This window comes from Populus nigra, chromosome 19, assembly GCF_951802175.1.
Source record: "Populus nigra chromosome 19, ddPopNigr1.1, whole genome shotgun sequence".
Classification (NCBI taxonomy): Eukaryota; Viridiplantae; Streptophyta; class Magnoliopsida; order Malpighiales; family Salicaceae; genus Populus; species Populus nigra.
Window position 1 is genome coordinate 3,420,971 of NC_084870.1, and position 72,089 is coordinate 3,493,059.

General features: G+C 32.0%; 4 protein-coding genes across 4 annotated transcripts in view; 2 read left to right on the forward strand and 2 right to left on the reverse strand.

The window, feature by feature from the left end:
• The first annotated feature begins 22,762 nt into the window (after window positions 1–22,762).
• On the forward strand, window positions 22,763–24,340 carry LOC133680101 (protein FAF-like, chloroplastic). Its single transcript, XM_062102925.1, has one exon. The coding sequence runs from the start codon at window positions 22,763–22,765 to the stop codon at window positions 24,338–24,340; it is 1,578 nt and encodes a 525-aa protein (XP_061958909.1).
• A 4,755-nt stretch (window positions 24,341–29,095) lies between these two features.
• LOC133679483 (uncharacterized) lies at window positions 29,096–35,143 on the forward strand. Its single transcript, XM_062102088.1, has 9 exons — window positions 29,096–29,325; window positions 29,880–29,970; window positions 30,067–30,127; window positions 31,441–31,518; window positions 31,920–31,993; window positions 32,993–33,106; window positions 33,198–33,305; window positions 34,594–34,632; window positions 34,753–35,143. Exons 1-9 carry the CDS (start codon window positions 29,225–29,227, stop codon window positions 34,837–34,839), a joined length of 753 nt encoding a protein of 250 aa, XP_061958072.1. The 5' UTR covers window positions 29,096–29,224; the 3' UTR covers window positions 34,840–35,143.
• Window positions 35,144–47,265: 12,122 nt separating this feature from the next.
• On the reverse strand, window positions 47,266–58,738 carry LOC133679984 (serine/threonine-protein phosphatase BSL3-like). The gene is made up of 21 exons (XM_062102751.1): window positions 57,952–58,738; window positions 56,838–56,898; window positions 56,647–56,725; window positions 56,452–56,531; window positions 56,276–56,370; window positions 56,033–56,132; window positions 55,387–55,456; window positions 54,332–54,433; window positions 54,165–54,246; window positions 53,766–53,945; window positions 52,635–52,908; window positions 52,278–52,515; window positions 52,002–52,172; window positions 50,737–50,975; window positions 49,692–49,776; window positions 49,444–49,542; window positions 49,176–49,375; window positions 49,028–49,103; window positions 48,230–48,365; window positions 48,002–48,141; window positions 47,266–47,910 (listed from the first exon to the last, which is right to left on the reverse strand). The coding sequence occupies exons 1-21, from the start codon at window positions 58,394–58,396 to the stop codon at window positions 47,824–47,826; spliced, it is 3,039 nt and encodes a 1,012-aa protein (XP_061958735.1). The 5' UTR covers window positions 58,397–58,738; the 3' UTR covers window positions 47,266–47,823.
• Window positions 58,739–68,550: 9,812 nt separating this feature from the next.
• Window positions 68,551–72,089, reverse strand: part of LOC133680307 (GTPase LSG1-2) — a 5,396-nt gene continuing 1,857 nt past the window's right edge. Inside the window, exons 4-7 of the mRNA XM_062103168.1 lie at window positions 71,838–71,931; window positions 70,868–70,924; window positions 70,168–70,247; window positions 68,551–70,077 (exon numbers count right to left, since the gene is read on the reverse strand). Of these exons, the coding sequence (XP_061959152.1) occupies window positions 68,925–70,077; window positions 70,168–70,247; window positions 70,868–70,924; window positions 71,838–71,931 (1,384 nt within the window). The 3' untranslated portion in view covers window positions 68,551–68,924. The remainder of the gene's footprint in view (window positions 70,078–70,167; window positions 70,248–70,867; window positions 70,925–71,837; window positions 71,932–72,089) is intronic.

Here is a 72,089-nt window from a genome sequence, read left to right on the forward strand (position 1 = left end):
ATTCCATTTATATTAAAATAAATATTAGAAACAAAAATCGGTTTTGTAGTACAATTTAGATTTAAAACAAATAAAAAAACATAAAAATTTAGAATTGAACAAAAATTTCATTATAAATAAAAAAAATAGGATTATTTTTATATTATTATTATTAAAATATTTGAATGTATAATAAATTTATTTAATCATAGAGAAATACACATCTAAGTTTTTTTTATCTAATTATACATATAACTAAAAGGAAACTCACTTTCCCTGTAGAAATGATACAATTAAAATTTTTTCTAATTTGTTTTATTGTAAAGGTGGCAAATTTATAATTATTTTTTTAGATTTTTTTATTTTTATTTTTCTTTCTTTTTTATGTAATTAAAATGTTTACCACTTTACACTTGGCCTATTTATTACTATTTTTTATCTTTATTTTTTTGTAATAATTTTTTAGTTTTTCCTTCTTTTCCTTTACACATTTATTTAGAAAAAAATATTTTTTATTCTTTACACTTGAAATATTTATCACTCTACACTAGGTCTATTTATACCATTCTTTTTTATTATTATTATCTTCATTCTTTTGTAATTTTTCATTTTTTCATTTTTTTAAAAAAACTTTATTATGTAAAACTAAAAGTACATGGTGTTTCATTGTAGCAATTTCAATATTTTCCTATTTTTCACTATGTTAAAAATTAATTTAAGATTTTAAACGTCTTTATTAACATATATGATTTTTATTTTAGTTTATTATATGTAAACATCTACATATTCATTATTTTGTGTTAGAAAAAAATTATTCAACCTACAATGAGGTGAGTCAAATAGAAGCATTAACACTTTTTTTTAATTTATTGGTACAAATGATTTTTGAATTATTTAATTAAATATATGTATAGGAATGTTTTTATTTATAATTAGGATTTGTTTTGTAAAAAAAAACGTGTTGAAAAAGCCAGTATATTCATTTTTCTACCTAAAAATAATATCCAACCTGATATGAAGGGCATGTCAAAAAGCTAATAAGAAACTAAATCAAAGTCGACTTAATGTGAATGAGGCCTTCTGAAAAACTATAAATAAGACATTCTAAAATATTTAAGAAATATTTTTTATTAATTTTTGTGTATGTTTAACAAGTAGGGCATTGGACAATCTTCATTTCGTACTTGGAAGTAGAGTAATCTTCATTTGATAAATAAAATTCATAAATATACCTTACTTATTCTTGAAATGTTTTATTTAAAAAGGGGCTTGAATTATTATTCAAGTAGCTCTTAGCTTTAGCTCACTCTGAATTAAATATAAATAAAATAGAAAAAATAGAAATGAGGAAAACCACAAAAGTTTAGAACTCTAAAACTATATACCAATCATGAAACACACACTAACGTTCTTGCAAAATAAATAAGTAAACATTAGTAGCAATGTCATTACATACAAAGAAAACCTCGTTGAAAACCAATATAAGTTTTTTTAAAAAAAAAACTTAATTACAGAAAACCTTTAGCAACGTTGTTTTCTTAAACATAAAAAAAATGATCAGGTTATAGGAAACTTTTTTTTTATATCACTAATTTCAACTTAATTAAATATTTTTAAAATATCTGCTTGATTCAAATTAATGTAACTTAATACGTAAAAGGAGTGAATTAGATGTATCATTAAATTTGATATACAAATCTCTTTAAATAAACACAATAATAAATAATATAATTAAAGTACTTAAAATAAAGAGATAAGATAGAGAATTTATATACTCGTTTTTAACATGGTTCGGCAAGCCTATATACATATCTCAAGTACCAAACCGTAATTGAGTATTGCAATCCTTTACTAGTCCAAGTTCAATGCATAAAATTGTGCATTTTAACTTTTAACTGATTAACAAACTTTAAATTTATTCAATTTAGCTTCTGATTTAATCAATTTCAACCCCTGCTTTCACAGATTTTTTTCAGTTTGGTCATTGGTTTTAAATTCTTCAATCAAGTCTCTAATTAGCAATCAAACTTCAATATTGATGCTATTAAACCTTGATTTGATCAAATTAACTATTTAAAAATGCAAATCGACCTCTAGGCTTTAATTTCTTCCAATTAAAGCTTAAATTAACTTTAAAAATTAATTTTTCTTGCAATTAAGTTCTCAATAAAATTAATTACGCCTTTCAAAATTTTCATTGAGTCCTTACCTATTTAAATTTGTGTTTTTTTACCCAAAATAAAAACATTTTCACCAAAAAAGCATTTTACCAATCAGAATTGAGTTGTCAATTTTATCAATTTTATTTTTTATGGGTTAAAAAATAGGTAATAATAATCCCTCGTGTAATCTATAACCTATTACATATTGGTCTTTTGAAGCATTAAATATATATAATCATGTATATCAAATATGTTTGTGTGTGTAGGAATAAGTTAATAGCTAGGCTCAAGTATAAGAGGAGGATAAAGTTTTGGATTTATGATGAAAGAACACACAATCGTCAGGAATTTAAACTTCCTTTTATAGTTTTCTGGAATTCTGAGGATCTATCTTGCATTCTGTTAATTCACCCATCCCATAATCAAAATGACTTGAAAAATAAATTAAAGGTGAGGCTAAAGAAGCACAGTTGCTAAGAAATCACATGTACAGACCTAGAAATATACCCAGATTCTGCAAGGCTGGCCACCATTATTAAGAATAAAATGGGTGCAGCAGTTCATCCCCGTTGATTAAAAGAAAGGAAAAGCCCCACAAACTCTGCTCCCACCATCATTGGCTCCCACCATCATGTTCCCTTAATTAGGCTAATACTTTGTTAATATCGCGTTTGAAAATATTTTTAAGCTTTAAAATCATTAATTTAATATTTTTATATGATCTTAGATCATATTAGAAATATTAAAAAAAAATCATTGAATTTTATATTTATTTTTTTCAGTTCAATTATCGCGCATTAACAAAAAAATACAATAAATAAATCAAAGTGAGCCTTAAAGGGCTGCTGGGGTGGTCATGGCTTGGACCACGACCACCTTAACAAAAGCATCTGCCTTGATTGCCCAACACTTGCATTACCAAACTACGTGTATGTCTATGCTTTCAACAAGTGGCATATCCTCATTCGCAATATTGGCAACCCAATATTATTGGTTGAAGGGGGAAGGAATTGAGGCTGAGAAAGGATGGAGTCCTCTTCCAGAAAAAAAATATTCTGCCATTTTCTTTCACTTTCTTCCTTTCCTTTCTTTGTTTCTGTTCGCAAATGGATCATCCAATCACTGTAATAATTGGGAGAAGATCTTCTTGTAATAGAGAATACTAATAAAGATGAATGTTTTATGACAAAAAAAAAGAGGCTTTTTTATAAAGCTTCATAAAAGTCACACTTGTTGGAGGAGGAGAATATCTATCTTTTTATTTCCCTTTTTTCAGAAATTAATTTTCTAAGAAATTTTATTTTTGAAAGTAGAAGTGCTGCCTTTTCTGACGTACTAAAAAGCCATAGTTTTGAGATAAAAATGAATTTTATGTGTATATAAATAATGTCTAAGCTAGCCTTTTCTTCTGGTGTTTATTTTTTTTAATTAATTTGGTGTCCGAACCAGTTTACATACATCTCGATTAATCTCATAGGTTCTAAAGTTAATAACCATATAAATTTCTGATAGCCCTAAGATTTATGGGACTTGAATTGATAATTTTTAGCTAAAGATCAAACTCAAACCTGACCATACAAGTCGTAAGTTTTTAGTATATTAATTAATTTTGAGTATTTATTTAATCTATGATTGGAAAAAAAAAAAATCTTAGACAGTTTTAAACCAACATTTACAAACTAAAAACAAAATGATTAAATTAAAAAAGAAAGCCAAATCCACTCTTGCAGTAGTTAACGCTTCTTTTCTATAGAGATTTTTGTTTATTAATTGCTTCTATTAAATAATCATTTCAATTCGAGGATGATATTAAAAAATAATTTTATATTAGTATTTAATAAAAAAGAAGCTCTTTTGCTTTAAACTTTGCACAAACGTATTGCTATTTAATTTGTACTAGACTTTAATTAAATTAAAAAGAATAAATATAATAGGATCTGGGTCATTGAAGATTTTATAATACTATTTCGTAAATGGTTGCTCTAGATAAACAAATAAAAAGAAAAAAAATAATTAACTCTTCTTTTGTATCTAGATTTTTGTTTGTTAATTGTTTCTATTAAATAATCATAAATAATTTTATGTTAATTAGTATTTAATAAAAAAGAAGCTCTTTTGCTTTAAACGTTGCACAAAAGTATTATTATTTTGTACTAAACTTTAATTAAATTAAAAAGAATACATATAATAGGATTTGAAGATTTTATAATACTAACGCATTAGCTTTTTAAATTTACCACGCAAATAATACAAGAATAATAATTTATTTTGAGATAATGAGAATTAAAGTATGGATTAATAATTTATTAATTTCATATGAAAAATGATTGCAATGGTGCTATGTATATATAGTATGGGTCATGATTGGCATTATAATTCGAGATGTGATACACGTGCTATGATGCATAAATATTAATTATCTCCTTTATTGATATGCTTTGTAAAGTTATGACATTAAGTATTGGGCCAGCTCATTCGAGACTTTTAGGGTTAGGAAACTCAAACTCGACATAAATCTTTTAGCTTTTCTTATCACCATGCACCATGCATGGCTTTGTACTGAAATTTTGGGTGCCTTTATTTGCAGGGCACCAAGGTTTTCATTCATGTCCCATTACGATACTACTTTGGTCAAAACACCTCTCGTAAAAAGACAATAACTGAGGAATCATCATCCTGAAGAATTGGGGATTAATTATATCCATTAATGGGTTCTCATTTGCAATATTGTAATCGTACGGGTCCACGAAAAAAGTTTAATTAGCACATGGAAAATAGAGATGATCTTTCATCACAGGTAATAATTAGTGTATCGCCAATATTACAAAGAGAGAAAAATTGATACCAATAACCAAGTTTTTATCGGTATATTTTTATTAAAAACAACATTGAATTAATAAAAATTTAAATGTATAAATTTTTAGAAAAACAAGCATCCTTTAAAAAAAACGCATTGGGTCCTACACTAACTAGACCTGGCACGCTGGATTTGACAGTGTGCCAAGCCCTAGGCATGCTGGGTCTGATGCTATCTAGATTTAGACATGATTGGGCTTAGTAGTGTGTCAATCCCCGGGAACACTAGGTTTGACACAGATACAAACATGATTAGGCTTAGTAGTGTACCAAGCCCTAGGGCACTTTAGTTTTGGTGTTAGCTAAACTGAGACGCAATTGGGTTTTGTAGTGTGTCAAACCCCGAGCTTGATCATCCTCCCTTCATCTCCCCAAAGGGGATGACCACATCCTTGGGCATGCCTAAAGAGATGATCATCCTCCCTTGGGTCTAGCTTAGGGGAAGAACTCAGCCTTCATGGACTTAGATACATTTAATATTTTAGATCCTAATATCCTTACACCTTTTAGGTGTATAAAAGTTCTTCAAAGACCCACCATATTTTCATCAAACATTAATATAAATGTGATGGATATTTATACCTCATTAAATGCAATCATGGTATAAATACATCATGAGACCTTTAGAATAAAGGTTCACAATCTTCATTTTATATTGCATATATATATATTTTCAAAGCATTTCTCTCTACAATATTCATGTATTTTTTGTCTCTAAAAAGATATTTATTTAAGCATCGGAGAGTCCTCACCTCCACTAAAAGGGACCTTTTACAGCTACAAGCCACAAGCCACAAGCCACATTCGCCTACTAAGCACCTAGTATAAGCTATCAACCTTCTTGGTTAGGGAGAATAGATGAGATTGCTAGGACCAATTGATTAACTGATTATTCAACTCGAGAGTCATATTCCTAGGCTACTTGGATTTTTTAGAACATTATTAGTGACGCTGTTTGTGGAAACTAATAAAGAAACCATTTTTTTCTTCTTAAAACTTGTTTTTGACATTTCCAAACCATTCTTTGACACACAACCAATACCCACCTAAGCCAGACGTGGGACAAGTCTTCTCATTGCTGCAGACACTCTTGCCCAAACAAAGCTTTAACAATTCTTCAATCAGGTCCAAGTCCTCACTAAGACAATGCTAGCCACTCAAGGTAAGACAAGCAAATTTTAGTTATGCTTTGACAACTTCACAAATGTAATTGGAGCCTTAAGATTTTGAAAAGCTTTCAACAAGTACGAATAGAATGTTGGTTCAAACTATAAAACATGTGAAGTATTTTTTACAATTATCCAAAAGAAAGGGAAAAGTCTCCCTCACGTTAGACACTCCACTCAAATAAAGATTTACCATAGCCAATGAGAATAAGATTATAAGTTTCTTATATATAAATGGCTTATTCAAAATGATTGTTTTTTATTTTCTCCAAGTGTTGCCTAAGGGCTTTACAATAATACATCTTGGAAGGAATGGACTTGGTTTCCCTAGTGCTACATGCATCACTCTCTATAGGATTGACTTGGTCTCTCCAGTGTTGTATGCACCAATCTCCAAGGGATAGATGTAATTTTCTCAATGCTATATGCATCAATCTCCAAGGGACAGATGTGATTGTTCTCCCTAATACAAATAACAGCATCATGTAATCACCACTCTCAGTGGGAGGGCTCTCAAGCACCCTAAAAAATATCATGATAGCCACTCTTTAGTGGAAGACTTTTAAGCCTCATGATAATGTTGAGAAAGCTATAGACTCCCACTTACTAAGAACCAATAATCACTTAGAACTTTCTAAGTATAGGTTCATCTTTATTATGTTCCACATAACCACTTAAAAATTTATACAGATGATGGGTATGGAACCCTCAATCTCTTAGAAATTTTCTAAGTACATATTCTTGTTCTTTTGTATATGAAATAATTTCTTTTAGTCTTGATACATATTTCTCTACCTATAATCTTATTCTCGACTTACCCCCTTTTTTATACGAGTAAAACTCATTACTCTACTTGAACGGGGAAACTAATGAAAGTCCTTACATATTATTATATCGCAAAGACTGGGGAGCTAGTAATGAACCAAGTTTTTATTAGTATATCTTTACTAAAAAGAAAAACACTTGATCGATGGAGATTTATAGGTATAATTTTTCAAGAAAACAAGCATACCTCAGTGAAGACATGTTTGGTACAGAACTAGAAATACCCAGTACGCTGAGCTTATTAGTGTGCCAAGCCCCAGGACGTTGCGTCTAGTGTTAGCCAGATCTAAACGTGATTGGGGTTAGCAGTATGTCTAGCCCTAGGCACGCTAGGTCTGGCGCTAACTAGACCAAACGTGATTGGGCTTGGCAGTGTACCAAGCCTCGGACACTTTGGGTCTAGTGCTAGCTACACCTAGACACAATTAGACAAGGCAATGTGTGCCAAACCCAGTTGTGATTGGGTTTGGTAGTGTGCCAATCCTAGAGAAAGCTGGATCTAGAACTAGCAAGACTTAAACATGATTGGGTTTGGCAATGTCAAGCCTCAGGCACACTAGGTCTAGCACTAGCCAAACCAGATGCAATTGGGTTTGGCAGTATGCCCTGTCCTAGGAACACTAGGCCTGTATTTAGATGCGATTGGATTCTGTAGTGTGCCAAGCTGATGCAGACCAAACGGAACTCACACGCGCTCGAACACACAAGGTTTTTTCAATCTATAATTCCACAAAAAAACAAAGAAAGAAAGATATTTGAGTTAACTACTCAAAGGAGTTTTTGGTTTTTTTTTTAATTCTGTTTGTCCCTCACAAAGTGCTTACAACCAGATAAATAGAGAAAACAGAATTCTTAAAGTCCTAAAACAGCTTTATTAAATCGGGAAACATTCTAGAATTAATGAGGAAATACAAGCTAAAAAACAAAAAGAAATGTCCCGAATTAATTGGGAGAGTAAAAGCTAAATAATGAAATGAGAGGAAACTCCAACTGTTACGTAAGAAAATTAAGCGTGCTTGATTGTGCAACAATAATCAGCATCTTCATCTGTAACCAATCACAAAGAATAGAGATTTGGGATGGAAACTCTTTTTCTTTTTTCCCTTAAAACACCACGATGTACGATTTATTTTGTTGCCAGATTTTCGTTTTCTGCTCTCCTTGTTTTTTTTTTTGTTATCAAATGCTCTCAATTGCAAAGATTATATTTTCCAAGACTAAATTAGTTAAAAGATATTATGTTAAAAAAATTCAAATTAAAGTTGCCTCTTGACATCATGTGATAAAAAGGTGATATATGAGGCAATGCAAAAAAAAAAAATTATATATATCAGTGATGATGCTTTTTTTTTCCCCTTTATATGCCCAAAACATATCTCTTTTGGGTGAATGCACTAAAATTTAAATAATGAATATCTTTCGGAAAGTGTATTAATAATATAACTGCATTATTGAACCGTCATTTTCACCCACCATATGTTTGCAATCTAAAGAAAAGTTACACTTTGGCTCCATGATCATGTCATACCAAATTCAGAAGAAAAGCATGTTCATGCTACTTTTTCATATAATGTACTTGTTAATTTTTTAATTTTTTTTTTTTTTGCATGACAGATCAAGAAATGTCTTTAATGTATTTTGAAAAACTTAATTATTTAATTAAATTAGTTTCTTTATAAATAAGATAAAATCGATTTGGCACAAAAAAAAAGATAAAATACACTACTTGTCTCTTGGTCTCTTGGGTTTAGTCTCTTGGTTTTCCATGATAATTAGATTTTCTAGTATCTTTTAATGTTCTCATTCTCTTCTTTTATAAATACACTACTTGTCTTGTATTATGAGGATTGAAAAAATATATAAAAAAATATATGAATTTTTCTTTTAAGTTCTATTCTGAATATATATGTTCTTACTCGTTCTTTAATAGTTAATAAATTTAAAAATATATGGTTTAGCCTTGTATTATCTAGTAATATCTAAAATAGTTAATAAATTTATATAAAATGTATTTATAACTAATAAAAAATATAAAATATTTAAAATTATTATCTAGCTTTGTACTTAAGGTGTAGCTAATTTTGAAGACATCGGAATCTCTGAAACTTCAACTTTAATTTGGAAAAGGAAGTAGAAAACTAAAAGGAAAAGGATATTTTAATTAGTCAAGTGGTGAGATTTTATTGGAAACATACGAGGAAGGTACATGGAAGGCGGGATGCCTTTAAGATTTTGATTTAGAAAATGAATCTTTTTCCCATAGGAAATTTGCTTGATGATAATATTTTTAAAGAAAATTTGATATTTTAGTTTTTTAAGTGAGATAAAATGCTTGAAAAAATGATAAAAATATCATTGTTAAGTCATTTTGGTACGTCATCTTCAAAATCTTAACTACCTGTATTTATCCCAATATACTTGTAAGATTTTCTTCTGAATGTAGAGAGGTTGATTGACCCCTTGAATTGATTGAATGCTCTATCGGTTGTTATGTATTGCTTGTCATATTGTAATTAGCAATTTATAAAATTAGGGAATTAAATATATATATTTTTTGGTAATTTAGTATGCTAATTGTATAAACTTTTAAAGATGAAACCACGTCAATGGGGAAGATTTATCCATAATCTTATTAAGAACATTATCTAATGAACATGCCACCTAACTTGACCAAAATTTAGTTAAAAAAAATCTCTCTATTCTCTAGTTTACTTAATATTATCCAAGAAAAATAAATGGATCAAGAAAAATTATAATTCTTATCCTACTAAACTATAATATAGTTAAACTTTTATAAATTAATATTTTTAGACAATAAGAATTTATTAATTAATTAAGATATTATTTAAAATTTAAATAAAAATATTATTTAATCAATATTATTAATTTATCGAGATTATATTGTATTTGTAGAATGACAAATTTAACAAAAGCTTCTTAACCAAAATGATAAAAGCAAAATAAAGGCGGCAAGCAGCAACTCCTACTAACATAGTTATTAAACCCAATTTAGGAATTGGCCTGGGTTACCCTAGAAAAAAAAATTGTTTAAGATTTTATTATTCCACATAAAAAAGTTAAGAAATAATCCATGTGAATTTAAGTTACATATAAATATCCCACACGAAAAAGTTAAGAAACATTTCATGTGAAAGTAAGCTATATATATATATAGTTATCCCACATAAAAAAGTTAAAAAATACTTCATGTGGATGTAAGTTATATGTATAGCTATCCCATATCAAAAAGTTAAAAAACATTCATTGTAGATATAGGCTATATATAGTTATCTTTCATCGAAAAGATAAAAAATATTTCATATGTATATTAGTTATATATAGTCATTCCATATCGAAAAGTTAAAAAAACATTCCATATGAATATAGGTTATAAAAAAATTATGCGAGTGTAAGTATTCATAAATTAATTTTATATATTTGAGTTTCTTAAAAAAAATAAAAAAAAATTAGGTTTCATCTAGGTTATGCTGGATCACCCAGATTTTGGGTTGACCTAACCAATTATAAGCTCAAGTTTTACTTATTTAAAACCAGGTTAAAATCTTATATCCCAAGTCAACTTATTGGATTGAACCGAGTTTCATACCTATGCCTACTAGATGTCCAATATCCGTTGTCCATATTCCTTTTTATATCTCTAAGTGCAAGTGGGAATCACAAACACTAATAGTAATGTTTTTTGTTCTTATGGAAAAAATAAATAAAATGAAATTGAAAATCAAAAGGAAAGTGGAGAGAACCCTATGCTTTCTCTTTCCATCATGCCTGGTCTCCCTTTCTATGACATTTATTTAATGGGGGGTAAAGAGCAAGGCAATTAATGGTCTCATATGGAGGAATTTTCTTGCTTCTGATAACGGCATAATCGTATTGGTTAATTTTCAGAAATGCTACCTTACGTATGGCCTTTTTTTAGGCTGGGAAATACTACTCTTCTAATATTTCCTAGTTTTCTTGTGTGGACAGTCGGCCATGAACGTAAAAAAAAAAAATTAAATTTGTTGGTCCATTATATTTTAAACGACAGCGTTGTGGAATATATTCTTTTTAGGTTCTACTATGGGCAGTCTCTAAGGCACTTCTTAAGAAATTATTTTTGTTTTCTTCAAAATTAACTCAGCCATGAACGTAAAATAAGGATTTAGTGAACTGATCAGGCATTTGTTATTAAGAACTATATTAAATAAAGAAATAGATTTATCAAACCGGAGTAAAAAAGGTATGTGTTAATTATAAGGTTGATTGGTATCATTTCTGTTTCCTATTTCTGTTTTTTTTTCCCTGTTTTTTATTGGTTTTTAAAAATTTAAAAATCTGTTTTGGCCAACTAATTAATTAATTAATTAATTTTGTTTCTAGAAAATGTAATTAGTTTTAATTATATGAGTTACAGGGGCTGATCCCATGTGCAAACCCTTAAGCACTTTGAACATTATTATTATTATATTATATTATAATTATTATATTATATTATAATATATACTAAAACATATCAGTATTTTACCAAGAACTGCACAGTGCAATTCAATTCATAATAAAAAATAATTATTCATCCTAAAAAAATCAAAGATGCCCTCCATGAATTTAGAATTTATAAAAGATCCTCTATGAAAGGATTAAAATGCCCTTTGGATGCATGCCTTTTTTTTTTTTTTTTGTTTCTAAAGGCAAAAACATCCTTTAACTTCATCCTAAGAAACGGAAAGATCTATATTTTTTTTATTTTAGAGGTAAATAAATCATTTTACTATTTTTAATGCCCTCCATGAATTTTTCTTTTCACGTTTTTTTTTTTTTTTTGTCAATACTCAATCGATCGGCTTTCACATCCCTTAGTATCTTCAGTGTCCAACTAAGTACGGTCAGAATTAACTACATAATGTCATAATCTGTTGATTGACAAAATAAGTAAACCATCTGGGATAGGTTTCACTGTTCACACATTAACAAAACAACTAAATCAACTAGGGAATGTCTCCCCCAGTTGGCACTTTTTTTCATTTCTTTTTTCATTTATTTCCTCTCTTTTTTTTCATTCCCCTCTTCTTTTTCCTCAATGTTATCCTTCAATATTTTTTTAATTTTGAATTTATTATTATAATTTGTTTTGATTTACTTTCTATAAAATTACCGTTGTCTCAAACAAACATCTTGATATCTCGATTTTATAAGTATATATTTTTTTTTATCCTTTTGTTATTGTATAATTAAATTAAACATAGTTTTTTTAATAAAAAAAATTACTAAAACTATTAAAGTTCATGATCCGAGTCTCGGGTTTGGTAGATTATGCAACGAAACTCGATCTTCTCAATATTAAAAACAAATTTATCTTGAAATTTTTTTAGATCAAACCATGTTTTTTCCTGATCATTAGGGTTACTTTAAACTCGTCAAGTTAATTATCTAACATTAAGATAAATCTTATATAGTTTAATTTTAAATTCGATCTAAATAAGGAGTTAGATTGTAAAATTAACCTATTGAAACAAGTTTAATAACAATATCAAATAGTTTTTTGAGACGGGAAATTGTTTTTAATTTGGCTCACAGCCTAGAGCATCACCATAAACTAGTATAAACTAGACTTCCCAGCCATGTTTGGACTTTCAATGTAAATGATCACTTCGTAACTGTAATGCCCATTTTCTTTGGCATAAAGTATTTTTTAGATATTGGCATAAGCAACTAATATTAGCTAGAGAAAATAACTTTAGGAACAACGTAAATTTAGACAAAAGTAGTGAATATATATCTAGTCGGAAAATATTTTTATTCTGTAATGGAAATATAAAATAATAATTCTGGTCGCCCCACAGCTGTGAAACCTCGCATTGATTACTTGGCAAGATTGAAAAGTACCCTCAAGAAAAAAAAAATACAATTTTCATGGTTAAAAAATGCAAAAGAGGTGGAACTTAGGCGTCATGACCCTTTATTTGTTCTCAAATCAAAAGGGAAGGTAGCGAAGCGGTGGATGCTGCTGGTAATTCCTGTGATTAGAATATGCTAATGACGTTTCACGTAGTAAATTATAATTAATTCAAGTTCTATAATTAACAAATAAAATTCTGATTCTTGAAAGTTGAATGTGGTTAATTCCTGTCAAACGTTTGGACCTCATTACACAAATTGTAATAATTAAGCCGTCCACATCCAATTCCTACCCTTAATTCTCCAATCCAAAGGCAAGCTTTTCTATGCTGTCCTCTTTGTCGGTAAATTAATAATTATGTAAAGTCATTAAGGAAAATAATTAATTATTAAAATAGACAGAATTTCTTCAAAGTAATTTTAAAGGTGTATGCCCATTTGAGGGAAACGGATATGATTCTAGCACCTATCCAAACTCCACCACCCATCTTGCTAATGCAATTCTGAATGGAGGTCAAAACAGTATCCACTATATGCTTAAACCTCTTTAATTAAAATAGGTAAAAAAAAAAACAAATTGAAAAGCTTTGCGATTGGTCAATACTTTTTTTTTTTTTTGTAATAAATTGAATTCTCCTAGCTAGCTAGCTAGCTAGCTAGCCCTATAATGATCGATGCATCATGATCCATTGCCTTCATTAATTAATATTAACATAAAAATCTTGGTTCAAAACACTGAACACCTGCATTGTTCATCCTCACGTATTTTTATGTGGATCTATTGTTTAATTTTTTTTTTAATTTGACTTTTAAATATTTTTTTTTTGCATGATTGTATTTTTTATGGGTCAAATTCAAGAACAATTGAATCAAATTTGTTGACTAATAACAAAGTTAAAAAAAAGAAAGATCAAAGTAATGATTTCAAATTTCACATAAAAAATTTAATTTAATTCTCAAACTTTACAAATTATATATATTTAGGTCCTTAATAGTTTTTCTATTAAATTTTGGTATAAAATTTTATTTTTTTTATTTTTTCCTAGTTTAAGAGATAAGAGAGAGAGATTGTTGGATTCCAATGGTAGAGAAGTTTCTATTAAAATTTGGTATAAAATTTTATTTTTTTTATTTTTTCCTAGTTTAAGAGATAAGAGAGAAAGATTGTTGGATTTCAATGGTAAAGAAGGAAAAACATTGTAGACATCAATTTAAGCCACCAAAACAGTTGATTTTTTATGTCAAATAATTTCATTTAATGAGAGCAGTTTTACTTGAAAGTGCCTATATTTCTAATAAGTACAACCTTACGAGATATTTTTTTCTTTTAATTTTATTCAATCAATTTTATATGTGTGTGTATTTCTACTATTATTTGGTTAAATAAAAAATAATTTTAGTAAATAGAGTCATTGAATACAATCGAGTAAATGAACCATGTCGTTATATCAAATATCTTAATCTATTTTCATCTCTTGAATTTTCTAGATGCATATTTAGTTATGATTGATGATTTTTTTATTATTTATTGAAACAAATAATTTTTAATTTATTTAATTAGATATATGTTTAAACTGTTTTATTTAATTTTACTATTGAATAGAAAAAAAACCGACCAAGGCGAATCTGGAGTCAAATTACTAGTACCTACTAAAGACGGTTTCATAGGATGACGAAATCATCATTATAAGGAACTAAAGAAGAAAAGTAACTAAGATATTAATTAATTACGGTCCATGCCGCCTTCAAAAGCCTCTCTTCCTCATTGGTTATTTCTGGCATCCCATTACTATAGTCTATATGCTGCTTGGGGTGGTGGTATTTTTAATCTTTACTGCAGTACGTACCAGATTTTTCAGATTCTTGTTAAACTTTACCGATGGAATCTGATGAAATGGATTGAATTTAAATTTTTACACAATTTTAGGAATAAAATTAACTGGTTAAAGAACCAATTGTTACTAATCTAATTAATAGTTGACAAAAATATTACTTACTTATTCAATATTAATATATAATTAATTCCTCTCTCTCTCTCTCTCTCTATATATATATATATATATATATATGATATATGATATATATAAAAAAAAAACTATAATATATGATTTTTTAAATATTTTATGACAGCAGCAAAAGCAAGAATCAACACAAGTCTAAAGACAAAATCGAGACTAGGATGTAAGGAGAGATAAGCATTGCAGGTAGGTATTGAGTGGTATTGCTTTATAGACAGACAAGGAGCATCCTCTTTATTTTTTTTGCCCTTCCTCGGTTTGTGGCAAGGCATGAAAGACGGGTTTTATTTATTTATTTTTTTCTCTTTCAAAATAATTTGTATTCTTTTAACTCATCAACATCAGCACCTTTTTGTATGGATGGTGCCTGTATTGGCAGCTTCTTCGTATATATATCTTGCAAAATTAAGAATACGACGTCGAAATTGAAAGATAGGCGCCCCGAAATCTAGACGTGACACCTCCACATTCATCATTCTCTAATAATTTATATATATTATTGTTTTTTCTTTCATTTATATGTGGAATAATTTATTTTTATATACGTGGATTATCCTAGCTAGAGCTAGGTTGTTTGTGTGATCATCGTGGGTTTTTGCCGCCCAGTCATGTTGCTCTTTGAAAGTGATTCCTTTGCTTTCATCTTAAGCCATTTTGACACTCTAATGGTAATATTGCACGCATATAGCTGTCTTGCTTTTCCCCCTTTCGAGTAAGACAGTGGTGATGGGATTTTAATTATTCACTTCTTTTTTTAAGCTATAAGTAATATCTTTTACTACTTGACTTAATTTTTAATTATTCACTTCTTTTTTTAAGCTATAAGTAATATCTTTTACTACTTGACTTAGTAATATCTAAGTGATTGGATGGATTTCTTATTCATCTAAGATGAACACTAGAAAATCTACAGAAATCAGTCGACCAATTAGCTTGATCAATCTAAATCAATTGACTATTTCATCTGGTAGAGGAACAGTATGGCTATAAAACAACTAGTATTTGATAGAAACACAAACACACACAAAAGCTATTTTAAGAGCAAAAACAACCTTAAATAATCAATCCTAAATCATACTCATATTTGTGTATTAAAATCTTCATATTCTTGCACACAAGTATAAATTCTCACACTCATTACACTTAAACACCTTCATACATTCTAAGTGTTATTAAGTGAGCTATAGAGATATAAGCTTTAATTATATTATCTACTCTTTAAGAGAGTATTGTTATATTTCAAATAAATTATAAGCATTCAATAGTTTAAGTGAAAAACTTTTAGTCATTGGTGAAATACATCACCAAGGTGAAAAATCTTGAAAAGGATATTTATTCAAGTGATGAAAAAGAATTTGGTAAGGATTCACCAAGGACATTGTAAAGAATACAATACTCAAGACCGGTTTGGTGTGTGAGGTGTGGATATAGGCTTGCTAAACTACGTTAATTATGTTTAATCAAGTTAATTACAATTATTATTATTATTATTAGTAAAACACCTAATTCACCCCACTTAAGTTTTATTGTTACCTTAATCTTAAAACAACAATTGGTATCAAAGCTTAGTTCTCATTTATTTAAGTTTGCTTAGACTTTGAGTAGATTAGTAACCACTAGTTTTAGTGTCCAAAATAAAGGCTATAATCAATTAGAAGGTATTGATTATGAAGAAACCTTTGCATTGGCGGCTAGACTAGAATCAATAAGAATGCTTTTAGCTTTTGCATGTCATGCTAATTTTACACCTTTTCAAATGGATGTTAAGAGTGTATTTTTAAATAGTTTCATCAAAGAAGAGGTGTATGTTGAGCAATCTCAAGGTTTTGAAAACTTTCATTTGATCATGTTTTCAAACTCAAAAAGGCTTTATATGATTTAAAACAAACACCTAGAGTTTGGTTTTAGTACGTGAATATTCTTGGACTTGTATGGAAATAGAATCAAATGGAAAAAATAACCTATATATGTTTTCTTGTATTTTTTTCCTCTTATTATTATTATGATTATTTTAATTTTCAAATCATACTCGATTGTATTTTATTTTATTTTTTTGCTTGCTCAAAACCAAAAGCAAATGTGAAGAAAAAACTAAAAATATATAAACTAAATTATTATTAATAAAAAAACTAAAAATCCTTAGTTAAACATAGTGGATTATGAGTGAATCTACTATGAATTCACATAGTGTTTATCATTGTTTTTATATGATTCTTGCCTCTCTTTTTTGTGCGAACATGCATTATTTTTAGGTATGTTATGATTGGTTTGGTAAAATGCATGTTTTGGTTGAGGTGAACCAAGGATTAGGCGTCAAAGAGTGATTTTTTGAGATTGATGCATCTATTTTGTTTGATTTATATTTTATAGGGCTAGGATAGTATGGCTCGATTATAATTGCCTTCTAAATGTGTGGTAGGCCTTCTTCTTCATAAGTGAGTGAGTGAGTGAGTGAGGTGTTCCATCATTGTGCATTAAATACACACACCACTTACAATGTGTTAGGATTTTCCTTGTTGACTAGGGGTGTGGTGGTTAATATGCATGGATTAGATGTTTGGTTCCCTGGGGATGAGCTATTTATTTATTTTTGCCTTTTCTCTTTGGCTCTTCTATAGTTTTCGTTTGATTTCTACGAGATAATTCTCTCATTCAATTTTGGTTACGTTTAGTTTGTTACAATCACAGATTTAGACAATGAGTAAATACTCTTTTCAAGAAACCTGCAAAAGGAAGCCTGCCCTATGATTACCAACCTCCGTGGTCTTTGTTGGGAATGTCAAAATAGATTCCTATTAGAATAGCTTTTTTCTATGCTTTTCATGTTAGATTTTTGCTTGGGCTGATTGAGATATTAGTTTTAGTTAGATTTACTTAATGTTTATTTCTTATTATTTTTATATATACCTTGGAATTGGTAGTGTTCTAAGCCCCAAGAATGTTGGGTCTGGCACTAGCCAGACCCAGCCGTGATTGGGCTTAGCAGCCAAACCCAGCGTGCCACACCCAATCCCAATCACGGCTGGGTCTGGCTAGTGCCACACCCAGATGCTGTTGAGACACTCTAAGGCTTGACAATATGCCAAGCCCCTAGCACTCCCATGAAAATGTGCATCTTCCCTTGGAACGTTCAAGGTAATGACCATTTTCTCTTAACATGCCCAATGGAATAAGGTAATGTGGGTCTGGTAAACATGCTAGACCCAAGGCACTTGGACTTAACAGTTAGCTAAATCCTAGATAATACGAATTTAACAAATATGTCAGACCCAAAATTCTTGAAATAGGCAATTAGCCAAGTCCAAGGTAACGCGTGTCTGGCAAATATATCAGGCCCAAAATCCTTGCCAAGTCTAAGATAACAATCATCCTCTCTTAGGCACACTTAAGAGAATGATCATCATTCCTAGAGCATGCCCTACGGAATGACTATCCTTTATTTGCACTTCCAAGGGAATGAGGTAATATGAGTTTGGCAAACATGTCAGACCCAAGGCATTTGGACTTGGCAGTCAGCCAAGTCCAAGACAACGCGAGTCTAGCAAACATGTCAGACCATCCTTATTTGGGCACGCCTAAGAAAAAAATCATCATCCCTTAGCATGCCCAAGTAAATGAAAATTGTCATTTAGGTCTAATCTCGAGATAGAACTCAGTCTCTATTGACTTAACTATATCACAACCACAATCTTTAGATTTACCGATGGAATTTTCTATCAGTATTTGCACAATCATTCCTTTGGTAAAAAAATTACTGATGAAATCACCAACAGAAAGTCTCCGTCGGTGAATCTTTCATCGGTAATTTTTTTTGTCGGTAAGTCCATTGGTAATAAAAAAATATTATTACCGATGGATTTAGTGATGGAAAAAACCAGTAAAAAAAAATTAAAAAAATATTTTATTTCGTTGGTAATTCCCTCGGAACCAAACCGTCGGTAATTATTTAAAACTATTTTTAAAAAAATATATTTTACAAAACTATAAAATAATTAAATTAATATTAATCAACACTCTATAATACTTAAAATACTTGGAAAAAAGAAGAAGAAAATCAACTCATAAAAATTTGCAACAAATAAATAACACGAAAAAAAAAATTCAGCTAAAAAAATTTAAAAATTCTATTAATAAATTAACTAAAAATTGATCTCATATGAAAAAAAAAATCCTACAACAACATTCATACAATTATTAAGAACAAAAACAATTAAAAATAAATAAAAAACAAATATAGTGAAAAAAACATGAAAAAAGAAGAAATTGTTTTTACCTTAATGTAGTTGCAAGTGAAGCTAAAAAGAGAAAAAAAATTTTATAAAGTGTACTAATTAAAAAAAAACTAAGAAGAAAAAATAAGAAAGGAGAAGAAGACATACTTGAGCATGGAGGAGAAGAGAAGGAGTTGATGAGAGAAGAGAAGAAGAAGAAGAAAACAACATACTTGAGCATGGAGTAGAAGAGAAACAGTTGAGAAGAAGAAGAAGAAGAAGAAGAAGAAAGGAGACAGGTCTATTGTAAAATTAGGGATTCTAGGCTTTTTATTAGAACATTTTACCGACGGATAATTAAATATTAATATTTTTAATCATTCCGTTGGTGATTCTATCTGTAATATTTAATTTAAATTTTGAATTTAATCAAAAAGTTTTAGAAACCACAAAATATCACCGACGACTTTTCAATCCATCGGTGATTCCGTCTGTAATATTTAATTTAAATTTTTAATTTAAATTAAATTTTTCAGAAAACTGTCAAATAACACCGACGACTTTTCAATCCATCGGTGATTTTTTCTGATGGAATGTTCCGTCAATGATTCCCTTGGTAATTAACATGATGAATAGTGTTGATAGTTTACCAATGATTTTAATAACGGAATTGCCGACAGAATAAATTTCGTCGGTAATTCTGTTGGTAAAAATGACACGTCATCATTTTTTTTGCTTTGTTTTAATTATTTTTTTCTCACTGTAATTCCCTCGGTAAATACCGAGAAAATATTTCCATCGGTAAAATCCGTCGGCAATTTACCAACGAAAATATTCTCTTGGTATTTCTGTTTGTATGTATTGATTTTCTGGTAGTGTATTTGACGTCTTGGACCCTAATTTCCCTTCATCTTTTAGGTATATAAAAGTCCTCTAAAGACCCACCATATTTCGCTTAGATATTAATATAGATGTAAGGGATATTTATTTCTTATTAAATGTCATCAAGGTAATATTACACCTTTTTAGGTGTATAAAAGTTCTTCTATTAAGGAACCATTATATTCTCATCAACTATTAATATATTTATTTAAGATATTCCCATCAAACATAGAGAATGATGCATATATATTTTCAAAGCATCTTTCTCTAGAATATTCTTGTATTTTCTCTCTTTAAAAAGATATTTATTTAAGTATCGGAGAGTCCCCATCTCCACCAAAAAAGATATTTTGCAGGTACCAACCACAAGTCACCTTAGCATACCAAACACTAAATTTATAAGCTATCAACTATTTTAGTTAGAGAGAATGGATAAAATTACTAAGATCAATTAACTAACCAATTATTCAATCTAGGAGTCTATTCCTAAGCTAGTTGGATTTTTAATACGTCATCAGGTTTCAACTCATTTAATATTTTTGTTCACTTTCTATATGTTTCTATACCTTCTTGGTTTTATTTTTACCTTATTTCATTTATTAAAATAACTCTGATTTGTTATCAACCTTTACAACTCCCTCTCTTCGGTTTAGAGTCTCATCAAGAACTTAGAAAATCTGCTCTTTTCATCGGTGGGTTGCCCTTTCACACCTTTTATATCCATCTGTGCTTATATATTGATTGAGAAATGCATTATTTTCTAACCTTATCTCTTTTACAAAGCTGTCTTTTGCACTGTTTTTCTTTACAATATCATGCTTTTGTCTTTATTTTTATGTATGAGAGATCAAAATTAAGAAATCGTTGTGTGTGGGGATTGAATTGTTATACATGTGTTTGGGAAGACAACTGCTTGACTTGGATCTAGATCTTTGTTTTGCCTTTAATGATCGCTGACTGGCCCTCTTGCAATTTGGCTCTCCAGATTTTTTACGAGGGTCATGTTCATGGGCGGCCATGTCACCCCTCTTCACTGTGGAAAATGAACATGATTCAGCATCAAGAGGCCTATATAAATGTGGTTGCTGGTTTTGTTACGAGTCAAATCTCGTGGTTAATGGGAACGATGGAAGTTTCTCCTTCCTAAATCACAAAAAATCTTTGCTATCTTTTTCTTTGACAATAACAAACTGAGATTGCCTTAGATGTCTTGAACATTGTTTGCTTCTTTTATGCATATCTTCCTTCTTACAGCAGCTGCTGTAAATTTGACAGTGTACACTAGCTGATCTTTCGGATTGCCTGGAAAATTGGGTGGGTGATAGCTATGACAATATATCATGTTTTTATCAAAAACAATTGCCAGAGACAGTTGGAAATGAACAGGCCTCATGTAATTTTATTAAATAATATATATGGTTTTCACTTGATTAATTATTCCTTTCAAACAAACAATTTTTGCTATGTTTTCCTTTGGATTTGTACCTGGAAAAGGATTACCAAGTCTAATGCTTTGGATATGAAATCAACAACAAACTGACTGTTGTGACTTTGATCATTGTTTTCTATTGTTTCTGTGCTTCTCTTTTTTCAACAAGCTTCTGCAAATTTCATAGTTTCTTGAAGCTCTATCATGGATTCCATTTACAACGTTTAATCATTACGTACGTGATGGCTAGCTTTGGACCTTCTAGTGCATTTGCCGGTAAGGATATCATTGCTGGTGAATTAAGATGTAGCCTACATACAACGAAGTGCGGATTACTTAGCGATATAATTAAATTTTGTAAACTTGGATAAAATTTATAGTGTTTTTTTTTTACTTCTTGTATTTTTTTTTAGAAATTTTTTATAAATTAAAGGTGAAAATGAGCTACGAAAATAATTGCAAAATGATTATAAACCGTTAAATTAATCCCTATCGTGAAAGAAAAAAAAAAAGACTTTTAAAAAGACAGTTTAAGATATCATGTCATTTGCTATGCTAAGACTCCCTCTCCAGGAAATATCAAATTAACCATTCAAAACAACATTGAAAAATAGGTTCCAAAAATACCATGAAAATGATTTTCTAATTCATGTCCACATCTTTGTCTAGATTAATCACAGCTAGCAATGTGCATATTCTTGGATTGTTCCTAGCTATATTTCATGTCGAAAAATCTTAGCCATTGAAACTATAGCAATGGTTTTAATCAGTAAAACGTTTTATTAATTAGAATAAGAGAGCAATTAAGGTGAAATTAAGAGGGAAAAGGAGGAATCCATCCATCCATCCATCCCTCCCTCCTAATATCAGTCACACACTCTCTGTTCATTTGCATCACCACTTTTTCTGATTAGGGAAAGGAACTGAAACCAATGAAAGGGCTTTTTCATGGTGGCGTATGCAGGTGGGTCCGTTTAGAGCACACGGTTCCAAAGACCTTTTGGAGTCCTACAAATACCCACATTCCCCCATTCCTACTGTCATCAAAGCCTAGAGCCATTCCTTCCTCAATACATTCTCTGTTATCAAACACTACATCCCCTTGTTCACTTCTTCTGCAACTCGGCACCCAGTCGTGCTCTGTCTCTTTGCAGACCTCTGATGGATACTGTCGCTGCTTTCCTTTCTTTTCCTTCCTTGAGTTAATCATACAACTCCCTTCACAACTCTGCTAGCTTGTTTTTTCGTATTAGTTTTGATCTTATCGTATTTCTTTGTTACAAAATAGTACATATAAGTTTGAAGTTTGATAATCATTTCTAGTATAAATATTCTGGAGATGTCATCTCTTAGCAAGAGCCTGCGTTTATCTTCATCTATGGAAGAAGAGATGATGATGGTGGTGGTGCCAAAGAAGCAGGGCATAGTGTCCATTCTTGGGTGTGATGTTGAAAGAACAAAATCTGCTGCAGCTTCTCTTAGGAGAACTCTCTCGGCTGATATGTCCTCCAAAAAATGGCAAGCCCAACATGGGTTCTATCCACTCAAGAAAAATGCATCATCTGACCATTTTCCAGCTTGTGATAGTATCACAGACTCTTCAGAAGATGAGGATTTTGAAGACAGGCCTAAAGAGACTGAAACTCGAGATCAATTCGATATATGGAGCTCGATTCAAGAAGACAAGAACAAGAAAGAGGTTGAAAAGCCAGGACAGTTTGATGTGTGGAGCTCAATCTTATCACAGAAGGCAAAAGAGGACTCCAAGGATGTTCAACCTTATGTCCACCCTCTTGTTAAAAGATCAGCAAGTTCTTTAAGCGAGAAGAGCCTTGAGATATGCACTGAAAGTCTTGGATCAGAAACTGGCTGTGATGGGTTTTCTTCATATCCTCCATCAGAGATTGGTGATGCAGAGGAGGAGAAAGAAGAAGAGCAACGACAAGAGAGAGTGACACAGAAGTTTGATATGGAGGATTTGCGAGCAGCCAAGTACAATCTTGCAGCATCAAATAGCAAGAAATCGCAACCAAGATCATTCCCTCCACCGATTTCTTCACTGTCTAGCCGAGATGGTGCTTCTGTGCACATGAGGTCTCGTCGCGATAATGGTAGGTTGGTTCTTGAAGTTGTTTCTGTTCCTTCACAGAACAACTTCCATGCTCAGCGCCAAGACGGTCGCCTTGTCCTCACTTTGGCCAATACTGCTAATCAAGAAGAAGAAGAAAGACAAAAGAATAAAGAAATGAGTGATGTGGAGCAGTTTGATGTTGAGATTGAGAATTCTGAAGGTAAAGAGGAAGTGGAGGAGGAAGGAGAGGTGGAGGATGGTGAGGATAAGAGAGGAGGAGGAGGTGAGGGGGTGAGGTTTGTGATGGAGGAAACACCAAAACTGTCAAGTGGGATCTTAAGTGTACATAGGTTAGCACTAATGATGAACAAATCCTTGGTGTTAGCTAATAGGAACCCAGCATGGCCCAATAAGTTCGAAGACATAACGAAGTTTGGTGATGAGGTGGAGGTAGTGGACCCAATTACCCCAATAACACAATCACTCCCGCAACGGCGCCCTCCGGCAACAAGATTGATACCATCTCCGCCAGTAGCTACTATGGCAGCCGCTGCGGCAACAGCAAAGGCAGCTGCATCTTTTAATGCTTGTGAGTACTTTTGGAAGCCAAAACCTATGACAACAGCATCAGTTCTTAATCCAATTAGCCAGGAACAAGCATCATCATTAGGAACCACCCATGACAACAGATTGGCCCTTGCAAAGAAGTTTGTTCCAAATGAGCAGCAAGAAGTGGTGGTATTGAGAGGAAACGATGGAGATTACTTAGTTCCTCTGTTAAAGAGTTGCAAGGAGCAAAGGAAGTCACTATTGTTTTGGGAGCCCCATTGCATCGCCACCTCCTGATGGTTCATCCTCATAATCCCAGTGTCAATCCAAATCTCCAAAATGCAAATCCCAGTCCATAATCACTATTATTATTACTTAGCTATATTCTATTATGACCCTTTGTCTCACTATTTTTCACTTCCACTTCTTGAGGGGAAGTGTTGTGTGGTCAAATAAAAGGGGCTGAAGACAAACAGAATATATACTTTCATTCAGCAGATCAAAGAGAAACAAAAGAAGAGATGAGATGGCTTGACAGTGCTGTTATACAACCCTTTTTTTATCAGCCTCTAACTGAACAGAATCTTAGCATCATCTTTGACTTCGGTGGACTGTCTTGTCTGTCTCTGAAAAATATGATGGGTCTGATCTCTTTTATTTCACTTTCTTTGCTTTTTCTTGAGCTAGCCAATGGGGTTTTGTTGAAGGTCCTGTCTTGCTTGCCTAACTGATCTTAATTTTGGGAACATCATGATCATCCTTTGATATGGGATGTTTTTGTTTGGGTTAAGGTTATCGCCGTGAAGGATTTTTCTGATCAATTAATAATAAATATTTGAATCCATTTCCCTATTACCTAATTGATTCACACTAGTAATGTTTGGGTGGTGAGTAGTTGTTATTTTTAAATTATTTTTTATTTTAAAATATATTAAAATAATATTTTTTTTATTTTTTTAAATTTATTTTTGACATTAGCACATTAAATTAATTTAAAAAAACAAAACAAAATTAATTAAAAGTAAAAAAAATTCTATTTAAAAAAAAACTTTTAAAATGTAAAAACAAATGGACTTTTAATTTTAGTAATGTTGCTATATAAGTTCAAGCTGCTTATCAAATGTTTGAAATGATAGCAGATATTGTTTTTTTAAAGTGTTTTTTTATTTGAAAATATATTAAAATAATATTTAAAAAAAACAATCCAAAAACACAAAAAACATATTAATTTGAAGCTAAATAAAATAAAAATTTTAAATATATAGTTGGATTGTAATGCCAAACACCACATTAATTATTGATCTTGGCTTGGGTTGCCATTTTCCAAAGGCTAGGCATTAACACTTGTATGGGTGGTATTATAGTGCAAAGTATTTTTAAAATTGATTTTTGATAAAAAAAAAATACATCAAAATAAATATTTTTTATTTTTTACATTAGCACATCAAAAACACTAAAAAAAATATCAATTTGATGCTTCTTTAAATTAAATATACTTTTAAAATGCATCTAAAAAAAATTATTACACTTTCAAATATAATATAAGCATGCAATTCCATTCAACAAATCAAATGGTAATAAACATGTGATTTAAGTGTTACAACTTATAACAACTAGATTAGCAATTACTAGATGACTGATTGTAATAGGTTACGAGTTGAAGTGAATTTTTTTAAAATATTAAAAAAATATCAAAGTAGTGGAAATTTTTTTGACATTATCATTAAACTTAATCTAATAAATTAAACTTGAAAATTCTTAACTCAACTCTTTACCTAACTTGGTTTTCAAATAAAGTCATGTGAGAGTTAGCTCAAGTGACTCAGTCGATTTGATGGGTTCAAAAGAAAAAAACAAAAAAAAAACAATGGAATAAAAATGACAAAAATAAAATTTTAGGCCAAGGGCAACCTAGGTAATTAGTAAAATTGTGGTTTGGCTTAAAAATAAATATCCCAAGATGATTTTTTAAAAAACATATTAGATTATTCTGAGTCAACCTGTTAAACCTGTAATTCATGTTATGAACTCTAATAGGTTAAATAATATATTTTTTAATTTAATTATATGATAAAAAAAAATAAAGATCAATTCAAAATCAATAAAAAAAAACCAATTTGAATAATGAAATTAAAAAAAATAAAAGGAGAAAAAAAATGGTCTGGCCAAGAATGTAGGCTTGGGCGGCACAACGTGCCTGGGCCATACTTGATTTTTTTTTCTTTTTTAAGAGGTAGACTTTTTTTTTAAAAAAAAAAAAGATGACATGTTGCTTATCGAATCAAACAACATGTCATGTGTTGGATACCCTCCTAAAATCCAATTATCATTGTGATGCCTGGAAAAAACGATGGAGGGGAAAGGTTTTTTGGGTTGAAAATCCATTTTTTAACTTATTTTCACCCAAAAGCACCATAACAACCTTTTTAAATCATCTAATGACCCTAAAACACCCTGAAATTACCAAAAAAATTTATGAAAATCAACAAGTTAAAGTTTGGATTTTAAAGTCTCAAAACTCGAATATTAATTTTTCAATAATTAAAGATGACCAAAATTTAAATAAGAAGACAACGGGTTGCATGCTTAGTTAGGCAACACATTCTTCTCTCCATTGAATCGGGACAAATAACATGTCATTCATCCATTTGAAAATAATAAAATATAAAACAAACTCAACCTTTCAAGCCCATGCACACCTAGTTTTGTTATCTTTTAAGCCAGTCATATGAGCTATTCTTCTAGTCCCATTTGACCTTTTTGTTAATAACTTTTAATATTTTTTTATCATTTTTAATTTTAGAACAAAATTATCTTTAAAATAAATTTATTAAAATGATATTTGAATAATTATCCAATTATAAATAATTTTATATTAACCTAATATGCATAATTTATTTAAAAACAATCTCATTAATATTAATAAGAAAAAAACATCTATTTTTTTTTATCTTTTTTATTGTAAACGTTTTATATAATATTCTTACATTTATTGTTCTTCTATTTTTTTTCTTTAATATTCATGATTGTTTTATTGAAACTTCCTTTCATGATTTCTATTTAAAAAATAATTTTTCTATAAAAATATATTTTTCTCAAACAAAAAAAAAAGAAATACATGAATAAGGAAAGATATTTTTTATTTATTATAAATATACACCTTTTCCTCTTTAATTCAAATCATTCGAATTTTTACAAATATATTCTCTTGAGTATTCATTGGTTTTTATTCAATGAATCATTTAGCTAAAAAAAAAGATATGTTATTGTCAAAAACAAATTACATGAATAAGAAAAAAAAATTTCATATAGAATTTTAAAAATTATCTTTTTTACAAGTATATTTTTTAATTGTCATATAATTAAATAAAAATAAATTTTAAAAAGTGTCTTGTGATAACATGAATATTTAGTTAAAAAAAAAACATGTTGTAGATAATAGTTGGCCATTGATGTTAACCATTAAGGCTGCATTTGTTTACGCAGCTGCAGCTGCGTTTTAAACAAAACGCAGCAAACAGATGTTTGGTTACATAAAAAAATGGATTTTATTGTTCATGAGTCCCATATTTTTCAGCGTTCCAACCACAGCTCTCACGAAGCAGCTCCCAGCTGCTTTTGTTTCAACAGTAAACAATGGTTCTTACGCACTGTTCATGCTAATTAGCATAAACAGTGTAGCGTACACTGTTCACGTGAACAGTGTATGCTACACTACACTGTTCATGCTAATTAATTAGCATAAACAATGCAGCTTGGCTACACTATTCATGTGAATAGTGTAGCCAGCTATACTGTTCTGGTTGGACCAATTCGGTTCAAAGCTTAAAATGCATTAAACCATGTCCGACCCAGTAAAATAAAAATTATTTTTTATTTTTTAATTGTGTTTTATTCAAAAAAACTAGTGTTTAACATTATTCAATGATACTATATAAATTAGACAGAGATCGCTTGATGATGTAGCATTTGCAGAATTTGATCGCAATTCCAATTTTGTTCCTAGTTGTATTTTACCTGATGTTATTGCGCGCTTAAGAAACCAAAAAAACTGTAGTCTTTGTCGGATGTATTTCATACGTGATGGAATTGTAGATATTTTAATGGAACAATAAAAAATATTTTATATAAAGTATTATTTATTTAATGATGTAATAGCAATAGTTAAATTTACAATAATTAAATTAAAAACCATCAATATTAATATATATTTTTTAAAATTATTTTATAACCTCAATTTCAAAAGCATTCTTAACTAAACACATTAAATTACTTTTTGTTCAACCTCAATTTCAACCACAGTTTAACCAAACATTTATTTTTTCAAATCAACCTCAACTAAAAGTATTTTTTATAAAACAATTTTTTTAAAACCATAATTAAAACAGCTATCACAATATCAAACACATTCTAAATTTAACATAGATCTGTTCCAAATGCTATTTAACTTTAACCATTATGATAAAAAAAAAACTTAAACCCTAACTTTTAATCATGGTATATCTAGAAAATTGTATATATGACTATAAGTCATCTACCCCAGTAGATATAGGCTGTTTATTTAAAATTTATTTAATACTCTTTCTGTCTCTCATTTATTTGTTTTATTTTATTTCACTTTGTTTTAATTTTTTATTAAAATTTTAATTAATATCCTTTTTTATTTTTCAAATTGTTTACTTCATATTTATTTTTTAAATAGTAGTTAATCTTTTTAACTACTATTATTATAATTTATCTTTAAATCTTTTTTTATTTTATATAAATAAATGGTATTTATATAATATATTTATAACGATAAAAATCATTTGGTTTTAGCAATAATAATTAATCTCCAAGATCAAATAAATAAAAACATATAAAATAAAATAAAAAATAGATGGATTATATATTTGCATGCTCACTCATTTTCTGCTTTTATAATACTAACACTCTTATAAATTATAAATTAACCTGAAATCCTATACACCGCCTAGCGCGGGTTCCACGACTGGTTTTTTAGTAAATCTAAAAATACTAATTTTACTAACATTCAAATTTTAAGAATCTAATTACATTTTATTTAAGTAATCAATCGTTGAATCACATAGAACCTCCAGTGACGAAAAACAAAGAAAAACAGAGACAGGGAAGCTATTGACAAGAAAAGATAGAGCGTAAAAGCAGCTAAAAGCGAGCGCGATGGGCGATACAAGATCCTCCGCCACCGCCTACGATGATTTGCTTCTCAAGAGCTTCTTCGCCGAAGTCAGCGAAGTCGAGCGAGATAACGAAGTCGCCAGGTCTCTCCTCTCTATCCCCCTCTCTCTCCCTGTATTTACTTATTTATATTCATGTATGTATGCATTTGAATCATAATTTGCCACTTAATTAGGGTTTTCTAGTTTATGATTTTGAATGAAAACTGAATTTCTCATTCGATTTCGCATATGTAAACGCCTATAATTAATCTACTTGTGATTTGTATATTTCTATTGCTTTTCGATCGATTGATTATTTTGATATGTAAATTATAGAAGTGAGATTTTGAAATTTGTGCATGAATATTAATTTTGAGAAACTAAAATAGTAGTTTTAAACATCAAAGAAGGATAGGAGTTGAAAGCTTGAGCGATGGACTAGTTAGAGATAACCAATTCATCTGTGTAGGATTATTGTACTTGAATTTTTCGTTTGATGATACTCTTTGAGTAATGCGATGATCTTTGAACTATTGATTATATCATCGCAATCGGCCTCTCGTCATGCTTAAAATGTTTACCTCTCATTTGGCAGAATTTGTTTTATTCTCTTCTAATTTTGTTCTGTCTCTTTGGAAAAATTTTGAACTTTTTAGGATTCTTTCATGCTTCAAGTTAAATCCATTTGAGTATCTAAATTTACCATTTGAAGCATCTCCAGAGGATCTCAAAAAGCAGTATCGTAAGGTAACTGTTTTTGATAGGTTGGAATTTAATGTTATGATTATTACATTCATTATTTTTGTGTCTTATTCACATCCTCTATGTCTAATTCATGTGCAGTTATCTTTGCTGGTTCACCCTGATAAGTGCAAGCATCCGCAAGCGAAAGAAGCTTTTGCAGGTAAATTAGTTGTGCATAATATCTTGCATGGTTTGAGAGTATGAATATTGTGGTTGGCTTATTTTCTTTTAGCATATGATTTTTCTATTTACAAACTGGAAATATCAACTTTTGCATTGACTTGAAAAGATTTCTACTCCAGCTCAAGTTCTTCTGCTGTGGTTTTGACAAGTTGAGTTTAGAACTGGAAAAACTGGATTGGCCTGAATATTTTGAACCAAACCAAACCCGACCCAACCTAACGTGAACTTAGCTCAATCCATCATATTGCAGTCAAATTCACAGACCAGATCCAAACAGCAAGTTCATATGCATCATTTTGTCAATAGGGGACTGAGTTAACTTGGTTGCAACTCAAAATGTAAGCAAGTGGGGCCATGTAAAGAAGCTTGTTTTTGGAACCAGAGTTCACCCAACCTATCACACCCAAAAATGTCAGCCTTTGTAGAACTATACATTTTGAGAAAACCTGGTTAGTGCAACCGTAACTGTTATTTTCTGATGTGAAGTGTAGATAAATTACTTGAAGTTGTAAGTTTTATAATTTCTGTGGAATGATTCTCTGGCATAATGAAACTGGCATACTGTCAAGGTGCAGAGGATTTGAAGTAAAGGAGAATCATTAAATGATGGCATGTTGATGGTAATTTGATGTTGTATTGGTGTCGTGGTTGAAAGACGGTCAGGACAATGTTGGATTAGGCATCCAGATAATTTTGTTACTCTATGAACACTAGCTTGGTAAAGCTCTTGGAAGCTGTATGCACAACAACTGATAATTGACAAGTTCTTTTCTTCACAAAGGTCAAAATTATTCATTATTTAAGAAAGTATTCTATTCAGATTAGATTACAATGCTTGTGGTCCTCCACAACAATATTCTTCTGTCATTTAGGCACAGTGATGCAAGAGTTAAAGTGGCAGAAAGCAGAGAGGTGCTGGGAACCTCTGCAGGAGGACTCTGAAGGATTAAAAGTGATGTTTAGGGTTTTAAAACAGAGTCAGAAATTTGAAGAATGACCTGACTGGTGTGGTTGTGGGTTTTAGACTTTGTTTATGTTGTGCTAGCCTTAACTCTAATCTTCAAGGAGACTCATTTCAATATGTTGTGTATTTTATGGTTGGTTGTGATTTTTTATAATTGTTTCCTGGTGACTTTTTCATTGGAAATTTTTATATCGAGTGAACTGTGAATGGGTAAGGAATAGCAATCATAAACATGCATTATGTAAAGATACATAAGTATGTACTTGTTTCTTTCTTGAAGTATTCTTTAATGATTCACTCACATGACATTGTTAAATTGTGAGCAGCATTAGCAAAGGCCCAGAAACTCTTACTTGATGAACAAGAAAGAGATTATGTTCTTACCCAGGTTAATGCAGCTAAAGGTTAGTGCTAAAGGTTTTATAATTTACTTTCTCCCTTGTTTTTTAATGGACTGTAAACAATTTTTCTTGAAAACAAAAGGGGAAATTTTGTTGGGTGGTTTCATGTTTGTTTATGCATCTTGTTTATTTCCTTTCCCCTTCATTGCTGGAACATATATCCTGCATGTACCTTCCATCTATGTGTCAGCTATATTTGGGCCATAATTAAGATGTGTTTGCATTTTCTATGTGAGTATTGCTGCTGTAGCAACATTTGAAGGGGTTTATACTGAAATATTAAAAAATGTGGCCGTGCTCTTTGTTGTCCTCTGCATGTTGAATGGGAGCATTTCTGTTCACTTTGTTTCATGTTCTTTCTTTTTTTCTTTTGTGGTTATAGATAAAGTAATGTGAATTTGCAGAAGAACTTCGAGCAAAGAGGAAGAAGCGGTTGAAGAAAGATACAGCCTCCAAAATAAAGTCATTGGTTGATGAGGTCTGTGAGTTTTAATTATATTTTTTCCCTTGATTGCATTTTGTATTTGTGCCTATAGATCATTCTTGATGCACAAATTGGAGTTTTAAAAATGAACTATCTTTTAAGTTGGATACTATAGGTTTCGAGCAAATGGGTAATTTCATGTTGAATGCCCCCTCTCGGAGAAAATTTGGTAAAACTACAGTCACTTTTAACTTTCCAAAAACTTATCAAAACCCTCTGGTTGTCAAATGCTTAAAAGAGAGGTTTCTATCAAGTTTTACTTAGCAGTTGAAGTTTTGAGTTATTAATCAAAGCCAGAAACTTTTGGATAGCGCTGGTACTTTGCTATACCCTAGGCGGAACTGAGTATTTACCTTAAATTAATTGCTACAAAAAAAATGCTATCAGTCGCATTGTTGCTAAACCTTGTTGCCAAGGTAGAACAATAGTTGTGGAATAAACAGTTGTTGCCTGACCTTCAGAAATGAGAATTGACAATAGTTTTTCACATTACTACTTTCATGTTTCGACAATCAAAAGGTAATTTGCGATGCTGGGATTTGTTTGCGTGTTGATTCTCATCTTACCATATTGTCATGTTTCCTTCTCACCACTTTACTCCCTTTCCATCTATAAAACTTTTTGTTTCTTTTACCTGTATTGTTTATTGCCATTTCAGAGTTAAATTGAGTTGGTAAATTTTTATTTTCTCAAATATACATTTGTTAAAAGTCTTGTGGATATATTGATGGGGAAGATTTCTATCTGATAGCTTCATTAATATTGAGTTAGCATCTTTTACTTTCCAATATACCTAATAATCTTGCCATGTTTGTTTGGAGTTCCGGGTATCTTTGAAGGGATTGTTCTTGTTTTTTTAAAAGAAAGTAGTTACTGCACCAGCAGTTCTTCAACCACAATTTGTCATCTATGGAACTGAGCCTCTTTGTTCTCCTTTTAATTTATGGGTTGTATGTTGAAATCTTGGCTGTTATCCCTCTTTTATGTGAACAGGGAAAATATGATCAACAATATGAATGGTCGGAAGAGTTCCAGCAGGAGCTCAAATTGAAGGTTCGAGAAATTTTAACTGATCAAGAATGGCGGAGGAGGAAAATGCAGATGAGGGTATGCTGGAAGATCTGTTATTCTCTCTTTTCCTGCAGGTGTTCTTGTTTAAAGTCACACGCTTTCATGATCCTCTTTCTTTTGTTATTAGATATCAGAAGAGGAAGGTAGATTGAAGAAGGATGAAGAAGAACAAAAGGAGACGTGGAAAAGAAAGCGTGAGCATGAGGAGCAGTGGGAAGGAACAAGAGAAAAGAGGGTTTGTTTCTGCATTTGTTTCAAAATCTAATTCCATTTGGTGACATTTAAAAAACTTACGAGTTTAAACTGTTTCTTCCTTGAATATGTGTTTTGTTGTTCAGTTGTCCAATTATATCTAAGGGTTCCAGTATCTGATAGATCTAAATTCTCTGAGTAATAGCATTCAATGAGTGCATAACTTGAAATATCTTGTTGCACAGTAAATTTGATTTCATATTTCTAACTCTATCTTGGAAAGCAGGTTAGGCCTATTGAATGGAGAAAGTTATAGGCCTAGATATGCTTTCTTAGGAGGCAAATGCTGTTTTGTCTATAAATTTGGTTCAGTTTCTACTAGGTTAAAAGGGAAAAGGCTTGCTTTTCATGGGCCTTCACTGTTCTGATTTTGAAGATTCTTGTTCAGGCATTTTGTACGAACAAAAAACTATTCTTTATTTCTTTTTCCTCTCTAAGGTATGATTAGGGAATGGAAAACTAGTGACCATCTTAAAATTTGGTTTTAGAGCATCTGATTTGAACTTGTGCTGTAACTTTTCTATTTGTTTTCCTTGATTTGAGTTTTTTTTCCCCTAGACCTTAATTGAATGTCAATTAAAGTTTTGCTTATGCTGCCATTATTTTATAGTATCAGTGCTGGTGTATTCATCAGCTACATCAGCAACATGCACAAAATTAGATGATGTTATGCAACTTCGACTTATTCCACCAGGATGGACCCGCTCCATCATCACCTTGCTAATTTAGTTACTAGGAAAAGAAAACCCACCATTGTGTCACCATCCTCTCTTGCCACTCTCTTTCTCGCAAGTCCATGCCTGATCATTCTTCTCGTTTTCACAAAAATATCACTGTTGTCCACACCAACCACCATTTCCTTCCTTCTGAACACTCCCTATAGGGTGGGAATTAAATTCCTTTGGTTAAATAATTTACATAGATGCACACTCATGCATGCACTGCATGAAAGCATATGCCTGTGTTAGTGTAGATATGGATGAGGCAAAAATAGGTGGCAGTAATTAATTTATATAGATCGTGAGAGTATGAGCTACAGTTCAAACATGAGATGGAAATCTCACCTGTTTAGCTATGACTCGTGCATCATCATCTCCATCCTTTCTTCTTATCTTTTGAAAATTTCATGTTTCGTATTTCTTCTTCTTCTTACCCCTCAAAAGCAGAATGGTATGTATTGAAAAATGTTTGCTTTACCAGTTATAGAGATTTTTAGCCTTTTATCATTATGTGGCATCACATTGATTATTATTGTTGTTATTGATCATCAGGTTTCAAGCTGGAGAGATTTTATGAAGACGGGAAAGAAGGTGAGACTATTAAATACTGATTTTGTTGAGCCTAGATGGGCAACAATTTCTACTTGTGTTATTTTTAGCAAGCAATAAAAACAGGCCTGAAACTTCTCTTATTTTGAACTCTGTTTGCAGGGGAAAAAGGGAGAGACTCGACCACCTAAGCTCAAGACTGAGGATCCCAACAAATCCTATGTTCAAAGGCCTGTAAAGCGAGGTTAATCGTAGCTATGACATAACAACCACGTTTCCTGGGAGTTGAAGGAGGCTTTGAATGCAGGTATAAAATTGTATCAGTCCATGTCTTGCATGTCTAAAATACATGATTGAATTGGATATTAGGCTTTTGTGGAGCTTTGTCTTGTGTCTTAAAGTGAACCAAAATCCTTGTTAAGGCTTTCCAGATCTTAAGTGTCAGGATACAGTTACGGATACGTATATTACTACATTTAGTGATTTTAGAAGGCTAATTGGTTCATATGATTAGTTGTAGAAGGTAATTATCCAGTGGTTAGCTATTTGTGTATTTTTGTTTCCCTTGAGCTTATGAAATATCCATTTTTTTTTTAAAAAAAAAAAAACTTTTGGCATACTTGGTGTTTCAAGTGTGGATATTAGATTTTAGTTAATATGATACTCCAAGAAACTTTTTTTTTTCTTTAATTCGTTGATAAGGATCCTCTGATACTCCTTCAAGTCTTCTTAACAATTTTTAAGATGTATCTTTACATAATCTCAGGGACTGTTTGGCAGCAGCGGTTGAATTATTGTTTGGCCACTTTTTGAAATTTTGTTTTTATTTCGAATTATTTTTGTGTTTTTGATGAGTTGATATCAAAAATAAATTTTAAAAAATAAAAAAATATATTATTTTAATATATCTGCAAGAAAAATACTTTGAAAAACAATTTCTTCCACTGTTATAAATACTCACTTAGTATATTTGAAAACAATTAATAATTTTTCTTTATGCCACTTTTAAGGTTGAACTTGGAAAATTATGGAGCATGTTTTTTTGATTATCAAATCAACACTTAGGGTTATCTGAAAATATAGCAGTGTATTTTATTTGAAAGTATATTAAAATAATTTTTTGTACTTTTTAAAAATTATTTTTGATATTTGTATATCAAAATAATTTAAAAGTATTATTAATTTAAAAAAATATTAATTTTTTTTAAAATATTTTTAAGGATCTAGAACAAATAGCCCCAAACTACCCCCAGCAAGCCTTCTTTGTAGCGCTTCAATGGATTGGTCACCATTTGATCATGTGCCAGCCTCTACTGCTTTCTCCTATAAAATATTTTTAGGCTATCCTATTTTCTTTAGAGTTGTACTCAGCAGGGTGTCCGTGTAAAAACAAAATTAACAAAACTTTTCTGTAACTCAAAAAACAAAATGCAGATGTTATGCATTTTTTAGCATTAATTTTTTTCCACTATAAACAGAAAAGATATAATATGTATTAATAAATATTTAAAAATAAAAATGCTAATCACTAATTAAAGACCGAGTCTTGTAACTACGTCTAGTCAAATGATGCATATCAATCTTCAAAAGTATAATCAGAGAAATAACAGCAATTGGCTACTTAGAACTAATTTCGAGATTGATAAATAAATTAAATTTATATGTTAAAAAAATTAATTCATTTTATTTCATATATTATCATCATTACCTCTATTTTATTCCTTAAAAATATCTAAAAAAATAGTTTTAACATTAATTCTTTCTTTTTAGTATAGTAAATGAGAAAGGTTTTGCCTCTTATTTACTTTTATAATATTTTTAGAGATTGAATTTCATTTAAAATTCAATTCTTGGCACTCTAAATTATTCCAAACATGAATTTTTATTAAAACATTTTAATTAAATTCAATTTCCAATGGTTGGTTGTACTTCAAATTGCATAACATATTTATTCAAAGCCCTGCAAATATATAATCGAGATCCGAGATATAATTCACATTATGATTTATGATAATAGGATCCAACTTTTATGTTATTGGGTTTTATTTGAGATTATTTATTGGATTTGATTTAGTTATTTTTAGATATTTTATTTAGTGGTCTAAAAACTTAATTGATTGTTCTAGTTATGATTTAGTATTTATATGTTATTTTTCTAAATGTTATAAAGTTTTTGATAAATTGAATAAAATTTATAAAGTTGTAAAAAATTTTAACCACTATTTTTGTTTTCTTCCGCTGTCTTTTCTTCTATGAGCATAGTTTGTTTTGTTTTTTCCTCGATCACTCACAGTCCTAAAATTCAATAACAGTTTGTAAACCCTAGATTATTTTATGGGAAACTCTTATCAATATAGATTTTTTTAAAAAAAGAGGTCTGCTGCCCAAATCTACCACAAGCTGAGAACCACGATTCAACCACGCAAACCACCTCACCTGCCATCCATATCACATCCCGACAGCCTCTCTCTAAAAAAAACAAGCCACAAGATTTCCTTTCCTGAAATTCCAGCAGCCTCCACCACCAATTTCCTTTCAAAGTCAGATCCAATCACCATCCGATCTTGTCAGTAAGAGTTTGTTTTTTTTAAAAAAAATATATGCATATCCATTACAGCCGAAGACTTTGTTTAAAGCAAGCCAATATTTTGTCAGTTGGTGTCCTTACTATTCCAGCCGAAGATCCAGCATCGATATGGCATATTTTTTTTTTATCAAAAGAAAGCATAGTGGGTCAAAAGCTAAAGCTTTATTTTAATAATAAAAAAAGCAGAATGCATTTTAAGCTAAAGAACTTATTTTAGTCCCAAAAAAAAAATCAACAAGGTAATGATTAAAAAAAAATATCATGGCCGTATAAAATAAATCAAAGTAAATCAGTGATATAGCAAAAAAAGATTATACCAGTCGAGACACCAATGCTTCATTGGTATTAAATATCAAGAGGTTTTGTGTTCCAAAAACATCCGTCCAGTATTGAGTTTGATGATTTAAATCTTGGTCAATAAATTTCTTTACCTTTAATTTACTTTTCTAGTTTTGCACTTATTATTTAAGGTTGTCATTAATTTATTTTTGTGCCTAAAAAACAAAAAATAAATCATCTTGTATTTTTATATGTTATTTTTTCTTATCAATCACTTTTATCATTGATATCTAGCATATAGTTCTCTTTGTTCATTGTGAGTCTTTGCTTGTGACATTGTGTTTGATTAATCATTTACACTTAAAAAATATTATGATTGTCATCATAATTCTTGGATCTTTGATATGTTAATTCGTGACATAAATCACTTCTTTGAGTGGCAGAACTTATCTAATAATAGAAAAGTTCAATTTTGTTAAAATAAAGCTCGTTAGTAAAGCCTAACTTTATTAGAAAGATATTTAAAGTTGTCCAGAGAGGAGTAAACCTCCAATTACTTATTGAAATGAAATGAAATAAAAATTAGAAGAGAAGCACCTGCTCCAATCTTATATGATTAAACTTTTACACCAATAGAATAGTTTTAGACAAAAAAACAAATATGTTAGTGAGTACATAACACACCAATATCATCATTTTGTATGGATTTTATAAAGGTTTGAATGATGATTTTAGAAAAGAGATTAGACTCATAGATACTTTCACTCAACAAAATTATGAGTTGCTTATAAAGAGCTAATAACATAATGCATTTTAAGCTAAAAAACTTATTTTAGTCCTAAAAACAATGAAAAAAGGTAATGAAAAAAATATCATGACAATGTAAAAAAAATCAAAGTAAAAAAGTTTTTTTAAAAAAGTGACAATAGTAAAAGAAGATCACATCAGCTTCAATGGTATTAAATAACAAGAGTTTGTATTCCAAAAATGTTCATCCAGTATTGAGTTTGATGATTTAAGTCTTGGTCAATAAATTTATATACCTTTTGATTTGTTGAATTTTACTTTTATAGTTTTGCACTTGTCATTTAAGGTTGTCATTAATTTACTTTTGTGCCTAAAAATAAGAAAACATAAATCATCTTGCATTTCTATATGTTATTTTTTCTTATCAATCACTTTTATCATTGATACCTAGCATATAGTTTTCTTTGTTCATTGTGAGTCTTTGCTTGTGACATTGTGTTTGATTAATCATTTACACTTAAAAAGTCTTTGCTTGTGACATTGTGAGATTAGCTTTATTTTTTTATTGTGATTTCACTTGTAAGAATTCTTTGTGATCTCAATTTTATCTTTAAGTTAGTGTTGAATGCATTTGTGTCATGATCATCAAATGTCCAACCCTAAGTCTACACTTACCGTGAACTCAGCCCTTAGTGATACTTTTAGGGCCATATAAGGGAAACTGCAAATCCAGATGACCAATATGTCTAAAAGAGTTCAACCTTTAGAGAATTCTCGAATAAGGCACCCAAAGACCAGTAAATATTACAGAAATAACCATGGGCAAGCTCTCCACAAGCATCATCAATATGACTATCATTTAGTTTACTCTAAGACATGATGACCTTGATGAGAAAGTCATGAACCCTGACAAATTAGAAGTCCTTACTTTTGACGGTCATCATAACTCTTGGATCTTTGACATTTTGATTCGTGACATGGATCACTTCTTTGAGTGCCATAACTTATCTAATAATAGAAAAGTTCATTTTTTTTTAAGATGAAGCTCATTAGTAAAGCTCAACTTTATTGGGAAGATGTTGAGAATTGTCTAAAGATGAGGAGTAAACCTCCAATCACTTATTGAAATGAAATGAAACACATATTAGAGGAGAATCACTACTCCAATCTTATATGATTAAACTTTTACACCAATAAAATAATCTTAGACAAAATAACAAATATGTTAGTGAGTACATAACACAGTTTAATAATTATAGGATGAGATGTGTCATAAGGGAGGATAAAGTCATCACTTTGCGTGAATTTTATAAAAGTTTGAATGATGATTTTAGAAAAGAGATTAAGCTTATAGGTGCTTTCACTCAACAAGATTATGAGTTACTTATAAAGAGCTAATAGATAAAACATCAGGATCCTTATAATATCTTTTTTAGGTCTCAATTTAGGAATGATAGTTCTTTGTTAGATGTTCCACCCAATAGACCTAATCATAGCAGTGTCTAAATTTATAAAAGAAAAATAAGGGCAAATGAGTCATCAATGAAATGTCCCAAAACAAGTTCAAAGGTTCAGTGTGCTAAATATCAAGGTTTCGGTCATAGCTTCGTCAATTGTACTTCTAAACCTTTAGTCATCCAAGAATATAAGGATATAGATGAAAAAAAAAAAAAGACTATTATGTTCAATTGTATGAACTCAATCTTGAAGACTTCAATGGCCTAGATGATGAGGATGTATAAAAGAAATGACTTAACACAATAAGACCAAATGAGTTTGAAAATGAGGTTAATAAAGAATATATTGAGTTTATTTTAGTGGTTGAGGAAATTTTTAGAAAACTTTTAAGTGGAATCGCTTAAAGAGATAAGTTTGGTCTTAGAAGAGTCTCATGGTATTGGTCCTTCTAAACTACATGATTTCACACTTACAATTTTTGATGTTATAGGTTTAAAGCAACATGTTGATCTCTTTGATCCCTTACCTCTAACATGTAATGAGAAAGATTAAGATAATCTTAATTTACTAGGTTATATCCAAACTATATCTATTTAGGCTTTGAATAGTGTTTGTTCCACTCCACACCCTTAATCATATAATGTTCATAGTTACAAACCTAGAAAGGTTATAGATCTTCTTCGTATGTCTCCTCTAACTTAAAATTTAAGCAAGTAATGAACAATATAAATTTCAAGTTGATTTACATAAGTATCATTATATACTCAATGCTGGAGATTATTTCATAATACAGATTAGACCTGAACGGTGTCTTTTGAAAATTAGTCATAAATTGCAAATGAGTAATGCTAGACCATTCAAAGTGTTGCAAATGATTGAATCAAATAATTATGTCATTAAATTACCACTAAACTTTGATATTAATTCTACTTATGATATGAAGAATCTCGTTATATATAAAATACAATAGCATATCTCTGATGCTCCTTTTGAAACCTTTGCCCCATTATCCTTATCTTTAAACCTTTGCCCCATTATCCTTATCTTTAGCATAAAAGGAACATATTAGTGCTATTTTGAATGTACAAGTTGTTTTTACCAGGAATGGTGAACTTCAACAAATCCTAGTGTATGAGCTACACGACTAGATTCAGACTATACTTAGATTATCAAAGAAACATTACAACAGTTTAATCCTTATCTTTAGGAGCGTTATCGGAGCCGCCTTAACCTGTACTTGACGGGGTCGAGTTCTTCCAACTCTGGGTGGTGGGGACACCGAACCCGAAACATTGTTTACGCACTCGTATGATTATAGACGATGGATGATAGCCCAAACCTTTAAGAGATTGGGATGTTTTAATTTAATTTATATGAACTTTTAGTTAAGATTTATTAATTAGATTTTATTTGTTGGGTTTGATTTAATTATTATTTGGTATTTTATTTAGTAGGTCATAGTCCCAATAGCTTGTTCTAGTTAGGGTTTTAGTATTTATGGAATTTTTGATGAATTAATTAAAAAATTACAAAGTTGCATATTTTCCAATCCTCATTCTTCTCTTCTTTACTTTCATTTCTTAGCTTCTTTCTCTAAAAGCTTCTTTCTTTTATGCTTTAATTTTTTTAATTTATTGTTCCACATCAAAAAAACCACTTTTTCTCAAACTCTCTCTCTCTGCTCCCTCACACTCTATTTTTTTCCCACCCAAAAACATTGTTGCTTAAGCTTGCTGGAGATCATAGTTGTAGGAACTGCCATCTGAAAAAAAAAAAAAAAAAACTTTTGATCTATCACACCACTAATCAGTTTCATGGTGGGGGAAACTGCTTATTTTGCCACAGTAGTTGCGACCGGCTTCACAACTGTTGGGCTTTTTGAAGTCTAGCAGTCAGGCTATGACTTGTGAGCGAAGAGAGGGCTAAAGTTTTAGACTACTTGGTTTTGGGTTTTCTAGATGGTTTTGCAAGAGTGTAAACTGTAAAGGGAAAAGAATGTTTCGCAGCATGTATTTTGAAAGAATAATGTTTTTGGTGTCATGCAGTTTTTGGAAGAATAATTTGTTTTAAAAACAAGGAAATTAAGACAGTAAATAAAAAGATCAGCTAGAATTTCAACAAGGAAAAAACTATCAATTTGAAAAATAATGGATAGTGGGAGGAGCGCTTTTATAATATGAAAGAAGTGCAGATATCACCTCCCCACTCCTTCCTCTTCTTTATAAAGTTATCCATTGCATTTCATGCACAAACAATTTATTCTGTTATGACCAAAACAAGGAAGCTCGAATTTTCTCAATTTTTATGAGCATTCCATCGCTTAATTTATTCATGAAAAGAAGTATAAATTTGATTATTCATTAAAGAATAAAAGACAAAACTTGCTTGTTCCTCGCTCATCTTTCTAAAGCCAAGTCTTCTTGTCCAGATTGACTCAGCTGCTGGTAGCACCAGTTGTTCCACATTCAGGGAGCAAAATAACCTCTCAATACACGAGAATAATGGATTGAAAAGGGAGTTGAAAGCTAAAAAAACCAACATTTCATGAAATGCAATGTACCTTACAGTTAAAAGCACATAATACATGCCCCCAAATTCTTGGTCAGATATATTTCTCCTGCATAAAGCTAAAGAAAGAATTTTAAAGTTCTGAAAGTCCTGAGAAATTATAGAAATTAGAAGCAGACAACCAGAACCAGCAATTGATGCTGCTAAACTAAGCATGTAAATTCTCTTCAGAATGTTCTCATCTCTCAATACTCTAGTTCGTTGAAAGAAAAAGTGATTAAGAAGTGAAGATAGAAGGATAGAACATAAGTCTTTTACAGGTGTAACATGGAAAGGGTGTCAAGGAACCATCTCAACTCAAAAACTTAAGTTATTAGATGAGGTCTCAGATATGCTTTATATTATTTTTTAACACACCTCCTCAAGTGAAAGCTCTTTGAGCTTGAAACTTGTACAAGCTCACATTATCTTGTGCTTAATTTTTATTAAATAAATGAGGATGGTGAGAATCAAATTCATAATTGCTTGGTCATCAAGACTCTGATACTATGTTAAAGAACCATCTCAACCCAAAAACTTAAGCTATTAAGTAAGGCTCCAAGATATGATTTATATTATTCTCTAAAAATAAGAAGCTCTTTCAGCTTGAAACTTGCACAAGCTCACATTATCTTGTGCTTAATTTTTATCAAATAAATAAGGATGGTGAGATTCAAATTCATGATTGCTTGGTCATCAAGACTCTGATACTATGTTAAAGAACCATCTCAACCCAAAAACTTAAGTTATTAAGTAAGGCTCCAAGATATGATTTATATTATTCTCTAAAAAGGGGATGAATACACAAGGAACAATTGAAAATAAAAATCCTTCATTTTAATCCCTTCATTATCATGAAATAAAAAAAGGAAGAGATTTTCTCATTTCTCTTCTTCACAAAAATTTCATCCAACCAAATTATCTTTTGTAATCCAGAAAGAATGTGATAGCACATGTCAAGTGAGAATAACTTTCACTCTCTAGGGCGCCTACTTAGCAAAGAAGAAAATTAATAATTAGCCTTAAATTTTGATGAGATAGAATTATCATGATTTATTTGAAAAGCATGACTAATCCTTCACATTTAAGATGAAAATTCATATCACAATATAAGGAAAATGAAAAGCTTTAACTTGCATAAGGCATCATCAGGTGACAAACCCAACTCATGGCTTAAACGAGCATTTGAAGTAAAAACATGAACATCAAAACCATGCCAGGCCCTCAGCTAAGTCCTAACAAACACAATTCCTATCCTTTTACGGGTAAGGACCTTTCTAATTGTCCTATCATCTTCATCATCCTTCACATTGCAAGATTTGAATTATTAGTTTTTCTCAAGGTGGACGGACAGCATTAGTTCCTCTTCTTTTCCCTTTTTTCTATTGATAGCGGAGAGCTAATGATTCAAATAAGCTTTGAAAGGAGTTTCATGAGGTAACATTCAGCAATTTCTAAAAGCTCTTCTGTTTGATATTTTTATTTAGAAGGTTCCTTGTCCAATTTGTATTTGACTCAGTGCTCAATTCAACTCATCTAGACCAAGACTCAATTCCAAACTAGCTGGGGCAGACTTCAAGGATCCACTCCCCCTTTCCTCCATTTTGTTCTGTTACGAGCTAAACACTTGATAAAATGAATTGGACTCTCCCCGTGAATCAATGCATTTTTCTTCCTCTGTAAAGGTGAAAAATATGTAGATTTCTTTTTCTCTTTTGCAGAGAGGAAGAGAGAAAGAAATAAATAGTAAAACACAACTTATTTTTTCACTTCACAAACCAAAATTTCTCGCATTAATATCTACCTCAACCTCCAGTTTTTATCATTTCAATAAATGTACCCAAGAAAAAAGACATCCAAAAAATGATATTGAAGATGAAAAAAAAATAAATTAAAGGCAAATTCACACAGTTCTCTGCATAATAGCTGCTTGTGTTAGTGGGAAAAGGAAGCAGACATCCAAGAAGGCACACAAGAACTCACTCGAAAAATTGCAGCAGCCCCCGAAAGCAACGAAAGATCTTCTCGGCTGCGACTCTTTCCCGTCAGAATTTGCCACTGCACATCATATGCAGCTTCATCAACAAGTAGTCCTTTCTCGACATGCTTTCAATTTATGATATTTAACAGCGAAGCAGGAATTTTCTGCACTACAGTAAAAACAGAATTCCGGAGAGCTACATAGATATTATTGCAGTCTTGACAGCAGAACCAATTATCTTCGGGGATTTCCTATGGCGAAATATTCAAGAAAAAAATAGTAAATACTCCTGGAAGATCATAAACACAAGCTGTTTTGAGATAATGGACTTTCTTTTAGATCACAAAGTCCACTTTCCCGCAAGCAACCAACATGAAACTCCTTTTCGCGCTGAAAGAGAGCATAACAGTACGACATCTATAGTAAGAAAAACACATATAAAGATTATAGGAACCAAAAGCAAAATTTGATGAATGACTAAATTGAACTAAACAAGCAAAGACCAAGGAAAACTCAAAAACAAATCTGTGTTCACTGACCGGTAGGAAACCCTTCTACAAAAAGCACTTGGGGCTTGGAGCTCTTGGTTGCTAGGAATTCTATATTAATGGAAGTATTAACTAATCTATTACTCTACAAAAGCTCTGTAATCCTTAATAACTAATTAATTCCATCTCCGCTAATCAGCTGCTATTGTGAATTTCTTATTTCATCAGTAACTCATTGCCCTCTCCTCGTAAAGTTGCCACAATGATCCAACGATAGGTATAATCAACCATATAACTTGACGCTCAGTAATCTTGACTTAGAGTATGAAAATTTAAGCAAGGACATTCTGATCTCGTAAAATACAGACCTTACAAAGACCACGATGCAAAAGTTAAAAAATTACATCCTTGATGATATATATAATCGTAAGAGTGACAAAAAGGTCATTGGCCAATTTTATACTTGCATCAAGTTCTTTTCCTAAAAAAAATGACTTCCTCCTATTTGCTAGGGTAAAATCTATTAGAAATTTCAAGACATTTAACCTGCAAACAACACAACCACCAACATCATATTCTGGAGTTTTAACAACTCGAGTCAGCCGGCTGACAGTAGGTCTTGCAAAATTGCCTTCGTGGCCAAGTTTCAGAAGATGGAAAATGCAGTATTTCAGAAGATGGAAAATGCAGGGGAAAGAAATAACAAGAGACAAGTCTCGTGAGTAGAAGCAAAAGAAATGTTTATGAACTATACAACTGAAAACAAGTAGAAAACAGAGCTCCGAGTAGTGAAGAGAACATTCACCTGCATGAAAAGCGCGAGGGCAACTCTGACAAAACATTAGATCCCCCCCATCTCCAACTTCTGCACACATATCATCACCAATACCTGTGGTAATGTTTTGTCCATTTGCCAACGAAATAGCTATATCGTGGAGGCTCAGTCCATTAGAAGTATAAATGTGACGGTAGCTGCAAGAGATAACACTTGATTATGAATAAGAAAGAGGTCAATTAACCAAGGAAAGGTCCATCTACTTTCAAAGGCTACTCATGGCTGACGCCTGGCAGACATTCCAGCATAAGACTCAAACTGTGAAGGGCTCATCTGTCAGCATGAGACTCAAACTGTGAAGGGCTAATCTGTCACCAATAAATTAAGGGAACAAATGATGAGTGGGCTAGTGAGAGGGCTGCGACCATCACATGCAGCTCCAGATATGATGTTACTATACAGCATAGCAATCTTACCTCTACTTCACAACAACTACAGACAATACCATTACCCTGCTTGTAACCCCTTAGTATTTTCTGGATTAAAAAAAAAAAAACCATTTCCTTTTAGCTCAAACTTTTATATTAATTCTACTTTTAATAAACATGAAAGACCTCATTAAATATAAAATACAACCTTATCTTTATTATTTCTTTTGATATCTCTATCTCATTACCTTATCATTAGAACAAAAGAAATATATTAATACTACTTTAGATATATAAGTTGTTTTTACCACGGATTATGAAGTTTAGAAAATCCTAGTTAGGCGATCAAATTCAAAGTATAATTGAATTGCTAGATAAACATTATAGCCGTTTGATCCTTGTTTCTTGTTGAATTATTAGGGATATATTTATATGATCTATAATGACAGGAGACGGCATAACTCTTATGCTAATAAATTTTATTTAAAATTATTTATTAGATTTAATTTAGTTACTGTCAATATTATATTTAGTGAGTTATATTAGATTTTATTTTGGTTTATTTGCCTACAAACCCAATAGTTTATTCCAGTTAAGAGTTTTTGTATTTAAATGTTAAATAACTTCTAATAAATTGAATAAAATTTACAGAACTGCAAACTTCAGCATTCTTCCTTTTCTTCGTCTTTCAACAAGGATTATGAAGTTTAGAAAATTCCAGTTAGACGATTAAATTCAAACTATAGTTGAATTACCAAATAAATATCATAATAATTTGATCCTTGTTGAATTAATGGGGATATTAAACCCGCAATATAATTCACATATCTATATATGATCTATGACGACAGAAAACACCCCAACTAAGATTATTTATTAGACTTAGTTTAGTTACTGTCAGCTATTCTACTTAGCGAGTTATATTAGATTTTACTTTGGTTTTATTTGCTATATATTTTATCTAGTAAGCTACAAACCCAATAGTTTATTCTAATTAGAGTTCTAATTTTTAAATGGTAAATAACTTTTAATAAATTGAATAAAATTTACAGAACTGCAAATTTCAGCATTCTTTCTTTTCTTCGTCTTTCACTTCTCTTTATTTGATCTCTTTTACCCCGCATTATGAATGAAAAGCATGCTTCTATTTGTTGATAGATAGATATTCCTGTAGCTGACAAGATCACACGAGGATGGATGACAGTACACAAAAGTGGTAGTAAAGATGAGAGAGATCCAGCAAAACCGAAGACCTGAAAGTGCATTCTTTCTGTCTGCGTAAATCTTCAACAAAAATGACTTAAATAATGGAAACCAACTCTTGTCAAAATAATCCAGGTCCCAAGTTCTACTCTAGTTCTAGCACCAAAGAGCACCAAAGGCCATTCTGACAAAAAAATCTTTCCAAGCTTTGTGGGACCAAAAGGTTTCTTATCTTCACACAAGTTATATTGTACAAGGAGCATAAATGGGAATTACACAAAACCTCTATTATACATCGACGACGCCCACAGATTTTTTTGACATTATATATCTCATCATCACATGCAAGGACCTCGTGCCCTCGTAAAAAGATATTAGGCCTAAGACGAGGAATGGAAAAAATATATATTAAAACTAACGTGAAAAATACCCAGCACTACCAACCCATCATGATAAACAACCTGGAAGACGACTTCTACCTGCTTGTGGCTCAATTTACAACGGGCGAAAGGGAAACTAATCGCCTCCTGCAACCTGGTTCTCGAACTTGTAGCTTAACCATCTCAAGGCCTAGCAATTGTGCATAAAATAAAAAATCAGAAAGCCTTCACTTTTTCGTCAGCAACTGCGATCACAAGTTCGGGAATTCCTGGATCCATCATGCTCTATACAGATGCCAGAAACCCAAGGTGCAAGCACAAGCCCGGAATGAGTATATGTAAATATCAGACGCACATCTATTATATCCAAGCATGGGGGCCCCGATCATTTGTTATTACTTGAGGACGGCCTCTAGTTGGTGTAGGAGGTCTATTAGCATTCAACTCCTGTCATTAGAAAAAACAGTGGAAACAGGATAGAGATCACTGGTCAGCGCAAAAATAAGTCATAATATTAGGCTTTGAAATGCAACAGCACCTGCATCCATGTATCTTCAATATGATGTTCAGGTGAAGCTTCTGGTGATGAAATTGCTGGTGGTAAAGGATGAATGAGTTTGGGAACCACCACAAGATCTCTTCCCAAAACTAAGATTGCCCCTGCATTATTTGCAGTACCTGCAGAAACAGGCAAGAATAGAATCGCTAAAATTAATCATGAATCTTGGAAAAAATAACTAGCTAGTTTAAGTTGACAAGTAAATACCACAATAATTGGTGGCAGAGAAAAGTGTAATCAAATGTCCTTGAGCAAAACGCTCGAAGCCATCCATCACACATTCATGGGCGCGTACAATCAACTGAAGATCATTGTTATTGCAGAACTCCATAACACGATCAGGCTGCAAATGAAGAAATCATTCTCAATGAGCATAATTTTTCTTTTAGATTAGCACCAGGTATCCAGGCCAAGGCCCGACTAATCATAGGGGTGCACCAGGCCCTCAGCAAGGAGTTTCTCGCAAGTGCACCATGGTTAATTCATGGGCTCTTACCCAAGTCCGATGGCCCCATGGAATTGTTTGCACCTGGGAAGAGTCGAACTTGAGATCTTGGACAGGAGCACACTGCCAAGTCCCAGCTCTTCTCCACTAGGTCAACTCCATATGGTTCAATCAATGAGCATAATACGCAAGGAAAGAACTGAGTTAACATAAATAGCCATCATGGACACGACAACCAGTGCTGAAATCAAATAAACCAGCCAAATGACTACAAAAGTACAAATCCTATAATCACAATTTTAATAAGAAAGTGAACTCCAAAAGCTCTTACTTCATCTTATACCATGAAAGAAATTTGAGAGCATGGAACAGATGTAAGCATAATTAAGTAGATAAAAATAAGAACCTGCTTTGAGTTTAATTTAAACAGTATCATTATTATTTCAAAAAATGCTCTAGTAATTCAAACAGACCTTAGGAAACAAGTTACAAGGCAACAGACCAATAAACCAGGAAACAACCTCCAGTAATGAACTAAACACAAATACAACTGCTCTTACCCCAAATGTTACCAACCCTGGACCCCTCGCATTTGGTCGCAGTCCTTCCACGCTGTCATTTTCTGTGGGATCGGACCTATAGCAGAAGAGAAAAAATGTCATTATAGATAAATAAGCAAATGAGAAACAATATGGCAGGAGCACTGACCATAACAAATCCATGAGCACAATTGAGCCTGCTTCCATGGTAATTGGACGTTGTAGACTCTCAATCTGTTCCACATGATTTATTGAGCGACCAATACCACCGTGCATACAAATGATTTTCTTCTCAATTAGTGCTGCCAAAGGAAGCCAGTTGAACAATCGATTTATCCGATGCCAAACCCAAATTCCATCTCTCTCACCCTGTTCATCAAGCCATTTAGTTTGTAACTAACAAGTTGATAAGACATCAAATATGTATAACAAAGTACCATTCGCTCAATGCACTCAATCCGGAAGCCAAAAAGGGCATTGATATCTGCAGCTTCATGGTTCCCACGAATTAAATGAACATTGTTGGGGTACTCAACCTACAACAGTCAAACAATATTTGCAGAGCTCCCATCAAGATCCACAGCAAAGTTTAAAGTGAATCAAAAGGATTATTTAAGTGGAGAAGGAGCAATAACTCTCCACCCCACCCTCAAAGAGAGGGAGAGAAGCAGCCGCACCAAAATACCTTCAAAGCAAGCAGAAGAGTTATGGTCTCCAGACTGTGCTGGCCCCGATCAACATAATCTCCTAGGAACAGATAGTCGATATATCTGACAGTAATGGAATAAAATTAGCCGCCTCATAAACCTAACAAACATGTGAATCTCTGCATGTGCATGTTCATCCATTCATGTGCACACAGGCATGTAAAAAATTATGAACACATGAAAACTGAGCACTTTCCACTCCCACCCCATTCACTATAATCCAAACCTCAATTCCCACGTCCTGCCACCAAATTTGCAACAAACAGCCAAAAAGAGCAACACTTCACAGCCTTCGACTGGATCAATCTACAAATCCCTAACCCCTTTATCCTATACAAATACCTGATTTTGCAAATCTTAGCAGCAACCTAGAACTGCTTGTAGAGGTAATAATCAAAAGATCACCTCTCAAGGTATAAATATGGGTAGCCATGGAAAAGAAAATTGTATAAAGCATCTGAGTTCACTACAAATGGGTAGCTGTGGTCTATAAACATTTTCACCAGACCAATTTGAAATCCAAACCAAAATTAATCCTTGACATCAAGCATTTAAACTTTGCACAGATTAACTGATTACTTTGTATAAAAGGATTTAGAAATTGCAAAGCAATCTTCATGGGGCTTTTGCATTGAGCTCATATCATTTGGTGCATGGGAAATTTGTTGCTTCTCATTTTCAGCAAGGCAGGTTATAAGTGAGGGGTTTTGTATTTTAAAAGAGGAGTACTGAGAAAAATGGTTGCAGATGAACACTTTATTGAAGATTTTTTCTGGCAGCATATGTTGGGTTTAGATTCCAAAGGGATCCAAAAATATAAAAATTCGGCAGTTGATACGACTCATGGAATGAAATTGCAGGAGGATAGCTTTCAACAAAATTAATAGGTTACTCTGTTGGATGTGGAAAAAAATAAATCCACCATTATCTGTCTGTCTTTCAGGACTTTTTTCTCATTATTAAATGACATGAATCAGCAGGCAGAATGTGGGAGAACCTAATAATAATCACAAAAAAGCTTACGCGATGTCACCAGCAGTTGAAGGTGAGCCATATTCATCAAAAAGGCGCATCAGATCCCCAAATTGCCCGTGCAAATCACCAAATATCTTGATAGGAGCCTTAAGCTGTAAAACGCTTGGTTCACTTGAAAATATCCTTTCAGCACTGTCACAAAGATCTGCTATTTCATTGCAATCTAAGAAAAATTGACGGCGAACTGGTGGTTTCCAGCCACGAGGCTTTAAGAGATGTACTACGACCTGATAAAATAGAAGCAAATCCCATTAAACTACAAAACAGAAAATTTGTGAAGAAAATTAAGTCTTGGTAAGTGATTCACTTAAAATACCAAAAACAGGTGCTCATGAACATCGAAGGTTTACACATCTAACAAAAATTCACTTCTTACAACTAAGGAATCCAAGAAAAATAATTAAGTTGAAAAGGGGAGAATCAAACAACACTAAAACAAGTCCAAAGAGCAATTATTTGATTTCAAACAATTTCCTTTGATTCAAAAAAAAACACAAATGGTTTGGATGAATGCTAGAAATTAGGTTAGAAATAGCAGTGCAAAGCACGACAGGTGTATATACTTGAAAACTACAACCAAAACAATCACTTAACCATAAGGTAGTCCAAAGGGGGGAAAGAAACAAAGCAATACGCTAAGAGATTTGGGAAGAATTGAGCAACATAGCAGTGTTCTTGTATCCTGAATTGAAAGGTAGATGTATTCAAGACCTTGGTGCTAATGTTCTAACAAAGCACAACATACAACTATCCCATAGTCAAAGGGTAGAAAAGACTGATTATATGGCCCTTGACACTAGAGGTTCCACATCTATTAGAATTTATGCCAAATAGTATATAATCAGACAGGAAGTAGTTTGCAATGGAGAGTTATTCAGTTGAATTAGAAAGCCAATATGGTAGCATTCAGAAACACTGAGATATTCTGATACTCATCTCAATTTGGAACATGTCAACTGAGCCCAAGATCTCAAACTACAGAAGTAGTTAAACTGAATCTTGACTTCTTTCCACGATGCATATGCCTATCTTAGCTATCAATCAACATATGGACAATTTGGTATATGTTAAAGACAACCCCAGCAGTATACAAATTAAAGTGCTAAAGCAAGAGCATTAACAATATCAATATTTCCAGACTAATTCAGGTCAGCAGCACAAACTGCTCACATAAGCTACGATGTATAAAGATGCATCTAGCAGCATTTTCAAATCCACAACGCGCATGTACTTCAAATTGAACAGTCAAATACCTTTTTCGGCACACTATTGATGGACATTTGTCGATCCAATAGTTTCCTAGCTGCAGTTGCACTCTCAGGGGTCCCATAACTTACCCGCCTGCCTTCATTTTCAAACTGATCGATTGAAAGCTGTCTAACCATGCCACCTAAAGCTCCACCAGTCTCAGCAGCAACAACAACCTGAAAAAGCAGTCTCAGATATAAAGTCTGATGTAAATATGCATATTTCATGCCAAAATTGACTTGAGATCATATTCAAAAAGTTCATTATTTTTTTATACTGACAGCTCTGTGATGTAACCGAACTCCAGCAGGAACAATATTGTTCGATCCAGCAGAATCAGGCTTAATCAAAGTAGATATTTGTTTCCCACTAGGAGTAGCCTCTGCTCCACGATCTCTATCAGGAAGTTCAACTTCTCCATTAACTTGTCGTGCCTTGGCAGCAGCCAGAGTGGCACTGATAGCCTCAGCTTCTGCAGCTGATGCTTCAACCAAATACTCAACACCTTTGTTCGTTCTCCTGCATATTGATACACATCCAGCAACTCCTTGAATGATGCACATCTACTAACTCCTTGAATGATGCACATCTACTTAGATGTAATGAAAATGAAAGACCAGATGAAGTGGCTGGCTTACCTGGGTCCAGGGAGCATCGCATTCTCTGTGCTTATATCAGTGTACATGTCACCATTTACTGGGGGAGCAACTGGATTCCCCAACACAACTGAACCATCAGGTGCTGCTTCAGGCATGGTTTGCCTATTTCTTTCATCTACAAATCCGTATCTTCCAGGTACCCTACCAGCTTGTACATTAGAAGCAGCGGCTACAGCTGCAGCGTGGGAAGCTGCACTTGTTGTTTCAGCAGCAGCTAGATCTTCAGCAACAAGTAGGTCATCGAGCAACACCCCTATGCATAAACACTTTTATCAAAATTCAGTACTTTGAATGTTAAGTTAAGAAGGGTTCATAGTAATGAACTTTCAAAATCAATGAATTGGAAAATCTTCAATAAACTGTCTCCAAGATTGAGTTTTTAAGATATTCTTCGACATACATATCTATAGTTACAAGTTAAAACATATTTTTTCTCTTGATTGATCGTTTACATTCAGAAACAAAAACAAAATAGTACAAAACCAGACTCCATTGCAGTCTGATAATTTGTGTTAATACATGAACCATCAGGTCAACGGTTTAAGTCAGGTGGTTGCAATATAATCATCCTTAACAAGTCATTGTTAAGGATGATTATAGACCACTTCATGAAGGCATCTTAACCTTACAGCATGTTTAAGCTAATTGGCTTCCAATGTCATCATTCAAATCCATTTTTATCTGATGTAGTTTCAAAAAATTCCAGCCCTTTTCAGGTTACTCCAAGAAATCCAGAATGTTTGTCTGAAACTGTAAACCAGTTAATGCCCTGAACCACATATTACTACAATTAAAAGCCACGTAGGATACATTATGAAATCTGCTTGAGCTTTAACAACGTTTCCATATCTTGTCAAATATACTCCACTAAATTCCAGCAATGTCATATTCAGCCTTTCACATTCCATTTCAAAACCGATTGAGAAACATCAAGTAAAATCCTCTAACAGGTTTCCCTAGTCCATCTTTCCATAACATCCAGATAATTTTTGCTTATCACAACATAGAAATTACCTATACAGCAATTTTATTGTGTGGACATCATGTTGGCCAAAAGAAAACTCATAAACAAAATGCAGCAATTATTATAGAAGTAGGATCATCTCATACCACCACGTAAACCACCATAAATAAATATCAAGTCACTAACTGCAGCGGCTGCATGCCTGCAACGCCTAGTTAACTCAACTGCAGCATCTCCACCCGCAGCATCAGCACTGTACCTGCCAGTCCTTGGACTGGTAACCACAGATTTGGTATCACACCAAACTCCTGCTGCAGTATCCAACACTATACATGGGAAAACATGAGGTTATTATTCAAATTCAGGGCAGAATCATCTTTGATGACAGTAATAAACACAATCTTATTGGGAACAATTACATCACTGGAACTGGATTTTAAATTGCTCCCACCTTCACATTAAATTCAAGCTAAATAAAAATCTGACAGCTCAAAGTGATGGCATACTGGATACAGCAATGTAATTAAATGTAACTCAGGGTTTACCAGCAACACTTGATGAATCTTCTACCATGCGACCACCACCAAGTGCCCCTCCAGATACATGGAGCCTGGCATTTACAAAGACCTAAATTGCACAATTGAAGGGTAATTAATCTTCATGGACAGAAGCAAGTCAATTAAACACAATTTACTCGAGCACAAAAACCTACTGCTGCATGCTGATATCTTGGAGATGGAGAGACACCAGGAGCAATTGCCCATTCCCAACGGCCGTCCCTATGTTTAGCAAGTCCATATGCACTTGCAAGTGGCTGAATAGGTCAAGAGGCAAGGAACAAGCAACACATAAAAAGAGGTTAACAAAATCTCACATCACAATAAATAAATAAATAAATCACTATTCTTAGAAATAAAGTAATTTCACTATGTTCTTCCAAAAAAGAAAATTTCCAAATGAAATGAAAATTTAAGAAGAAACAAAGGCATGATTTCAAAACTATAAACTCCTTTATTAAAAATATATTATTCCTGTAATATTGTTATTATCTAAATAAAACATGCAGCGAACATAAAGTTACACAATTCAGTCCATTCCTGGCAAAGTTGGATAGATAGTTAAGAAAAATTCCAAGCAATTTATGAACAAATTTGAGAAATCACATTAATCAAAAGTTTCAAAACTTCAGAAACAAGAATGGCACAGAATTGACAACTGACTACAAGAGAATGCATGAGACAAGTTTCCAAAACCCAAAGTCCCCAACAGCAGCACACACCTTGTTATGGAAATAAATAAAAATAAATAAATAATAAAACAGCAAAAGAAAATAAATCTCACTTTTCCCTTCAAAAGCTTAGGAACCCTAGAAAATTGTCTCTGAAATTCATTTCATTCTCTTTCATAGGTGGAAATTCTAGGTTGGGTTATATAGATTAATAAATGAATATCCACTAATGATTACTGGAGTAATTTTATAAATTTCTCCCAAAAAGCTGACGTCATTGTTGCTATTCTTGAAGAGGATTTTGTTTCCATTTTCAAATTCATGAATTAGAAAGATCAGCAATGCCATACAACTTGTTTGCCAACAAAGTTCTAACAATTAGCAATCTGAGGTTTCTTAATTGAAAAAAAAAAATCAGAGGACATCTCTTGAAGCAATCACTATGAAATAAACAATAAAGCCCATTAAGAATATATAATAATTTTTCTGAAATGCATCTACTATAACCAAACATTATGCATGTCGAGTTTTCAGCTCACCACACTGTTCGCATCCCTCCCCCCACAAAGCAGAAGCAGACCATCTGAGCGTGCACTTGCAGTCGCATACCTAGTCAAGTATAATAAAGGATAAGAAGTTAGCTAAACCTTCAGATATGACTACAACATAAAGTAAACAACAAAAGCAAACTAAACAAAAAAGAAGCAGCCATTTGTGATATCAATTGCAAACTTGTACTTGCAAACATTGTCATTGGCACATAAAAAAAATCATTATTTCCATCTTTTTTCTACCATGCTCTGTCTCCATCTCTCCCTCTCCCATATTTTATTTTTCATTTTCTGAGAAAAGATTCAAGCTCAAATGAATGAAGGGAAAAGGATAATGATGTCAAAGAGATTATAATGTTGAGTCAATTTGCAAAGAACCATGAATTGGATATGGTTATGAAATGACAGTAGCTGAAACATTTCTTCAATAGTTACTGACAGAAGAAATGTCAGGAATTACAATTAGATAAGCCCCAACATCCAAATAAACATGAAACTAACACTCAAGTTTGTACATACATACAAGACAGAGAGTGTACAAAAAAATATCAGTAGGCACAAAGATTAAGTAGTAACAGTATATCTAAATCATACATCACGTTTTCATGAAAGATATATAGAAAGAGAGTTTTACATGCATGGTGGTGGCCCTTCCCCTTCCGGTTCTAGTTTACGCCATTCATAAGGTTTGGCAGCTGTGTCCAAGGCCCACACATCAGACAAAGGCCGCTTTCCTGAAAAGCACAAACCAAACAATTGTGAAAATACATAAAAGATATTGATATATGCGCATACACATGCTTGCAGTGATAACCAACATGCTAAATGTAACTCCATGTACAACATGTGAGGTGTGAGCTTTGACTGTGACACTTACCATCATTCCCTCCAATCGCCATGAGATACCTTTGACCCACCAATGCCATCACATGCCCATATCGTGGCCCTGGTCCTGGGCCTTGAACAACCACTCTACATGAAATTAACATTCATATAAATCAAAATCACATCATTAATACAAAAGAATGAGCAAGCATTTGTAAAGACTCCAACCTATGCCACCGCGGCCGTTGCTGTGTTAGGTCAAGGACATGAAGATCCTCAGCAGACAAACCAGCTGGACCAATTCCACCCTGTGTTGAATGTAAAATTCAAGTCATAACTGAAAAGTTAATATATAACAAAGTAAAGATAACCATGATCTGGTAAAAGATGTGAACTGAATAGGATAATTCACCATATGTTCACCTGAATTACTACCATAGTTCCCACAGCAGTTGCCACATGGGCAGCCCTTGGTGTGGGTGGTTCTCCAAATGGAGTAATCCTGAAAAAATAAGTTCATAGTAAATAATCCCCATAGAAAATAAGAGAAAGAAGGCAATGTTTTAGAGTAGAATTAAGCTCCTGAAATGAACGGTTCCACGTGCTAAGCTTACCTAGACCATTTATTCGTTAGCACATCATAACAGTGAACATCAGCAGTGGCACCTGCTAGTCCTGCATTTAGACCAAATTATAAAGGTAATGAGAATTCATAAAACATTATCACTAAGACTCGGTAGAGAAAAAATCCATCATCTTATGTCATTCATTTCTTGCTAATGCAATTTCAGTTCAATGTCAACATGGTTATCAGACTGACGCAAAAGAATGAAATGGCAACCATGTGCTACTTGGATTCAAGAAAAATAGTGCCGAATATAGGGATGCCATAAGAGCTAGGATATCAAGAAAAATATCCATTAATCTAGCAGCTATACGCAGCTTGAACAAGACTTGTGCATTTTCAAATCACAAACTTGCCAATCACTTTTAGTTGGGCTTTGACTTAAAAGCTTCACACACCACTAAAGCATCAACATTCAAGACAGACACATGATGAGCATCCTGAGTAGCATACAGCCTAATGAAATAATTATCACAAGCCTGTTAAATTAGCTGGACTCTAACAACAGTAGATCTCAAATACTGCCGGTATAGTATAACTAAAAGGAACAGCAAAATCAGTGCCCGCCCATGATTTTGCAGCTTGAATTTCTCAAGATTCAGTGAAAGAATAGTCAGGCTACTTGGAAGCTCGGAACCATTGAGAAATTTGCGAACTTAGTACCAGAACCAACGACGCATGACCTAAAACTTCATAACCAATAGCAGAAAATCTTGGTTCAATCTCTCCAAAATAGAAAACAAATCAAGCAAAATACCCCAATTGAATTGCACTGAATTTAAACAACCCTAGACTTCACATAACCACTTGTTCCTATTGCCACTTCCTACAAGGAAAAAAATTAAAAAAATTACCAAAACATGCAGCTGAGGTCACTTCCTTCCCATTTAACCAAAATTCAGTAAACTATAATCACCAGGATCTCAATAGACCTAGTAACAAAACAGGCAAAAAAACTTGACTAAACTTGCATAACCATCTTCAATTCAATCAAAATTCCCCACGCCATATCAAAATTTCACCCTAAAATTACTAACTTATAATCAAAAAATTGAACCACCAAAGTAATTAAAACCACCAATATATATATAAAAAAAGCATACTGATTCCAGCACTCCCAGCCGAAGTAGGAGTCCCTGTAGACGCAGAGTTTCCCTCAAGTGCCGTGGCACCACCAAACAAGATCAACCTGGGTCCAATATACCCAGGCGTGCCTTCTTCTCCAACAGCAATCACAGCAGTCAAAGTATGCCCACACCTAGGCCCAGGCCCATCCTCTTTCTTCTCTATAATCGCATTCACCACCGAATACGTAGGCGCGTGTCTCGGCCCCACCACCGGACTCTGCTGTTGCGCTTGCACAACCTGCTGCGGCGCCGTTGTAGTAGTACTAGAACCCGTAACTTCCGCCGTAGACGCTGCCTGAGATCCTGCCAGCTGTTGCGACTGCTCCCCTATCTGTTCCCCGTCCATTTCCGTCGGCGAAGAAGTAGCGTCTTGCACCGCCGGATCGTGATCAGTCGCCCCCAACGACGCCTCCACGTCCATTTCTCAATCAATCAACCCTGATTTCAAGATCGGAGCTAAAATTCAAACGAATTCAAATCTCTAATTAACATTCTTGAGAGGTTCACTTCGATTATTAGATTATATCAGTTCAAAACCCTAGCTCAAGATCGTTCATTTTCAATTTCCGCGAAAATTTTCAAAATTAGAAAGGAGAGAGAAATTGTAATTTCTTTTCTTTTCTTCGATTAGGTTTCTCGCTTTTCTCTCTCTAACGCCGAGCCGGTCGAGGAAAGAAAGTAAACAGAGAGAGAAAAATAAAAACGGAACGGAAACAATTTCTCTCTCTCTAAAAATGTATGCACGTATGAAAGGATGCGTCTATCTTTGTTTCTCTCTCTACCTGGAAGAAATGTTCTTTTTTGTGTAAATTATTCTATTTAGTCCTTCTTGTTTGAAAGAGATTAAATAGTAGTCTCTTAAGTTAAATATTTTATAATTTAACCCTTTATTCTTGTTCACCATTGTTTATTAATACCTATGGTCGGGTTTTGTACTATCTATATTCGAAACTGAATGTAAAATAACTATCCAAATCTGACCCGAACTTGACCAGTACGGGTTTTTTTATATAAAAACTATACTCTATCAAGTTTTAAAATATCATTGATATTCATAATTAAATCTAATACTTAAACACATATGCTATAATTTATAATTATTTATTACATAATTAACTTGATATACATGTAATTTTTTCCAAACTTTAAGATTATTTATTTATTTTGAGCTGGTTAGATTATCATTTATACTTTATTTGAAATCTAACATTTTGCTTTCAAATTTTATCTAAAATCAATCAGGTATAAAATTTTCTTATTTATTCAAGTTACTATCTATCAAATTTAGATGAAATTATCATTCTTATAAAGAAGTAACTAGTTATACCTGATAAATCATATTTTTTCTTATTTCATAAAAAGATTAAATAGAAAGTTAGAAGGGATTAACAATCTTTTAAAAGTGTGTTAGATTGTGTTTATAGTTGAAAAGATATATTTTAAGATATTTTTTTTATAATTAAGACATTATATCATCTAAGTAGTAGAAAATCACCTAAAAATACTTTGTTTTGGTACCTTTTTAGTTCTAAAGCATTTTGAAATCACTTTCAATCACGTTAATAGATACATTTTAAAACTTTTTGATTTTTTTTAAGTTTATATTTTTCAAAAAATTTAAATTGTCAACGAGAGTAAAAATAATTGATTTGTAGGTTTTTAAATAAAAGGGATTAAACTATAGTTGAGTTCAAAAATCAAGGATAAAGAGCAATTCTCTCTTTTTTTTGTTTTATTTTTCTATTTTTATAGATGATTAGTTAATTTGTGTTTGAATGTTTCATTATTTAGAATCGACATGAGGGGTGTTGAGGGGTATTTTGGAATTGCAATCATTATTAATTGATTAAAAGGATGTTTGAAAATGTTATGGTATTACTTTTTAAATTGTTTTTTAGAAAAATATTAAAATAATATTTTTTTCAATTTATTTTTAATATAAACATATAAAAACGATTTAAAAATAATTTAAAAAATATATGTGTTGAAATCCATTGCCAAACATAAAGGGAGTGCTCGGAGAGAAGGAGGAGCAACTCAGATAGGCAGTTGATGGCGGAGAAAGTGACGGAGTTACCGAATTAACCGGGAGGAGATTTAACTATTAACGGCAATAACGGGTTCCTATTTATTTTCCCTTGTCTGCCACCTAATGAGGGAGTAGCAAAGGAATCACACTCGAAAGTAGAGCGCGTGATTCACGCACGATAGATTTGCAAGTGCCGTGGTGAGATAAAGTAACACATCTTTATTAAAGGATATTGATGGGCTCGTTTATAGAAGTGCTATCTAAATATTACTCAAATTAGTAGTAGTTTTAAAGTATTTATGATACATTATGGCCATAGTCTATTTACTTGTAACTATTATTTTATAATTCGGACTAGCTAGAACTTGATCACTTTAAATCTTGAACTAATAATTTAGTAAAAGATTAAGGTTTATTCAATGATTGATAAATCTAAACCCGATAAAGTTACAATTATATCATTAACTCGTTAATTTATTTTTTTATAAATTTTTGTCAAAACAATATTTTTTTAATTTATTTTTAAAAAAAACTAGAGTGAATTAGTGACTCAAAATATACAGAGTCAGATTTTAAAACTATGCTTATAACATATACTCACAAAATAGAATCTCCTGGAGAAAAGAAAAATGTTAAATCAATTCAAAGAGTTTTTCTTTGAATTATATTCAAATTAATTCGTTTTACCTATAATATTCTTGAGAGTTCCACTTATGTAACTAAACACAAAACTTAATTTATTTAATAGAAAAGCAACTAAAAGAGTTAGCATTAGCTTTAAGGAAAATATATAGTTAGATTTTGATCAAGAGTGTATATTATAAAAAAAATATTAAAAGTCATTAGTAAAACACTGTAGCTATAAACATATTTCATTGTTTATTGAAATAGTAAAATGATGCTTATATACTTGGACAAAGAACTTAAAAAGCTTGCAATTAGGGGTAGAATTATCTTTTTCGATGGATTCATTAGTTATTGTAAAATTAATCGGGGATAAATTCATCATGACACCTTTTTTTATTATAGTAAAATGACAATCTTATCCTTAAAAGCAAAAAAAATTGTTAAGCTTTCAGTCATAAACTCTTTTATCTAATAAAAAAAACTATACAATAAAGTTATGGTCATACCCTTGGGAGAAAACAAAAGAACATGCATAAAAGAACTTCTTCGTCTTTTCCATTTTTATGAACATTTAAATTACAAGATTACTCTTCAATTAAAAAATAAGGTTGGTTTTAAGGGCATTTTAGTATTTTTATTTTGTTTTTATTTTTTATTTTTTGGATTTGGTTAGGGGTTGTTTGGTAATTTTAAGTAATTAAATATTATTAAAAAAGTTGCACGTAACAACCCTCGTGCCTTTTGGGTAGCACGTGCGAGGCCATACAATTGCCAAAATCCTTTATTCATGACGGTATTGGGAGTGACTAGTTATTTTCTTTCTAGCAATGTGGTGCGTGCTCATAAAAAAGATCTAGTTAGACTATGGTGAAGTTTTTATTTTTCTTTCCTCATTCTTTTCTCTCTCATACCCTTTAAATTCACACCAACCCTTCTAAAAAACAATTGTGTTCTTCGGTTTGTAATTTTATTGGTTTTGACTCTCATTCTTTTAATTACTATTTATTTTGCTTTTAATGCTTTTTAAAGTTTAGCTTTTTTCAATTTAGTCCTTGGGTATTTTATTCCATTTGTTTTTTATATCCAATCTAGTCCTCCTTCTTATGATTGCTCTGTTTTTGTGTTTTATATACTTTTCTTGATTACTTTTTTTTTCAATTTTGTCCCTTACCATTACATTTGTTTTTTTAATCCAATTTTGCTCCTTATTTTTTCATTGTTATTTTCTTATACTTTTCTTAATTTATATTTTTTTTATTTTGTCCCTCAACATTTTATTTCATTTTATTTTTTTATCTAATTTTAGTTTTCATTCTTCTAATTATGTTTTTTTTATCATTTTCTTAATTTATTTTATTTTTCAATTTAACCCTTAATTATTTTCTTTCATTTTGTTTTTATACCATATATATTTGGTCCATATTATTTGAGTTTTAAATTGTTTTACTATTGGAGATTTTACTTTGGCGTTTCTTCATGATTTCTTTTCTACTGGTAATCTTGTTTCATGACTTAAGCTCGATTAGGTTCAGCTTTTTTTTTTGCGTCGTTTATTAGAAAATGATTTCTTTTCCAAATTTATCATTTGAACTTTTGCTATTAGGCCCTTGACTTCATTGTTTGTTCAACTTTTTTTTTGTTGAGTTATCTTAATCTCATATCCTAGATAACTCGTTAGTTAAGTTAACTCAGGTTTACTTGGATTTTTTTCCTAGATTGTTTTAGGTTGATTTTTTTTTAATTTTATCATTTGAAATTAAATTATTATTCCTTGAACTTTTTGAGTTTTTTTTGTTTTAATTCTGTTACGCTATCCTAATTGCTGGTTAGTTAAGTTACCTTAGATTAGCTCGAGTTTTCATTTTCAATATTTTTTAATTAAACTTGGTGTTTTTTTGCTAGTTCCTTAATTTGAAAGTTTAATTTTTTTTTCCTGATCGCATGTCGTGAATGACGGGTTAGTTAAGTTAATCCGAGTTAACTCAAGTTTTTTTCCCTTAACTTATTTTTCATGAAATTGATTTTTTTTTGTTGCAATTATATCATTTGGAATTAAATTACTAACTCTTGACCTTTGTCATTTTTAGTTTTTTTATTTTTCTATTAGATTATCTTGAGAGAGGTAAGTAAAATTAACTCGGATTAACTTGATTTTTTATGTTTTTTTTTTTTATTAAACTTGGGTCTTTTTTTACTGGACCTTTCTTTTGAAATTCTAATTTTTTTTATCCCAATCTTATATTTGCGAGGGATGAGTTACTCAAGTAACCCGACTTGACTCGAGTTTTCTTCTTCGATGTTATATTTTTAAAAACTATTTTGTTATTGTTTCATCTTTTGATATCCAGTTATTAAACCTTGACTTTTGCAATTTTTTTGTTTTTCTTTCTACGGATTATTTCGATTTCATATATCGGATCGCATGTTAGTAAAATTAATTTGGATTTGCTTGAATTGTCATCACTTACACTTTTTTTACATTAGAAAAAATCTGACTCGGCTCGCGGTGTAGCGCGAGCCACCTGTCTATCTAGTATGATCTATGTTTTATAAATTATTAAATCAAAGCAACCATTAACAGAGCATGAATTCAGCTAATTAATGAGGTTATAACAACATACCAAGTGTATAACATAAATGAATAGTAAAACATAACATAAATAATTATTATACTTAGACAAGTCATTTACTAACAAAATACAAAATTTACAACTAAAGCTTCTTTTATAAATGTATATTTACATTTCACGTATACATCAACTTGATAATATATAAAGAACCAACTCTAATACAAGATTAGGCTTCTCTCTCGTAATATTTTTTTTATGAATTAAATGCTTGATGTTATAATTAATAAATCAAGCACAATTGTATGAAAATGAAATTTATAAATTATGTATAAAAAATCATAGATAAATTGACAAGAAATTAAGAGATAATGATCAAGAGATGACAACTAATTAACCTTAAATGTAATTTTAATGAAAGGGTATATACAAGTGGGGTTTGTAGATGTGAAGTGTGATGCACTTTCAAGATAGGGTACGTGAGGTAAGTAACATTAATTTTTTAAAAATATATTAAAATATATTTTTTTAATTTTTTATTGATATATCACACCATAACAATATAAAAATATAATAAAAAAATTAATTTGAAAAAACAATTTAAAATTTTACAAAACTCCGGTTAAACTAGGAGCTCAAACACCCCGTGGTGTGGTTCAATTTCGAGGATGTTCGGCTGGGCATGCGTTTCTCTTCTTTTGGCTGCTTTTGGTTCTCTGTGTTGTGACCTTTTCAATCACTGCATGCGTCTTGCTGTGGCTTCGGTTTGGGTTGCTAACTCACAGGAGTTGTTTGCGCTTCTTTCTTTGAGTTTTCTTCTAGGGTCTAGGAGAGTCCTTGTCCTTGACATCATTGGGAGAGCTGCTGATTATTAGGTAGGACCGTAGGATCATACATTTTTTTTTATATGGACAATTGGTTTGGGGATTTCAGTTCCTGATCTCTCTTTTGGTTATGGAAAAGTTTGTTTTTTTTTGCTATTGTTCTAGTTTGGTTAGCTTTTCAGATGCCTTTTGGTCGACCTCTGCTTGCTCTTCTGTCATTTCAAATCCTGTTTTATTGGGTTTTTTTTATATATATATAATATGTCATACTATTGTTGCCTTTGAGCTTGCTATGTTTTCACGTCTTTTTTTTTTTTATCCTGGATAGTGTAGAGAGGTTCATTTGCATTTTTTCTTGGTTTTATTTCATACCATTTTCCCCTCTGGTGCTTATTTTTGCCCAGCTTTTGTTGCTTTCTTTTCATGAGCTTACTTTTGTTTATTTGTATTTCGTTGCTGATTTTCTTGAGGCCATCTTCCTGGTTTTTCTTGTAACTTTCATTGGATATGCAGGTTTGATTGTGTTCGTGGTGTCTCTCAGAAACTGCTCTCTTGTTTGTTTGCTGGGGCTGTTTGTTTTGTGGATATACTCTAGCTGGGTTCTACTTCTTCTCATTACCTCCTTTTTTTTTTTGCTTGGTCATGCTTCCATTTATGTTGAGCTTTAGTCAGTTGTTGGAACATGGATTATCTGCAGAATATTGTAGATTGTGGACATAAATTTATGGGAATGGATGAGCTGCTGCTTTGAGAATAGTTGATCTCTTGTCAGAATCTTTTAAGGGTGTTGTTGCTTGCAAAGTAATTTAGAAAACAAATATAGGTCTCTAATAATGAATTGATTGATGTGTTTATCATACGGTTATACATGGATCATTAGGTGGCCATTAACGAGGAAGACACGCATTAGACCTTTCTGTGCATGATGCAACATTAACTCCGGGGAGTGCCTTTTTGACAGCCAGTTTTTTTTTTTTTTTAAAACATAGTTGTCCGGATCAATTTGTGTGTATGTCGATTAATTTTATGGATTTTAAAGTTAATGACTATATAAACCTGCAATAACCATTATATAAATAACTACAGGGCTGAAATCTGAAACCACGTAAAAAAAAAAAATCTCCCAAGCTTTACCATGAAAGCCAGTTTTAGCAGCTACGTGACATGCTTGCAGAGGCTTTCTCAAATGTGGATTTCCATTCTATTAACATAAATCCCACTTGTCTTGGGACTATAAAAGTCCCCTCTCTTTGTGATTGTTTGTTTAGGCTCCACTCGAGGGTTTGAACTTTGGAGCCTTTTCCTAGGGAGACTGGCCAATAGGTGTTTTGTGCATTTCTATTAGGGGGAGTATTTTTTTAGTCCAAATGGCACGACATTTCATATATTCTATCTAAATGTAACTGTAAACATAGTCATTAGTGTAATTGGTAATTTAAATAATATGATTAAAAAATACAACAACAAAAAATAACAATAAAAAAAAATAAAAAAAATCCAGTTTGAGCCAATTTGAATTACAAAATAACTCGATGCTAAAGGGCGAAACTGAAAAAAAAAAATAAAAAAAATAACAAAAAAAAACCCTTAGTTAAATCGGATTAACTTGCAAACTTCGCGATCATGTGGATATAAAATTGTGATAATCTCATAGAAAGAAAAGCATAAAAAAAAAAGTTTGAATATCAATTGCTATTAAATCAAATAAGAACATGATAATTCTACAAAATAAAAAAATGAAAAGAAAAAAGTGAAGCTCATTCTCTAGCAAATAAAATGTTGAAAAATGAATATATATATATATATATATATATATATATATATATATATATATATGCCCATTTAGGTCAAGATGAGGAATCTCTGACATAATTGTGATACCAAGATGAACATGTTCGAAAGCAAATTAAATAAAATCATGAAACTTAATTATTGAACAATTTATTATTAAAGGATAAAAAAATTAATTTAAAATAACAATGAAAAAAAATTCAGTCAACTTGGGTTAACTCGCAAACCTCGCAACCATGGAAATCATGAAATCTTTGAACTGAGTTTTATCAAGAAGCTTAGATCTCGACCAATTTAATTTTAAAGGATAAAAATGTGAAAAAATATCAATTTAAAAAACTTGCGAAAGGAAAAAAAAATAGCAATAAAAAGAACGAGGATAAAGTTTAATAGAAAAGAAACCCATGGAGGATTAAATTGAAAAAATGATCAAGATAACCTAATAAAAGGGAAAGGGAAAAAAATATGAAGACTATTTTCCAATAAATTAAATGTTGAAAGATTAAATTGAAATAATTCAATTTATAAAAAAAGACCTAAAAAATTCAATTTGTGTTAACTTTTGAAACCGGTAATTCTAGTTATAAACCCAATACTAACCTTATAACAATGAAAAAAATATGAGTTTACCTACCGCAACCATGGGTACATGATCAAGATGACTCAATAGAAAGGAAAGGAAAATAAAGGTAAGAAGATCAGTTTCAAATAAATTAAATTTTGAAGAATAAAATTGAAATAAATCAATTTAAAAATGGCTAAAAAAACAAAAGTTAATCAATGTTAACCTTTGAAATCCCATAGAAGGAAAACTGTAAAAAATAATAAAGCAAAACTCTAAAATAGGGTAAAAAAAATAGCTTTAAAAAGCAGGAAAAAAAAAGTAAGCCAACTCGGGCAAACCTTCTAAACCCAATCTAATCTCTAAAACTCACAACCCTTGAAATATTTGAAAGGGGATCAAACAATAAGCTTAATTTCCAACTAATTTAATTTTGAATGATGAAATCATGAAAAAAAATATCAATTTTAAAAACTTTTCAAAGGAAAAAAGATAGTAATAAAAAGAATGAGGATCAAATTTGATAGGAAAGAAAAACCTAAAAAATAATCTCAAACAAAATAAATAGCAATCAAAAGAATGAAGATCAAATTTGAAAAATAAAAAAATGAAAATAGAGTGAAATTAGAAAAAACTTATAATTTTATAGCTTATTGAAAATTAAAAAATAGTAATAAAAAGAATGAGGATCAAATCTGAAAGATTAAAAAATAAAAAGGGGATGAAATTGAAAACATTTGTAATTTCATGGCTTATTAAAAAAATAATTATCAAAAGGACAAGAACCAAATGTGAAGGAAAAAGAAATTAAAGGGTCGATTTGAATTTTTTTAAAGGATTTGTGCTAAATTTAAGGAGGAGAGGGAGAGAGAAGGAAAAAAAAAAAAGAAATGGTCATTGGCGTCAAACCTGAGGTATGTTTGGGGCATGTGTCGTCCCATCACGTTGAGAATACTGAGACCTTTCAAATGTCACCATAGAAGGCAGTGTTTGGTAGACGAACAACCTCACAAACATAGGAAGGTTTTTTTAAATAATATTTAATATATGTTAATTATTAAAATATTCCCGAGTAAACTTCAAATCTACAATAAAACTAATGTAAAATGAAAAAAACCCTTGTGAGAGAGTTATTTTGATTATTTCTTTGAGGGTATCAAAGTAATTATACTATTTTGAAAAAATAAAAAAGACCAAAATGCCTCTTAGTAATAGGTATTCTATTCTTTAACTAGGGTTAAATTAGAAATTTTACTATGCAATAAAAAAAAATAACATTTTAACCCTATACAATTTGCAAAAGATAACTATGTAATTATGCAAAAACAACTTTGCCCCCAATATCTAGCCCAAAGTTTTTTTTAAGTCGGGCAATTTTATCACAATTCCAATAAATAATGAAGTGTCTCTTGGACTATAGTAACTTCTCTCTCTTTTGAGTTTTTTTTTTTTAATGTGCAATAAAAAACAAAAAAACAATTTAATCCTATATAATTTGTAAAAAATAATTTTGTAATTATAAAAAGATAACTTTACCCCAAATGCCTAGCTCAAAGTTTTCTTGAGTCGGGGATAATTGTCATTTCACAATTCTAATAAATAGTGAAATGTTTCTTGGAGTAAACTAACTTCTCTTTCTCTTTGAGTTCCTTTTAATTAATAATTCATAACTAATAACGTTAATGTTAATGATAGTACATGATCTAAAGATTTTTGTTTCCAGCCTCATCTATGTCCTCGGAGACTGGAGTCTTCTATCCACTAGGCTCTGTCTTGAGCCCTTTAGTCATTCGATCAAAATCAAGTTATGGGTCTACCATGGCCTAGTAGTATTACGCAGTTAGGAAGAATTGAAGCCTAGGCCGAACCCATCCATTAACACGGCGCAGAACGCAGGGGGAAGGCATTCATGAATAAAAAAATTGGAAAGTCATTAGGAACTTGAGATTTTGGAAAGTTTTTGTATTTAGTGTTAGGGTTTAGTTCACTTGGATTTTTAACTATTCTACACTATATAATAAAAGATTTTTGATGCAACGAAAGATTTATTTCCTTCAGATGAATCGAACAAATGTGAAAGATGCGTTCTAATAATACCTCTTTTTGATGAATAAAACAAAAATATTGTGGAGTTCTTGAGTCAAAAACTAAAATAATAATAAAAAAATCCATCAATTAGTCTTCAGAATCTAACTAGTTAAAATAGTTTTTTTTTTCTTGCAAAACACCATATAATAGCACTATCTGTTCCCAACAAATTAACGTTGAGGTTGAAATGCATAAGAGGCTGGGTACAAAATACAAAAATATTTTACGACCAATTCGCATCATAGAAATATAATCAATCTATCGCTTTTTGCAGACGCGCAGGAGCTCTACAGACTTCGATAACACTAGTGCTCAAGCTACTCTTTCCTTTTCCTTGCCCCTCTTTGTCACAGAGCTGACCTCTAGGCGTCAAGCCGTCGACCATACATATGCAGCAACGACAGGAGAGACAAGAATGATAAAGGGGAAGGTAATATAAATACCTGCGCTTATTTGTTGCCTTACCCAGTCTTGAGAGGACCTGTGTTCACCGATTTCTGGAAGACTCTTACAACCGGCATTCCATCACCACCATCATTTTCAATCCTCCATGATCGATCCTTTTTCTTCTGAGGCTTCTTGTGATGCTTGTGCGAGGCTGAGGCTGAGGCACTTGGCTTCTTAACGGTAACCTTCTTGTGAGCAAGTCCATTGGCCATGTCAAATGAATTAAGATCATCCAGCACATGCTCAAGGGCAGGTGTATTTTTGCCATCATATTCAGCTGGGTTTCCAGTATCAGATGAATCTGACTGGTGTGTTTCGGAAAAGCTGGGCCCCGCATCATCTTGATCGCTTCCTTCCTCATCAGATATTCCCGGGGGAATCTCATGATGAGTTAGCTTCCCATCGATGTAATCCTTCAGAATTTGACGGGCAGCTCTGGTTTCATCAGGCAATCCACTGGATGCTACATAACCTCGAGAAGCACAATATGTCCTCAATAATTCTGATGCCAAAGGAGGCCGGGACTGAGGCTCGTATGGCTTAGGTTTTGGCAGGTTTATTTTGTAGACATCCTCAATGACACGCCTTGGAACTCGGTTTGCTACAACCTGCACAGCCTCCCTGTGCTCTGTCATTCGATCAATTGGCAACACCCCTGAAGCAATCATTTCATATCTCGAGCTTGAAAAGGAAGGGAAAACTAATCCTGGGCAATCACATAAGGTCAACTTCTCAGACATTATGAGTGTTTGGAAATGCTTTGTCTTCCCCGGAGTAGAGGTGACTCCTGTTCGCTTCTGGCCCACCAAGGCATTGATTGTGGAGCTTTTACCCACATTCGGATACCCAACAAAACCCACTACCACATGCTTGGGAGCTGAATTGCCTGCAAAATTTCCGCCAGAAGACTGAAAATTAGATGGGCCTGAGCCACTGGAGACTGATTTGCTCCTGATTCTGACTATTGTTTCTGCCTCAGACTGTAAACGGGCCAAAAGCTCATCCCTTCCATAAATTTTTGTATCAGGGTCATCCATCTCTTGCAGGGTAGCTTGTTCATTCCAGGGGCCCTGTAGTATTTTCCCCTCAAGAACTGCAGTAGCAGCCTTGGCTGACCAGAATAGAAACAGAATCCCAAGATGGCGAAAATAATCTGCCCATTTCTGCCTGTGGGTGAAGCCAGTAACTCAAAACTTTAAGAGATTGCAGAAGGGTAGAATCAAGTAACATCAACAGAGACCTGCTAGTGTAGTTTACCTGACTGAAAAAGGTAAAAGATCAGCCTTGTTTACAAGGAGTAGGGTCCTTTTGTGTTCATCAATCTCCCGTGCATATGCCTGCATCAAACATAATACCAAACTCATGCTGCACTGCACCATCTAGCATAAAACTTCTAGCTAATAAAGAAGGGAAGCAGAAAAAGTCAAGCGAAAGAGTATTGTCGACATCTAATAATTTCTTCTTTAATTTTCCATCTAATAATTATCTATGACCTCTCAATGAGGTCCAATGAATGTCCAACATCAACTGTTCTAGAAATGTGCTTTAAACCAACAGACTATGCCTCTTCAACAACTAAATGGACTCAAGTTGTTGAAAGGATACATATCCCATATCAAACTCCTCGATGTCAAGGAGATTTCCCTTAATTTGGGAGCATCCTACACCATTATTCTTATCTCTATGAATGTTGGACATGCAAGTAGGAAGTGGAAATGATGAGAGAGGAGGAGGGGGGGGGGGGGGGCTTTTAAATAAAAAATATCTCCTATGATGAATTCCATAGGAAAGGCCATAACAGTTCAGAACCAAAAGCACTGCCAGTAAATGGCACGGATCACTTAAATCTTTCAACATTGCAGCTTGTCCTGGACATTCCAATTCTTTAACAAAGCATCCTCCTGGCCATGTCAAGTTATTTTAACACTATTACATAAAAAGCAAAGGTATATATTACCTCAAGATCAGGGCAGCGGTAGAACAAGGGGTCTCGTGCATCAACAACCATTACCAGCTGAAAAGAACAAAACCCGTCAAAATTTCCATGGGATAGCACAAAAGGAAAGGTTTTCATGTAAGGGAATTCAAATGCTTTGTGCCTATCCTCATAACCATACATACAACAATTTACAGACAGGATGACATCTTGCAAAAGAAGTTTTAGGGAAGTTAAATACATTAATTAGCAGAATTGCCTCATTAAAAATATCATTGTCAAAGAGAATGGACAATCTGTGTAAGAAACCCAACACCTAAATAAAAGAGATGTTCCAACCCTCATAGTATACATGAAGGTGCGGTCAGGATGATATCTTGTAATGGAAGTTATCGGAAAATTCTATATATTGAAAAACATCACCACCACCCTTTTAACCAAGCATATAACCAAGAGCAGTAAGGATGACATCTTGCAACTGCCTATGGAAAAAGTTGTTTTGGACAGTCATTGATCAAACTGTCTTTAAATCCTACATATTTTGCACTCTTCTCATGGCATTATATGTATAATCCCACTGCCTGTTCTATAGTAGTCCAACTAATTCTCAACAATGAGCACCCAACTCACCCGCCTCTTATTCAACATAAGGGATCTTGAACCTCAGATTCTTCTGACCAGAAAAAAAAAACACAAAAAAGCAGAGAGAGATACAATTTAGTTTCCTTTGAACAAATGTGTCAAGGCCAAGACACCCTCAACGGTTAAGGCATTCGCTTGGACAGTTTCCGCACTGCTTGCATTTTACAGGCAAGGGTTCTTGTAATTTCGATAGTCTCAGTTTCATACTTTTATATTCATATGATATCTGATTCTCCAGTGTGTAATGCTATTCATATATATATATATATATATAAGGTACATAACTAAGAAACAAGAAAAGGAAAGTAAAGTTATTCCATATAATGTGATTCAACAACAATCAGCTTACCAAATCACTGCGTTCAAGCACTCGCCAAAGCTGTCTCCATATATCCAGGTTCTTCTCAAATGGAGTAAGAACAAGGTTCTCATTCTCCTCAAGGCTGATGAAATAACCATGCAAAAAAAGAGCATTAAAACAAAAGGAATGTTTGGGAACAGTCAATTATTAATTACTCAATAGACCAGAAAAAAGGATAGAATCTCTAATCAATCTCTAATCACTGAAAAAGTAACGTAAAATGTCTTTCAATATGGTTAA

What these genes read in the sequence shown, in the direction of transcription:
- LOC133679984 (XM_062102751.1), bottom strand. Translation starts at nt 58,396, where the DNA reads ATGGACGTGGAGGCGTCGTTGGGGGCGACTGATCACGATCCGGCGGTG. An exon ending in TTCGGTTACATCACAGAGCT is followed by an intron (nt 52,173 to 52,277) that starts GTCAGTATAAAA and finishes CTGCTTTTTCAG; the next exon opens with GTTGTTGTTGCTGCTGAGAC. An exon ending in GTGCTCATGGATTTGTTATG is followed by an intron (nt 49,104 to 49,175) that starts GTCAGTGCTCCT and finishes CTTCTGCTATAG; the next exon opens with GTCCGATCCCACAGAAAATG.
- LOC133680101 (XM_062102925.1), top strand. Translation starts at nt 22,763, where the DNA reads ATGTCATCTCTTAGCAAGAGCCTGCGTTTATCTTCATCTATGGAAGAA.
- LOC133679483 (XM_062102088.1), top strand. Translation starts at nt 29,225, where the DNA reads ATGGGCGATACAAGATCCTCCGCCACCGCCTACGATGATTTGCTTCTC. An exon ending in CGAGATAACGAAGTCGCCAG is followed by an intron (nt 29,326 to 29,879) that starts GTCTCTCCTCTC and finishes TGAACTTTTTAG; the next exon opens with GATTCTTTCATGCTTCAAGT. An exon ending in TTATGAAGACGGGAAAGAAG is followed by an intron (nt 34,633 to 34,752) that starts GTGAGACTATTA and finishes CTCTGTTTGCAG; the next exon opens with GGGAAAAAGGGAGAGACTCG.